This window comes from Sesamum indicum, linkage group LG1 (genome assembly GCF_026168435.1).
Source record: "Sesamum indicum cultivar Baizhima isolate 11 linkage group LG1, ASM2616843v1, whole genome shotgun sequence".
In the NCBI taxonomy this organism is placed as follows: Eukaryota; Viridiplantae; Streptophyta; class Magnoliopsida; order Lamiales; family Pedaliaceae; genus Sesamum; species Sesamum indicum.
This window is the reverse complement of record NC_142657.1, coordinates 2,530,902-2,602,990: the sequence shown is the minus strand read 5'-3', so window position 1 is coordinate 2,602,990 and position 72,089 is coordinate 2,530,902. Positions and strand designations below refer to the sequence as shown.

At 34.4% G+C, this 72,089-nt stretch overlaps 4 protein-coding genes across 4 annotated transcripts; 1 reads left to right on the top strand and 3 right to left on the bottom strand.

The window, feature by feature from the left end:
* Window positions 1–11,632: 11,632 nt before the first annotated feature.
* On the bottom strand, window positions 11,633–14,840 carry LOC105156278 (cytochrome P450 76C4). The gene is made up of 2 exons (XM_011072375.3): window positions 13,470–14,840; window positions 11,633–12,396 (listed from the first exon to the last, which is right to left on the bottom strand). Exons 1-2 carry the CDS (start codon window positions 14,364–14,366, stop codon window positions 11,770–11,772), a joined length of 1,524 nt encoding a protein of 507 aa, XP_011070677.1. The 5' UTR covers window positions 14,367–14,840; the 3' UTR covers window positions 11,633–11,769.
* Window positions 14,841–41,031: 26,191 nt separating this feature from the next.
* On the bottom strand, window positions 41,032–44,481 carry LOC105155529 (flavonoid 3'-monooxygenase CYP75B137). The gene is made up of 2 exons (XM_011071426.3): window positions 43,407–44,481; window positions 41,032–41,908 (listed from the first exon to the last, which is right to left on the bottom strand). Exons 1-2 carry the CDS (start codon window positions 44,259–44,261, stop codon window positions 41,282–41,284), a joined length of 1,482 nt encoding a protein of 493 aa, XP_011069728.1. The 5' UTR covers window positions 44,262–44,481; the 3' UTR covers window positions 41,032–41,281.
* An 8,960-nt stretch (window positions 44,482–53,441) lies between these two features.
* Window positions 53,442–56,554, bottom strand: LOC105155520 (flavonoid 3'-monooxygenase CYP75B137). Its single transcript, XM_011071414.3, has 2 exons — window positions 55,511–56,554; window positions 53,442–54,235 (listed from the first exon to the last, which is right to left on the bottom strand). The coding sequence occupies exons 1-2, from the start codon at window positions 56,402–56,404 to the stop codon at window positions 53,606–53,608; spliced, it is 1,524 nt and encodes a 507-aa protein (XP_011069716.1). The 5' UTR covers window positions 56,405–56,554; the 3' UTR covers window positions 53,442–53,605.
* Window positions 56,555–66,427: 9,873 nt separating this feature from the next.
* LOC105155512 (large ribosomal subunit protein eL33y-like) lies at window positions 66,428–67,064 on the top strand. Its single transcript, XM_011071401.1, has 4 exons — window positions 66,428–66,459; window positions 66,578–66,613; window positions 66,710–66,938; window positions 67,023–67,064. The coding sequence occupies exons 1-4, from the start codon at window positions 66,428–66,430 to the stop codon at window positions 67,062–67,064; spliced, it is 339 nt and encodes a 112-aa protein (XP_011069703.1).
* Window positions 67,065–72,089: the final 5,025 nt, after the last annotated feature.

Sequence of the window (72,089 nt, the reverse complement as noted above, 5' to 3'; positions counted from 1 at the left end):
CACCAAGTCTTCAACCGGAATAAGAGAACTAGCTAGACATGCTAATGTAAGAACGTATGAAAAGCAAAGTAAGAAAATATCATAAAAATATAGAGAAATAGAGAGACGAGAATTCAAGGTCTGAAATTCTCAAGAGTTCAAAAGTTAATCTTAAAGTAAATTACATCACATATATATACTAACTAGATACATAATTCTACTAGGATTAAAAGGTAGATTTCTAATTGAACTAAAAGACTAATAGAAATGAAATTATTATCCTAGTTAAACTCCTCATTCATCTAAAGGTAGTCCAAGCAGCTCCAAATTCTTGTCAGAAATCGAGTTTGAGTCTTGTCCAAATTTCTATTTTGGTTATTTTCTTCCTTTCCCATTCCATTTTTCCTTAGTAGACTAATGCTGCAAAATAATATTTAATAAGGAGCATTTTGGTCACAAAAGTGGTCAAAATATCACATGAAATAGGCACAAAATAAGGATGCATATTTCTGACAGCTTTCACATTTTGCACGAGCCTTATTGTATCTTTCACCATAGTTGACCAGAAAAAATCTTGCCTCATAATCTTCTGTGCCAGCAACCTTCCTTCAGAGTGATTTCCCAACTTACTCTATGAATTTCTCTCATCACATACTTGGCCCTTTCATCATCCAAATACTTTAAAAATTGGCTGCCTACTGTTCTTTCGTACAACTGATCTGCGACCAAAGTGAAGCGAGTAGCCTTAAACTTCATCCATTTAGTCTGCATGGGATCCTCTGGTAGTACCCCCTCTTTTAAGTACCTCACAATCTCATTCTTCCACTACTTCGACTCCTCTACTGTTTGTACCTGTAAAGTTTCCTTGATCACTAACTTTTCCCTAATCATTACTGTAACCCTTCTATCTTTTGTTCCTGATATTATAGCCCCAAACTTTGACGATGCATCCGCTCTATCGTTTTCACATCTTCGGATCTACTGAAATGCATATCTATCAAATTTTTTCATCACTTTTGTTGATAGAAAATCATGGACTTCTCTCTAGTTTCGTATGCTCCTGCGATTTGCATCGCCACCAACTGGGAATCAGTATACACTTCTAAATTCCTTGAGCCTGCGTCATAGGCAAATTCTAATCACAATAATGAAGCTTCGTACTCAGTTTCGTTGTTGGTGGTGCGGGAAGATAGTCTGGCAGCGCCTCGATCGCGATCCCTTTTGAGTTTTGTATTAATATTCCTGCTCCTCCGCTATTAGCATTTGATGAACCATCCGCATACAACATCCAACTCCTTGTTCTTTCGAAGTTTGTTCTCCTGCGAGCTTGATCATGAAATCTACAAGTACTTGGGCTTTTTCTACTGTTCTAGCTAGGTATTCGATATCGTGCTGCTCTAACTCCACAACGCACTTTACTAATCTTGCAAATGCCTCCGCTCAGGCCATAATATGTTTTAGCAAGTGGTTTGTTAGCACAACTATCTTGTACTATTGGAAGTAAGGTCGCAGCTTGCGAGCAATTACAACCAGCGTCAAAGCTAACTTTTCTATTTCTGCATATCTCTTCTCCGCCCCTTTCGACATACAGGACTTTGAACCCCTAAAGCCTCGCGTACCAAGACAGAGCTCACTGCATCTTTAGAAACAACTAAGTACAATAATAATGGTTCATTTTCTTTCTGTTCGCCAATAATGAAGGTGAACTCAAATACTTCTTGAAATCTTGCAAGGCTCGTTTGCATTCTTCGTTCCACTTAAAATTCTTGATTTTCTCAATATTTTAAAGAATGATAAATTTCGATCAGTAGATCGAGAAATAAAGCGATTGAGAGATGGGATCTTAGCCGTGAGTTTCTGTACCTCTTTGATCGTTGTAGGCGACTTCAATTTCATTATTGCCTTTATCTTCTCAAGATTCACCTCTATTCCTCTTTCGCAAACCATGTAGCCTAATAATTTTCGACCACCAACTCCAAAAGTGCATATTGTCGGGTTTAACTTCATGCTACAGATCCTCATTATACCAAATGCTTGCTTCAAGTATAGCATGTGATCCTCCGACCTCTTGCTCACCAACCTTTGGTAAGTAGCACCTGCATTTTTCAAACAGAAAGGTATCACATCATAACAATAAAAATATAATATCATTAATATTACCGAATAAATTATGTGGTGAGTTGCTGCTTGTTAATTCACATAAATCTACTGGCATTACTAAGCACGTGCAATGCCGGTTCTCTTAGTAACAACGTATTTGTTTTTTATTTTTTCTTTTTTATTATTTAAAAAAATATGTACGCAACGTTATCTAAGCGATTAATAGACGACAATGGATGATTTGTAAGTACTGTATATAGGGATAATTACACTTTTCATTCCATAAACTTTAAAAAATTATTTAGTATTTTTTAGGTTTGCTTTGGTATAACAAATAAATTTCTTTGTTAGTTAAAAATTTCAAATGAGTCCATTCAAAAAGAATTAGAAATTCATCAATATTCAACAAAATGTAATTCAAAATTAGAATGGAAGGATTTAGTTTTTTTATTTAAATTTAATTATATAAAATAATAATTTTATTTTTATATTCTATAATTTTATATATAATATAATTCAAAATTTATTTAATGTCCTTTAACATTTTTTTCATATTAGCGTTAATGTTGCAGAAAAAAAAAAATCAATCAACAAAATTTTAAATTTAACATTTTCTATACGTATTAATTTTTAATCGTAATAATTAACTATAATTAAATATTATATTTGTTATAGTGAGTAAATACCATAACTTGTCCTAATTTTGCATTTAGAATAATTGTAGTCCTTCTGACCTCACCAATCTTAAAAAGATTTAGAAGCCAAAAGATATTTATTAAAAACAACAAAGTAAGAAGCATAATTACATATAATTAATATTACAAAAATAAGAAAAGTCACTATAAGATAAAAATAAATAATAAAATGATAATCATTAAAACTAAGAGTGTAAAATAATTTTATATTAACATATTAATTATAGACTAAACCAGAAATATTATTTTTGGTATGAATAAGTTAACAAATTTGGGGTGATCATAATAAATAGTAAATGAGTTAACTGTGTTGAATGCTGATAAATAAATAAATCAGAAATAATTTTTTTGGTAGGAATAAATTTACCCTTTTCATTATGATAATCTTTCTTGTGGTAACATTTTTCCAAATATATTTTTTTATTAAATTAATTAGACTTTTTCTTTAGATTAATATTTGAATAACTAATAATTTATTTTCAGCTTAATTACATTAATTACAGCTTAAATCAAGGGTGACGAAATAAATGTAGAATATAGTTATTTTACTAATTCATAATATCTTTGAAATTCTTATACTTCTTAATTTATTTTATTTGACTTTTACAATACATCAGTATGAAAAGATGTACACATTACACTCACAATTGTAGACGATATCACATGAAGGCACATTGCAATTGACTCGACTAACATATTATTATGTATGAGATATTACACATTATTTACAAGCAAAGTTCTCAATCATTATCATAATACAACACGACCAGAAAATAAAATATGTCCATTGGCCACATGATATCATTAAAATCTGGAAACAAAATAGATATTGAAAATTAAAAATAGTAGTAATTGCCTTGCACGACGTGACAAAAGCAATAGACTATAATGGACATATTTAAATATTTGGATGACCTAATAATTACCAAATCATTAATTAAGATATTAATTAATGTTGCCACTAAAAAAAATTATTTAGTAATAAAAAATTTTATTTTATCATAATTATGAATTTTATAGTTTTGATAATAATTATAATTTTTATAAAAATTATTATTGGTGAAAACTAGTGGTTTAAAGTTATCGTTAATGACAATTACAAAATCATATATAGTGACAATTTAGTGAAAATAAATAATTATTGTCATTACATTGTGTTGTTACTTTAAATATATCCCTAAATATATATTATAATATTTTTATGTACAATTCTTGTAATTAAAAAATTAATAATATCAAAATTATTATCATTGAATGTTTATTTCATTTATTCTTGTCCCTAAAGTGTTATTATGTACAAGAGTATTTACTCATTATTTACAAGTAAAATTCTCCATCATTTTTTATAATATAATACGACCAAAAACCCTTGAGTTGTAAGTTATTTTGTCTAGGGGATCCCTCTTTTTGGTGGAAAAAATTGTCATTGCTTTTGTAACGTCTTTTCGGAATACCTATCACTATCAATAAATTACACAGTCGTTATAAATATTGTGTAAAAGATAATTATTAATTTCAAAAATAACAGTTGAAAAAAAAACAGTTACATAAAGCAATGTAAAAAGTAATAACAAATACAATGCCAAAAATAAAAACAAGATACGCATAAGAAGTTACAAAGGCCGTTACAAAAACAATACAAAAAAGAAATACAAAGATCGATACAACAACCATTACACCATAATTATGGCTATTACAAACAGTATCCAAATGCCGTTACTATAAAATATTTTTTTATATAGTTGATTGCTAGTTGGCTTTCCTGCTTTGCTGACTGTTGGTCTTTGTTATTTTCTTTCGACGGTCTTATTCTTGATTTTTTACATTCCTTAATTTTTACTTTGTGTTTTAAAAATTCTTTCTTTTTCCTTGTATTTGTTTGGTTCGGGTTTATTTTGTGTGACCCTAATTTTTGTTCTGAATAGGGATTTTTCTTGTTTATCACAATAAGGGCATATATGATTATGCCATTGCCCAACATCACATGTTGCAAATCTTCATCCTCGTAGCTTCAGTCGTTGCTAGCTTATTTTCCTAAGTTAACGTCCTCTTCTTTTCAGATAAGCTTTTCTGCGAACTCATTGCTCTTTCCCGTCATAGAATTTAATAGGAACGATCCACTCACTTTGTTTGAGAAAATTTTGAATGGATACTTTACTTTATCCATCTCAGTGAAACAGACCCATAATCCTTATGCTCTTATGGTAGAGATATTGTCTTCATTAATAGTTGATAGTAAGGTAGATTTGATTTTATTGAAAGCCGCCATGTCTTGCCTCTGCAAATTCTAAAAATGAAATACTAGATTAGACCCTTTTCCTGCAGTTTTTGGAGCAACTGATACGAATTTATCTCCAAAATATCGCCTCTGTTTAGGTGGAGTTATTTTTCTATGAATCAAAGCCCGCGTCACTAATCCACTCTGGAAGTTTTGAAATTTTTTAAAAACTTCATGTTGAACTGAAGCAAGAGGTCCAAAGTCATACCATTCTCTAACATCCTCTGGTTCGGGCCCCTCTAATATTCAGACTCTGTTATATTTTTTGGAAGTTTCGATGATGGTCTTGCCTGATTTACTCCTTTGCGGGAAAATTAATTTTTCTACATGCGCTGATAGACCTGCCAAGCAGAAGAAGATATCAATTTATTAGTATTATCCGTAAAAGTGTCTGTCATCGGCCTAAGGCTAATCTCTCCATCTTTAACTGCAGAGGTCCTGGGTTCACTTGAATCTTCAGGAGTTTGCACTACCTGTGACTCAATTGTTGCCGTTTTCACTAGAGTTTGGTGATGCCCTTGTGCAATCGGAACTTGAGTCCGACACTACAGGTCTAGAGCCCCACACTCTAAAGGGATGCTAAGAGTCATGCTCCCTCAACTCGTGAGTCATCCCGAAGGTGATGCCTTCATAATTGTTTCTTGTAAATTGTTCCTTAGAAAGGTGGATGCTAATAAGGAACTCCTTATGGCGACCTAGTCTATGTCTAGATGCTAAATTTGTCCGACAACTTGGGCATTCACCGCTAGCTGGCCGAACTTCTTGTTAAGGTCCTCGAGATTTTCTTGAAAGTGCCTGAGTCTTAGCATGATGGAGTTTGCTTTAGATGCCTCCATCTCTTATCAGAAAATATGCAAGAACATTTTTATGAAATTTTATAAACAATAATATTCGCATTCAGCTTGCCATATGATAATAATGATGGAGTTTGCTTTTGATGCCTCCATCTCTCATCAGGAAATATGCAAGAACATTTTCATGAAATTTTATAAATAATAATATTCACATTCAGCTTGCCATATGATAATATCAGCTTTCTCTATCTTTGATTCTAATTTATTTTTTAAGAAAGCTTCAACATTAGTATTATCAACCTTTAAAGTAAATTCAATAGCAAGTAAAAATAAAGTCTATTTCTTAAAAGCCTTCCAAACCACAAAGAATTTCTTCTCATTAATGTGCCAAACTTTAGCTTGTTATTCTGAGAACAACCCTCCTTTATATCTACAAGATTCTTGCTCTGTAGTTATCTTTTTCATGAGCGCTGCTAACCATCTAAAGTCGTTGGAATCTGCGTAAACTATCAATTCATCCTTGTCCTGTGGTATAACAAGCTTTGGCAGGTTACTGCAAATTTGTTTCAGCTCACGTTTTTGTGTGGATTTCTTCTCATTTCAACTTTAAACTTTTTGTTTCCTTCAAAAGTTATCGAAAATCCTTCACGTACCTTGCAAGATCTTTAATAATGATTCCTGCAAAATTAAAAATTCGCAGGAAGCTCTATAATTGCTTCATATCCTTGAGTACATCTAGAAAATCACGGATTTACACCACAATATGCTCTTGCTACTCTATACCTGTTTCATCAATTAGAATTCCTAAAAATTCAATTTTATTGACAACTATAATAGCTTTCTTCTCAAAAAGTACTAGACCTTCTCTATGGCATGCATCAAAAAATATTTCAAGATGTTTAATATGGTTTCTCATATTTCTGGATGCAATCAAGATGTCGTCAATGTAGACAAAGATAAACTCAAAATAATCTTAAAACAGAATATCCATTTTTCTTTGAAATATCTGGGGTGCATTAGCTAAACCCATTGGAAGTACATTTAAGATATATTGTCCTTGTGGTGTGAAAAACGCTGTATCTTTTTTTTATTCACTCTCCATTTTAATATGATAAAATTCAAATTTGCTATCGAATTTAGAAAAACCTTTTGCACCTTTAAATCAGTCAATTAAGTGCTCTCTACTAGGAATGTGATAACCATCAAATTCTATTATTTTATTAATTCCTTAATAGTTAATAACCAACCTGGGTTTACCTCTTTTTATCTCATCATAGTATTTTACCAGAGAACCAGGGCTACTGTAAGTAGAGACTCCACGCTTAATGAGTCCCAAACTTATATACTCTTTGATAATCATCTGCATATCTTTTTTATCCTCCATGTTAATCTGGATGGGTTTGTATCGAGCGTAATCGTACTTCCATTCTTCTTTGACTTTCAGATTAGTTTTGATCTTGTTCTTATCCCACCAGACCAGAGGGTTTCCATTGAAATTCCTCTGTATAAATCTCTTGATATTTTCGAGAGAGAACTTGTTCTCTTTGAAAATGTCAAACGACTTTATCTCCTCGAATGCTTCCTTGAGGTTCCTAATCTCTTCCTCAGTTTCCTTATATAAGCTATCGCTATCGATGAGTTCCTGTTGCTTGAAAGACAAAATAACTTTACAAAATTCTTATCCTATATTTTTTGGATGAGTTAATCTAACATTGAATTCACCATGCTTGTTGGGAAAATTTATAGGCATTATCCAGTTAAAGGTCTTTTCTCTTTGCAAAACCTGTATCTCATTACCATAGTTAGTAGTAAATATTAATAGATTTCTTTGATTGTCCTGTATATATCTTGCAAATGTTTGAATAAAATTATTACCTAGCAAGATATCGCCACTTGTATCATGAAAGTAAATGGGAGATATTTTTACTCTAAACCAGGGTGATTCAAATTCTCCTCCAATCATGATTTTGGCTTATCGTCTTCCTTTGTTGAGTATTAGGATTTTTTGAAAAAAATCCCTTCCTGCAATAATGGGTAATGTTTCCCTTGCTTCTTTAGGAAAAACTCCAAGTTTTGTTGTGCAATCCCTGATCCTGAATCAATATAAGCTGCAAAATACTCGATCTTATATTGATCATAGAACATACTAACAGATATGTATATGAAGAAGGGACTCGTCATTCAATCCTTTATGGTAACACCATAAAGACTGAATTTCATTGCATTACATTTTCTTCCCTATGGTTTATGATATCCGATGAAACTTAACCCTAAAGTCATACTCCTATTTTCTCATCCAGCAACTATGTCTTCATATCTACCAACAACAGGTTGTTGCAAATGATATAAGTGATCACAAGGGAAAAAATTTCTTTCTTAGTGATGCCAAGTATAACTTTTATTTCTTTTCATCCTTCAGGGCATTTAAGTTTTACGTTATCCATAATCTCTTGAGGAGTTAAAGCTTTTAATAACTCTTTCTCCTTTCCTTTGTAATTTATAATCCTATTTTCCCAAAAGGACATCCTGCTACTAAACTCAGTTTTAGAGCTAAGTGTTCTATCCAAAATTGGGAGATCTTTTGTGATGATATCGAGACCACCTATTCTTGGTATCTTTATCGAGACCACCTATTCTTTGTCATTACCTTGGCAAATTTCTTGAAAATTCTAGAAATCTCTATATACTCTTTTCTAAGAAACAAATTTGAATGATGCATATTGGAAAGGGTATATGCCATTCTATAAGTTATATAATATGGTCTATTTCCTTCTTTCATTAGATTTTCTTTTTAAAATCTTGATGAAGGATTATGATTCTACTAATCTCTTGGTCTACTAGGTTGTTTGCAATCCTAGGATGAATGTCAAACATCTTTTCCTGCTTACAAATTACCTATCATTGTTCCAAGACAGCTATATCTTAGGTTATTGATTCTTCTATCCATTTTAGATAAATGTATTTATGAATCAATTTCTTTCTTAAAAGTTGCTTTTATTACTACCTCAATAGTTTCCTATGTGGATCTATTTTATAGTAAGACCTGCTTCTTGTCTAAGCTTACTCATTTCTTCATGAATTACTTCTTTAGGAATCATTTGCATTTCCATCACATTACTAGTAAGTTCCATAGGTATAGCAAACTCACCTGAACTTACTTTGTAAATTATGTGATACTTCTTTTGGTTCAGTCCTATTTGGTTCAGGACTTTCCCAATTCTTCAATCCTAAATCCATGGTATGGGCTGAGGTTGGAGTCTTATCGGATGATATTTTTCATAGTTTTGTTTGACACCGTCACTTAGAAAAGAATCCTAACAGGCTTCCAAAGGTTTGAAACCTAGCTTCCTCATTGTAATTATTCTGACTCGGTTAAAAATCCATCTGAATCAGTTTCTATTTCCTCCTCGTAGATGCTTTCGTCTGACGGAAAGATGTTCGAATTAAATAGGTATCAAATCGCCATAATATACTGCATCCAAGATGTCATCCGTGGCTTCAAATTTTCATGATTCACCATGTCTTTGTGGGCAGTTTGGAGAGATATGACCTCTTGCATCGCAGGTCCAGCAATTGCAATCTTTATAACTTTCATTACCTCGGGTATGGGCCCATCTAAAAGTTTTTCTAGTAGGGTTTTTCCCTGTGGATCTTACATCTGTTTGTTCAAATCCTTGTGATGAAGCCCTTGTTGGCCCTGTTTTCTATTCAGAATTGTATGATCTGGCTTTTGATTTGGACCATCATGATCTTCGTGGGGAAAAAGTTCTTCAGGAACTCCTAGGGTAAGAGACACTATTTTTCTTCCTCCTTTTCATTGGCTCGCTCGATCATCCTATAATAGTTGAAAAATTATTGTTATCATAACAGAGAGGGGTTCATTTGATCTTTTCTTCTCAGCCTCTTCGTATTTTTTTGGATAGATGCTTGATAACACCAATCCTTCAGTTTGTCTTTAAGGAAAGACATCCTCCTCCTTGCAACTGAATCTAGCTGTCCTTCAGGTACCTTGTGTGACTGGATCAATATTTTCTTCCATGGACTCTATATCTTTGCGAAGAACATTGGAGCTGCTATTTCCTTCGCTACTTCACTTGGGAAAAATTACTTGTGAAACCAATAGATATATTCATCTACTGTACAAATACTTCTTAATTCAAGGCTAAAGAGGGCTTGTGCATATTCTCTAGCCTTTTGTGCTCTACTTCCTTCGAAGTAACCATCTCTGATGAAGTATATCTTGATAAGCCTTTGTAACCGATATGCTATTGCTCCTTTTGAATCTCGAATAAGAATTTTGGCTTTGGTATCTTTTAGGGTATTATCCCATCTAATCTTTACAGAACCTCCAAACTTAACTCCACTTGTTTTATGAAATTTTCTTTTTCGAGTTCTAAGGTAGTTGCTTCTACTTTTATGACTGCAACCTATTCCTTTATCAATTTCTCGGTATTCCAAAAATCGATTATACCAGGTTAAGTATACCGCCGTATGACTGCAAGGGCTGGAGCATGGTTTTCGCTCAAGGTGTTTTTTAGGAACTCTTTTGGACTTCTTCATGGACTTTCTTTTAGCCTGGTCCCTACGAACGTTGGGATGGCATTAGTGTGAAAATCCGCACTTTTTCTCTTTGGATAATTCTGTGGAGAATCATTGGAACATGTAATTCCCTCCAGTGGTGGTAGTGCTGGACTAATTTTATTGGTTTGGATGTTGACTAAATCCACAATCATGAGTTAGGAAAAGGACCCCGCCAATTCTTGTAGATCTGATAGATTTGCTCTCGTCACCTCCATTACTTTATATATCTGATGGATGCGATGATCACATATTCTCTAGACTTCAGCTTTGGAATCTCTTTGGCGTTCCCCTTCTGATGTAAAAGAGGTACTGTTCCAAGGGCGTTCCGATTCGCTCTTGTCTAAATTTAGATATCTCAGGGCTCTCCCTTTGATTTCTCTTCATATCTGTAATTTCTACCTTCAGATCTATAAGGTCCTTGTGTAGATCGGGAAGGACCTTAAAGATCTCATCCACCTTCTGGCTCAAAGTTCCTATTTTCATAGGTATATGAATTAACTAATGTCCATAGTCCTAAACTGTCTTTTGTATTTCTGTCATATCTTAGGAGATCTTTGAGGTATCCGGATCGAGTTCTTTGCAATTAGTTCCTTTAATCATAATTTTTAGAACTATAGCTATGCAGGAATTTACCCATTCCACTTCTCTTGGTTGAGATTTTATCATGGACTTCAATGGAGTATAAACGCCTCACTGCCTTACCTAGTAGTATCTGTCGAACTTGAAAATTTCTCAACCATTCTTGTTCTTCTTCTGGCGTAAGGAGTTTTGGATCAGTACTCTTTGGACTGTTGAAACATTTTGTCAAGAATTTTTATGAGAAATATATTTTTAAAATCTAAAAATATTCCCTATTTTCATTGTAACTCGAACTTTCGTTCGGTTCTATTTTCTTTTAAAGAGTTTCCTCCATTAATGGATAAATAATGTCTAAATATAATATAAACAAATATTTTTTCAATAAAACCTAGTCTCTAATACATTTTTATTGATAATATTAAAATCATCACTTAATATTTCATCACGAATATTACATTTTCTTGCAGTGCCTTTGCGGAAGAAAAATGCAATTTCACCTCATGTTAAATCATTTAGCATTAATCCTTCTGCATTATATATATACTGCACTAGAGAAGTTTATCATATTCCTAGGTCAATGGGTGTTAAACAAAGATTCTTGTGTTCAACCGAAAACACAATTCAAATAACTAAGAGTTTCCTGGAATTTAAACCACAACACATACATATGTGTACGTACAGGAAGTCCTATGATCTTCTAGCAACGGCAACTTCCTACTTTATTCAACAAGGCCAGAAATTCTACTTACACGATATGAAATAATTATGCATACAAGTTTGGTTCGGGTAACCTGGGGGTGGGTATAGCAAGCAGTGGTGTACTTTTCTTCGTGACAATTCCAAACCTGTCCGACATATCGACTGTTTCACCATCTGGTAGCTTCCATTCAAACGAATGTAAAAGTGAAGCTAGTAAATACATCAGCATTCGCTCCGCAAGGGGCAGGCCAGCACAAATCCTTCTTCCCGATCCAAAAGGGAGATAATGGAAATTGTTACCACTAAAATCACAATTTTTATTTTCGTATAGAAACCTATCTGGCTTAAATTCGGATGGACTATCCCAAATAGAAGGATCCCTTTGGATCCACCCGATGTTTATGAAGACCTTGGTTCTTTTTGGGATGGTGTATCCCCCAACTATCGAAGTTTGGGTTGGAGACCTTGGGACCGAGAGGGGTATAGTTGGATGTAAACGCATTGTTTCTTTGAGAACTGCTTCTAAGTACTTCAGTTTTGGTATATGGAACTCTTCAACTTCAGTGTTCATTCCCACCATCTCAGATAATTCGTTCTGTACATTTTCCATGGCCTTTGGATTATTCAGAAGTTCGGCCATTGCCCACTCAATCGTTGCTGCTGTAGTGTCTGTCCCGCCTGCTACAATATCCTGTCATCCAAAATAGTTGATGAACAAATTCTAAACCTTAATATCAAATAGTTCTCTAGCACAATCAACTAAAACTAATATAATGCAAAAATGGTCTTGTTTGGTTTTAGTTTTACTCTCAAGATTCAATATTTTCAAGTGAATTTTGTTTTTGTATCGGGTTTCATGTGACAAACAAAAGTATATTAATATCATTATAAGAAAATCACTTAATAATTATAAAATATTTGATATTAAAATTAATATTTAATTAGTTAGTAAGTAAAATTTTCGTTATTAACCTACACTATTTCATATATATTTTAAAAAATTCGTTGCTATATTCGTTATCAACTAATTTTTTGCTGCTAAATTTATCAGCAAGTAAATTTCTTGTATTGACTAATTTCATAAATTATCAACAATAATTTTATTTGTTAATTAACTCAACATAGATTTTTTTCTCATGGTCTTAAGTCATTTTCTTACAGTGGATTAGTACACTTTCTGATAGATTTTGTAACAAAAGGACATAAAGTCATCATAATGTGTTTGGATTACGATAGTTTCCAATATTTTTTTTTATACAAAAAGACGAGACAAAATAAAAATTTATTTAAATTTAGTGAGAGTTCTATTTGCTATGAAAAGCGTGATATTTCATACTAATTTTTCATATAAAGAGATGTGATAAAATTAAATTTTTTAAATTTATGATGAAATCCCAAGAGAATGATCCAACCAAACATAACGTAGTCTGAAATAGTGTTGGATTAAAAAGGGACCTTTGAAACTAAAATTAAAAAGATTTTATAATTTTACAATGGCTAATGAACTGATCATAGTTTTAACTATGATGAAAACATCTCCAATCATTTTTAGCTATAACTAACATTTTGATCTACCTTAAAGATATAACAATTAATATATAGCCATTTACATATGATAATTAATAAAAAATATATATGTATATATATTTCTTCTTCTTGTATGTGTGAGTTTATGTAGTCTTGAAAGAAAAATTTTGATGATTAAATGGAGAAAAAAATAATTATTTTATCACTTAGCCAACATAATAATAAGATTAAGCTTACCACAAATAAGGCCTTGATTTGTGTCAAACTCATTGACATCTCAGAATCTTCTCTCTCATTTAGCTCTAACAAGACTTGAAGGAAGTCCTTCTTTCCTTCTTTCTTTATTTCTCCCGATAACTTCTTTCTATATCTAGCAATAATGTCCTCAAAAATCCTGTCCAGAGACTGCACATAACCCTCCATCTCTTTCTTTACACCTTGAATATCAAACCGAGCAAGGACTGGATAAAAGTCCGCAATATTTGGCTTTTCGATCAAATTTATAAGCTTGATGACCACTTCTCGGAATTCGTCTCCCACTCTTTGGCCTTCTTCCCCTTCAACTATGCCTCCCCACAACATGTTCATTATGACATTAAGTTCAGTTCGGAATGAGAGTTCACCAACCTGGACCCGTTTTCCTGTATTATTGTACACATCTCTGATGGCCTTTTTGACCTCGTCCTTTCGAAGACTGTACGATGCCTGGAGACTGCTGCTACTGAGCACCTCGCGGACAAATATTTTTCGCATCGCCCGCCATCGGGAATTGTGCGGCGAAAACGCAATGTCATTTCCACCGTAGGTTGCTGTTAGCGCTGCAATATTAGCATCACGATCAGCGAAGATCGAGTCTTGGTCGCGAACCACTTCTTTTAGGAGGGATGGTGAGTTGATCACGACGCAAAGTTTGTTCCCAAGATAGAGTTTGTAGATTGGGCCATATTGGCGTGCCAAATCGCCGAACTGATGGAGTAAATTCTTGCCCAAGAACGGCAAGTATCCGAGGATGGGCAAGCCTCGAGGCCCGGGTGGCAAGGGAGGAGTTCTTTTGGCAAAATTGAAAAATACCTTTATGAACCATACAATGGACAGTACCAGGACTGAAAGGAGAGCAATAACAAACTGATCCATCTCACAAGGATTTTCACATACGACAGCTCTAAGAGAACCCCTCTTTATAGAACCTTGATTTTGCCTATTCCATTGACAATTTTTCTTATTTTAATAAACAATTCTTATTATTATTATTTTGTGGGTTGCAAGTTCCATCCAATGGGTTTAGTAAGTCAACCACTTGAAGGGCTCTAAAAGTTAGGAGGTGTCCTGGCCAAAGAGTCTTGGAAATACTGGAAAGAGTGGAGAATCAAAAGTGAAGATTGGCGTGGGATGATGCAGCTTACTATTTTGCTGTTTTCTTTCTTGTACAGAGCAAGTCACAGAGAAGAAGACGCGCACTTCTGATGTTACGTTTTCTTCAGTTTTGGTTTTACGTTTTTATTAGTTGTTTAGTGATTTGGACGCTACCTGGTGCTGACATGTACATAAGGATAGTTAGCTTGTTACAAGTTTGTTATTTTTTCTGTTCAGCTTTCTTCTCCATGCGTGTATTTAAAGAACAGTGTACTGCAAATTCTGTGATGTATCTTAGATCACAAATTCACTCTGAAATGGCCTTCACTCTCGACTTCATCTTCTCTATTTGTTTTCAGTTCTTTTACATGGTATCAGAGCCTTCCTTGTGAAGGTCTCTTGATATCCTTTTCTACTATATTGATCACTATATTGTGTTCTGCCATGGCGACGGCAGAATTTAGCAATGAAGCCACTTCTCGTGGCATTTCTGATCCGGAGTTTATGCAGCTCCAATCGTCGGATCACCCTGGGATGGTGATGGTATCTGCCTTGCTCACTGGGAGCAATTATTTTGCTTGGAGCCGTGCTGTTAAAAGGGCTCTTACAGCAAAGATGAAAGTGGATTTTATTGATGGAACGGCTGCTCATCCTGCTACCAACACATATGAGTTTAAGTGATGGAATCGCATAGATTCCATGGTTACTACCAGGATCTTGAATTCCATGACAAAAGAACTAGTAGAGTCATTCATGTACGTAGGTTCAACACGCGAACTTTGGATTGAAGTGGAGGCTCGCTTTGGGGAAAGCAATAGCCCCATGATCTATCAGTTGCAGAGGGAGATTGGGCAAGTTACGCAAGGTAATATGTCAGTAACTGAGTATTATACCAAATTAAAACGGCTATGGGATGAGCTTATGTGCTTAGCACCAGCACCAAAATGTGTATGCACAGGATGTACATGTGGGGTTAATAAGGCCATGGCAGACATGAGTGCTTCAAATCACTTGATACAATTTCTAGTTGGTCTGAAAAATGTATATGAACAAGCTAGAAGCCAAATACTACTCTTAGAACCTCTACCTACGATTACCAAAGCCTATTCTATGTTGATTAGAATAGAAAAACAGATGCAAACGAACTTCAGTAACATAGAATCTAACAGTGGTGCTGCCATTCATATTAAAGGATATAATCACAGAAAGAAAAAACTGTTGTTGACAAGAGACAATTAATGTGTAAATATTGTCAAAAGCCAGGGCATACAAAGAATTCATGTTTTAAGTTACATGGGATACCAGAATGGTATAAAGATATGGCAGAACAAAAGAAGAAGACTGGAGGTAGAGGGAGAGGATACAGTGCATTGATGACTGATGAATCTGGGATGAAAGTTGCTGAGAACAATTACCCAAACTTGACTGAACTTGTACGGTTGGAGATGAGAAAGCTAATGAATGATGAGACACCATCAGACCCTCTCAGAATCAACTTCGCACAGCTCGACAATTTTGCAGGTAGCAGTGCCACTTCTACCTTTGTAATTTCTAGTACTTGGATCATAGACAGTAGTGCGACTAATCACAGTTGTGCAGATATCCCATTTTTTTAATTCTCATACTAAACTTGTTGATCCTCTCATTATCCATTTGCCTAATGGTCACACACAAAAGGTCTTCCATATAGGTTCCATACAGCTTACACCTGAAATCAAGCTTGATCATGTCCTTCACATACCTGAGTTCTCTGTAAACATTCTTTCAGTTAGACAATTATGTGCTGCCTCATCCATTCAATTCATTTTTCTAACATCTTCTTGCACTTTGCAGGACCTGAAGACTGAAAAGGTCCTTGCCACAGCTTACTTGTTAAAGAATCTTTATATTCTCGAGTCCAAGCTTGTATCAGAAACTCGTAGTCCTTTAAAATCTATATGTAGTTCGCATTCTTATACTTTTGACATGGATCATTTAATTCTCTGGCATCAAAGGCTCGGACACTTGTCCAGTAGTTCAATGAAACACATTACAAACTTGCCTTCAATGGCTGTACTTTGAGTTCTTGTGATATCTGTCCCCTGGCCAAAATGCATAAGTTACCTTTTGAGTCTAGCACAATACGTTCCAGTTCCGCTTTTTCTCTTGTGCATTTGGACATTTGGGGACCATATAAAGAGGCCACCATTAATGGTTGTCATTATTTTTAACGGTGGTAGATGATTACATTAGAACAACCTGGACCTTTTTCATGAAATTCAAAAGCCAAACTCTAGAAATCTTTCAAACCTTTTGCAAACTTATTCATACACAATTCAACAAAATGGTACAAGCCATACGCACTGATAATGGAAGTGAATTCCTTAGCTTCTCCTTCCAACACTTTCTTCAAATCTCTGGGATTGTTCACCAAACAAGTTGTGCTTATACTCCACAGCAGAATGGAGTTGCGGAGCGTAAGCACAGGTTTCTGCTAAACATTGCACGTTCTATTATGTTTCAGGCATCTTTCCCTTATCAATTTTGGGGTGATGCAATCTTGGGTGCCAACCATCTCATCAACAGATTTCCTACTGTAGTCTTAGATTGGAAATCACCTTATGAAAAGTTATATGATAAACCACCTTCTTACTCCCATTTGCGTGTCATTGGGTGTTTATGTTTTGCTATAAGACCAGAACCTCAGCTATCTAAATTTGACAAACGTGCATCCAAGTGTGTGTTCGTGGGATATCCTCCTGGGCAGAAGGGGTATAAGGTTTATGACCTTGATTCGAAGTCTTTCTTTACTTTTAGAAACGTGATATTTCATGAAGATCAGTTTCCCTTTTGCTCTGACACACTTCCTTCTTCTACAGTTCCTTTGGCTGTTATTCCCTTAACTGAAGATATAAATGATACATCCCTTGATTCCTCACCTCCTACTACTCAATCATCCCCTAACACTGTCCCTGTCATTCGTAGGTCCATAAGAGAACATCACAAACCATCCTGGTTAAACGACTTTGTCACTTATCATCTTCCTCCTATTGTTCTATCATCTCTGCCTCTAATTCTGCATATCTGGGATTCGTAGCTTCACTGTCTGTCTTGCAGGAACCAAGAAGTTACAAGCAGGCAGCTGACATTCCACACTGGGTTGAAGCTATGAAACTGGAGTTAGCAGCATTGGAACGAAATCAAACGTGGAAGGTTGTTCCATTGTCAGCAGGTAAAACTCCTATCGGTTGCAAGTGGGTCTTTAAGTCCAAATTGCGTGAGGATGTATCAGTGGAACGCCACAAAGCGAGGATTGTGGCTAAGGGTTATACACAGGTTGAGGGTGTCGATTACAATGAACGGTTCTCCCCTGTTGCTAAGTGTGTTACAGTGCGTTTATTTCTAACACTTGCTTCAGCATTTCAATGGCCTTTACATGAAATTGATATCAACAATGCCTTCTTACACGGGCATCTTGATGAAGAAATTTACATGGCGGCTCCTGAAGGGTACAAAGTTGACCATGGCCATGCTTGTCTCCTTCAGCGTTCACCATACGGTCTAAAACAAGCTTCACGGTAGTAGAATGCCGAATTCACGCACAGCTTAAAAAATTTTGGTTTCCAGCAGTCAAGCAATGATCATTGCTTGTTTTTTAAAGCTTTACCTTCTGGTTTCATTGGGCTCCTTGTATACGTTGATGATGTTCTCCTAATGGCTCCTTCACTTGATGCTATTTCGCAGGTTAAGTCTTATCTTGATGGCTTATTTACAATTAAGGATCTAGGTTATGCCAGATTTTTTATTGGGGTTCAAATTGCCCGCTCTGAGGCTGGGATCTCACTTACACAATCCAAGTATATTCTTGACATAATCACTGACTATGGTCTTCAGAATGCGAAGTCAGCTATCACTCCCTTACCTCCTAAGATTAAATTGCAGAGGGATTCAGGTGATCATTTTGCTGATCCTGAACGTTATCGACATTTGATAGGAAGATTATTATATCTCTGTTTTATGAGACCGGATATATCTCATAGTGTGCAACAGCTTAGTCAGTTTATGCAGGCCCCTTCTCAGTCTCACTGGACTGTAGCATTGCATTTGGTTCGCTATTCGAAAGGTTGTTCGGGTCTTGGCCTTTTTTCCCCATCATCTAATTCCCTTCAGCTTCAGGCATTTTGTGATGCTGATTGGGGTGCTTGTCTTGACACACGTTGCTCACTTACTGGTTTTGCCGTTTTTCTTGGCCCTGCACTCATATCTTGGAAGACAAAGAAGCAATGCACGGTTTCACGATCCTCAGCTGAGGCTGAGTACCGCAGTATGGCTGCAACTACTTGCGAGTTGCAGTGGATTTCTTATTTGCTCAAGGACTTTGGTGTATTTGTTTCTCTCCCCATTCCATTTCACTGCGATAATCAGGCGGCTATTCATATAATGGCGAATCCTGTGGTTCATGAGCGCACGAAACACCTTGATATTGACTGTCATATTGTGCGAAATTGCTACAAGGATGGTTTCCTTCTGCCAGTGTTTGTTCGTAGCCGTGATCAAATTGCAGACTTGTTGACAAAGCCTTTGTGTAGTGCCTTGTTCCATGGTTTGCTGGGCAAGTTGGGGTTGTTTGCTATTGATCCAAGTCCAACTTGTGGGGGGGGGGGGTGTTGAAAATATTGGAAAGAGTGGAGAAACAAAAGTGAAGATTGGCGTGGGATGATGCAATTTACCGTTGTTGTTTTCTTTCTTGTGCAGAGCAAGTCACAGAGAAGAAGACGCGCACTTCTGATGTTACGTTTTCTTCAGTTTTGGTTTTACGTTTTTATTAGTTGTTTCGTGATTTGGACGCCACCTGGCGCTGGCATATACATAAGAGTAGTTAGCTTGTTACAAGTTTGTTATTTTTTCTGTTCAGCTTTCTTCTCCATGCGTGTATTTAAAGAACAGTGTACTGCAAATTATGTGATGTATCTTAGATCACAAGTTCACTCTGAAATGGCCTTCACTCTTGACTGCATGTTCTATTTGTTTTCAGTTCTTTTACGAAGAGGGTCATGGAGTCCAAGGATCATACCACACTTCATGTTAAACCATCGTTAATACTCCACCGCAAGCCCTAATTGTTTTGTGGGCGTCCCGTATCTACTGCTTTGATAAAAATCATGTTGGCCCTCACTACGGGAGGCAGTCGCCCTTTAATTTATCTTGGTAAATTCCATACTGGAATGTAAATAGGGCCTTAAATGAATTTTCTTCTTTCTTTTTCGATACTTAAAAGGGATGATTACATTTACACCAATTGACCTATGATTTACTTACATAAATCATTTTTATTTTTTGCATAGTTATAGAATAATTTATGTAATGATACTAACATTTTTAGGGGGGCGTGTGTAATTTTTCAAAAAAAAAAGGAGTTGTTTGTGTAAGTAATAGTGATATTTTGGTGGATATCTGTGTAATTATCTAAAAAATAGAAACAATTTATATAAATAGACCATAAATCAAGAGGTATAAATATAATTATCCCATACTTAAATTATGAACTCCAAGTCCCCCGCGGACTTGAATTATCGGGTTCCCGTAAGGATCCAACCAAAAACCCTTTATATTGTTTCTAGGTTTTTTTTTTTTTTTCTTCCCGCACCTAAATATTTTAACTCATCAAAATATTTGTATAAAGTTTTGAGTTTAAAAAGCTGGGTTGTTCCTTAACTAGCCGATCCTAACTCCCAAATGATGAAGGATCGTTGATCTAGTCAGTCTAGACCTTGAATCCTAGCTACAATCTCGAAGAATAATTACATTTATATTTGAAATTTGTTAACAATTTTAGGGAAGAGAGAGAGAGAGAGAGAAATTTGATTAATAGTTCGAAGAGAATAATAATGACATGAAACGTCCACCATGAATTAATTGGCTGCACTTTCGTAATTATTAGATCCATGAAAGGAACAGGATAATAAACAAAACTTTATTTGATTTTCACATTTACGTGTGCAGCCGACTTTCACAAATAAAATATGCGAAACTTATTATATAATTGAAATCTCAAATTTCTAAGTTGACTTTCACATCTACTGTGCTAATTTAATTTCAATGAATTTGTGACTTCTATGACGTTGACTTTATTATTAATTATTGAATTACTTGTTAATACTAGATATAAATAAATAGTTCATGTGACATGATTTGTGTCTATACTTTTTATACAATTGAAATCTCAAATTCCTTTAGATACTCCCCAGATGAGCACTTCTGATTTTTTAGAAAACATATGACTTTTTATTTCCATTAGTTACATGATAAAAAGTAAAAAATAATGATACATACAAATTAATTATAGTTGTGAAACGGCTATTAACCGTTATTTTTTGCAAGCAACATCAAAATATATGCGACTACTAAAAACCATGGCTAATATTTTTCTGTAAGTAAAATCATAACGAATGTTAATTATTCATAATCAAAATTGAAGTTTTTGCATTAATTTTGTTTGTTTGCAGTACATCATATTGATTTATTACGATTTTTATGTTGTAATGATTTATAGTTTAGGAAATAATCAACTTTTCATTTCTAGCGAGTATCTTTGCGTGGCATGTGACGTTCATAGAATTTTATATATAATTGAGAGACTAATTAGTAACTATTAAGAAAATATAAATTTAATTACAAATAAATTATAGATTGAAATTGGATATATTAAAACTTGAAATTCTTTATTTTGAGGGTTTAGGGAGTAGAAATGAGGACTATTTACGCAAATATGAGAGGAGCCTGTTGTTTTTGTTAGAGAAGAAAGGTATGTTGTTTTTCAACCACCAGAGGATGTCCTCCATCAATGGATGAGTCATTTGGAACAGCTTTAGAGGGATCTTTAGGATGTTTAGCATCAAGTCCTCAGAGTTCCAATGGACAATAAGAAGGTTTCTCTTTTACTACGGAGATACTTTTGAAGAAGAAAATCATTGAGAAAGTTCTACGATGCTCACCAGTAAATTCAAGTATTTCGTTGCTGCAACCAAAGAATCTAAAGATTTATCGGTATTGACTTTCAATAAGCTCATGTTCCCTTGAAGCCCATGAAAAGAGGATGAGCATATTTTTAGCTCAAAACTTGGAGCAAGCTTTTCAAAGAACAATTAATATTTCGCAAAAACTGGAAAAATAAGACAACGACTTGCAAGATGAAAAAAACTATGTCAGCACAATCACGAGGAAGAGGTCGTGGGAGACACCAAAATTCTCATTGTCGTTATCGTGGTCGTGGTCGAGGAGGGAGAGGCACTTCTAACTCAAGAGGATCTACTCAAAACTCAAATTCTTATTGTCATATTTGTCGAAAAAATGCCCACATCAGAAACAGGTGTTGGAGTAAATACAAAAGGTGTAGAAATGCAAAGCACTCTCAACGAGATTGTTGGTATCAAGAAGACCGTGAGAAGAAAGATGCCAACTTCACAAAAAAGAAAAAAGGTGACCAGGTATTCTATTCATGCTTAAACTCTCAAAAATTTGAGAATATTTGGTATGAGGACAGTGGATGCAGCAGTCACATGTCCGAAAATAAAGAAATATTTGTAAATCTCGATGAAACTTATTCATCAGAAGTGAAATTTGAAGATAGAAAATCTCTCAAATCAATGGAAAAGGAATTATTACTATCCAGACAAAAGGAGGGAAGACCAATATCATCAAAGATATTTTTTATGTACTAGAACTAACTCAAAATTTGTTTAGTGTGGGGCAACATCGAAGAAAAATTATAAGGTGGAGTTCTATACTGATCTTTGCATCATTATCGATAAACAAAGGAAACATATTGTTGCAAAAGTAAAGATGATTCAGAACAAAGTCCTCCCTCTCAATCTACCACGATCTCAGAAAATTGCTCTGCAGAATACTATGGATGGAGATTATAATCTTTGGCATTTTAGATACAGACACTTGAGCAACAAAGGCTTGAGTTTGTTGAAGAGAAAAAGCATGGTATTTTAGCTTCCAATTTTTTTAGATCATGATAAGCTGTGTGAAGGATGCATTTTTGGCAAAATGCATCACCTACCGTTTTCGAAGATATCCTATAGAGCCAAAGTCCATCCTGAGATGGTGCATGCAGACAGTTACGGACCAACACAAACTCCCTCTCTCAATGGTCACAGGTATTTTCTTCTGTTTGTTGATGATTACACTAGGATGGGTGTACATTTTGAATCAGAAGTGAGAAGCATTTTCTAAATTTTTGGAGTTCAAAACGCTTGTGGAAAATCAATTAGAAAGAAAATAAAAGTTCTCTGTACTAATCACGGAGGAGAATTTATTCAGAAGGCATTCATGGATTATTGTAAACAGAAAGGAATCCAGAGGCAATTGACGGCTTGATACAGCCCACAACAAACTGGTGTTATCGAACGCTAAGATCGCACTATGGTGGAAATTACTCGTAGCATGATGGCAGGCAAGGGACTCTCTAAATGTTTTTGAGTAGAAACAGTAAATACATCGATATATATTTTGAATCGGTCACGAACATAGGCAGTTCCAAATAAGACTCCATATGGGGCATGACATCAAAAAAAGCCTCAGGTAACTCATTTTAAAGTTTTTGGTTGTATTGCTTATTCACATATTCCATCTCAACAAAGGAAAAAGTTTGATTAAAAAGAGTGAAACTTATCCTTGCTGGATATAGTGATGAGTCCAAAGAATATCGATTATTTAACCTGAGGACCAAAAAACTCACAATGTCCCGAGATGTTATTTTTGATGAAATGAAATTATGGAGTTGCGATGTTGTTCAGAATGTTCAGTCTCAACCAATATCACCAATACTTTCATCAAAACAGATTGATCAACCAAGTACGTGAGTGATGGAGCAAGGCCATCAAGTAGTGAAAATGTTGCACTAGAATTCGAGACCGATAAAAAAGGTTTGGAGCTTCAGAGAAATATATGATTCATGTGATGTCGCATTTTTTGTCAGTGAGCCACAAATTTTTTATGAGGTTGCAAAAGAAGAAGTCTAGCAAAAAGCAATGGATAAAGTGATTGCTAGCATTAAGAAAATTCATGCATAGGATCTTGTAGACCTTTTAGATAAAAAAAAATGTAATCGGCATAAAATGGATCTACAGGATAAAATATAAGAAAAATGGTTCAATTTACAAATACAAAGCTCGCTTAGTTGCGAAAGGATATTCTCAACAACTCGGAGTTGACTTCAAAGAGACATTTGCATCAGTGGCAAGAATGGAGATAATCCGTATTGTTCTCGCTACATCTGCTCAACTGGATTTACCAATTTATCAGTTGGGTTAAACCAGCCTTTCACAATGGCGAATTAGAAGAAGAAGTGTATGTGGAGTAGCCAACTGGCTATATTATTCAAGGAAAAGAAGAAAAAGTTTATCGCCTCAAAAAAACATTATACAGGCTCAAACAAGCACCTTGAGCTTGGAATAGTCAAGATTGATGGATATTTTCAATCTAATGTATTTGAAAGAAGTCAAAATGAGTCGTAGTTGTACGTGAAGAAAGGTACGAAAGATTTTCTTATTATTTTTCTTTACGACTTGATTTATACTAAGACAAATCCAATCATGGTGCAAGATTTCAAAAAGGCAATGATGGCGGAACTTGAGATGACTGACTTAGAATTGATGAATTATTTTGTATGAATTCAAGTCCATCAGTCAAAAGGAGAAATTTTTATTTCTCAAATGAAATATCTTGAAGATGTGTTGTAAAAAATTTCAAATGCATACCTGCAAGCCAATCTCGATTCCACTTGCAGTCAATGAAAAGTTGCAGTTAAATGACGGCGTGTCTAAAGTTGATCCAAAAATTTTTTGAAGTCTTGTAGGTTCTTTGATCTACTTGACTAACGCAAGGTCCGATATTGTGTTTCCAGTTAGTCTAATATCAAGGATCATGCACGATCCAAGCAAATTGCATTTTACTGCCGCTAAGAGAGTTTTGCGGTACCTTCAAGGTACAAGAAAAGTTGGTATTAGATATGTCGAAGAGAAAGACAATAAGCTTAATGGATTTAGATATAGCGATTGGGCTGGATCCATGAATGATCGAAAAAGTACGTCGGGCTATGAATTTTGCTTAGGTACAATGATAATTTCATGGGCACCAAAAGAGCAAAAATTGATTACACTCTCATCAGCAGAAGCTGAATACATTATCTCGACTGACGAAGCTTGTGAAGCAATTTGGTTCAGAAGGATTTTACATTATGTGGAGCAACAACAGGAAGCTCCCACAAAAAATCTTTTTTTTTTTTTGGTAAAGGTAAATTTCATTAAGTAAAAAAAGTATAATAGTACAATACATCTTGCTTAATCTAAGCGGTTTCCTCAAAAGGCAAAGGAATCCGCCATAAGCGGTAAAGCGCACAAGTGCTAATAGTAGTAGGTAATTCTACACTAAGAATCCTCTGCTGCACATCTCGAACCATCAGCGCACCCACAGTGCGTGTATCTCTATATACACCATCAAATCGCCTAATGTTGCGCTCACGCCAAATATGATATACACACGAGGCCAAAAGAGCGCGGTAGGCCGTAGAAACATAGTGTTTGCCCCTCCATATACGAGCAGCCCATAAGATGTTAGTAGCCCAAGCTCGGTTGGGCTAATCAAATTGAAGTGTGCGTCGAATCACCATCAAGCAGCCACGCGAATAAGTGCAGCGAAAAAAAAGATGATCGTGAGTCTCATCAGCACCATCAGAACAAAGTACGCAGGAACAATTAATATGAGCCAACCAAGGCTTATGCATAGTAGAGAGTTTACCAAGGATTGCCAGCTATAATACAAAAGTATGTCTAGGAGTTTTGAAGTGGCCCATCAATAGTGAAAACTAGCCTACCTTGGGCCATTCACCCCGTAGTGAACGAATCATCATAGCAACTATTAGTTGTGTATCTCTTGACCGCCAAAGGATACAATCGGCCCTCCATGGATGGGTGGAAGAGAATGCAAGAGCTGTAGGAAATGAGTATCAATGATAGAGAGCCAACACCATTGCTCATCTAAAAGAAAAACCGGAACCTTGTCCGTCTCCATAGTATTTGTAACTCGAGGGCCCTGCGAAAACTGCTGGATGAGTGGACCAAGATCATGCCAAGGATCGTGCCATAGCGAAAAAGTAGTTCCATCCCCTATGAAATAATTAATAAAAAGCCAGAGAAGTGGCCGTACACGAAGGACTTTCCTCCAAACCCAAGAACCCTCTCGCTCAGGGGCCATCCAGATAGTAACCTTTCTCAGGCGTGTATGATATATCCAATCAACCCAAATAGAAGCTTGGTTGCCGCGGATAATCTGCCATAATTTGAGTACCATAAGTGCACGATTAAGAGTAGTAATATCTTGAATCCCTTGACCACCTTCATCAATAGGACGACATACGCAATCCTATGCCACCGTTGCATACCCTCTAGCAGATGATCCCTTCCATAAGAAGGTCCTCAACCGTTTTTCTATCTCTCGAATGATGCCTTTGGGTAGAATAAAAGCAGACACCCAATAGATACTAAGGGCAGTAAGAACAGATTTAATAATCTGTACTCGTCCCGCATAAGATAAAGTTGTGCCATCCCATCCTTTAATGCGCTGACCCAGTTTTAACAGAAAGGATCGGCAATTCAATGTAGTGAGCCGTGATGAGATAAGAGGAAGTCTCAAATACTTCATTGGCAAAAGTCCCTCTTGGAAGTGGAGTTGGTCAATAAGCAAATCCGGAATCCCCATAGTTAACCATGAGATAATAAAGTTATTCTTTTGGGCGCTGACCCGAAGGCCGGACAAATCCCCAAATAAGTCAAGTCTCTGCTTGAGCACTCGTACGGACTTTAGCTCAGCCCGACAGAACAGTAATAGGTCATCAGCAAATCCAAGCTGAACCAATCTCAACGGCTCGCGTTTTCAGTGAAAACTAAACCTCCTGTCTTGATCAATTAGTTGTTACAAAATAAGATTCAAAACTTACATAATCAAGATAAATAAATATGGGGACATGGGGTCTCCTTGGCGAAGACCCCGAGCACCAGCAAAGAAACCATATGGTTTCCCATTAATCCCGACAGAGAACGAAGTAGTAGTAATACATTCTTCCACCCAATGAATAAGCCTGTTAGAAAATCCAAAGAGCTGCAAGGTAGCAATGAGGAAATCCCATTCAACTATATCATATGTTTTACGTATATCTACCATAAGGGCACAGCGAGGTGGCAAGCACTGTTGATTATACCCTGTAAAAAGCTCCTGCGCCAGTAGTATATTATCGCTAATAGAGCGACCTGGAACAAAGGCTGTCTGCATTAGACTAATAAGTTTATCCATCACCAAACTCATTCTTTGCATACTGATTTTAGTAAGAACTTTATACAAAACATTACAACAAGCAATCGGTCTAAAGTTAGATACACGTGTAGGATTGTGTACCTTGGGGATGAGTGCCAGAATCGTAGCATTCATCTGTCTCAAGAGTTGGCTAGTGGTGAAGAAATCCCGAACAGCCTGCGTCACTTCAGCACCCATAATAGGCCATGCGGCTTGATAAAATCCCGAGGTATACCAATCCGGCCCAGGGGCTTTATCAGCTGCAATATCAAATATAGCCAATTTAACCTAATCATCTGACACCGGGCGCATCATCACTCGTGCCTTTTCATTAGCACAATATGGCGTACCCACGGACGTAGGTATCGAAGGTCTAGAAACCTTCTGCTCCATTTGCCCCCTAGCAAGTTGCCATAGAACCCGATAAACTCCTGGATCACCTCCTGGTAATCGGTACGGGTATGGCCAAGCTCATCATCAATTTGGAAAATTCGCCGTTTTGTACGAAGCTGAGCAATTTTTCGAAAAATTACTCGCGAGCATTGATCCCCTCCTTTCATCCATTGCATCTTGGCACGCTACTGAAGCATAACAAGCTCAAGTTGCACCGCTTGTGCATATATCAATCTACAACAATGCTCAAGCGACAAGAGCAGAGAATTATGTCGATCCATGCTGAGTATCCGCTGAGTCGTATCAAGAAAATCCTTGGCCAGCTGCACATTACGTGACAAATCACCCTTATTCCTTCACTGTTGTCGAAACACGGGCTTTAGTGCTTTGAGTTTACGCATAACCGAGTACATTGGAATTCCCACAATATGGTGCCGCCAAATATTCTGCACACTAGGAATAAACTGAGAGGATAAACCAAGGTAGTTATCAAAACAAAGCATACCTCCCAACTGTTGTTGGGCGTCTCCTCTAAGAACAAGGGGGAATGATCCGAAGTACGTGGTGTGAAACTTATGTGGGAAGCCCTCGGCCATCTCATCACTCACATGTCATTCACTAGCATTCGGTCCAATTGCTTGCATAAACTACGGGAATTAGTACTGCAGTTGTGCCACGTAACTCATTCCCCTTGCATAGGCAAAGAGAGCAAGCTAGTATGCACGATACAATCATTAAACTCATCACTAGCTAGTCGGTTGTCAACCGCCTGGCCGCGATTCTTCAAAATCACCTCCTACCAGCCACATCTCCTCAGAACACTGCCCTGCAAGCATAATAAGTGACTGCCTAAGCTCTTGGCAGGCACTAATATCGTTCGCTCCATAGACAATTGTAATAGTATAGACATTATGCACATTCCTCATACGGACACGACAATGGATATATTATGCACCAATATCCATAACAGTGACATCAAGTAATTCATCATCCCATGCAAGCCATATTCGATTTCCAGAACTCACATAATTAGTAAACCACTTCCAACGAGGAAGTGTAGCAAGTTGAATACGTACCGTATTTGTTGCTTGGACCCGTGTTTCCAAGAGGCCAAGAAAGTGTAAATGATAATCCTCAACCAGGGTAGAGACTGCAAGTTGGTGGTCTCGCCTGTTGAGTCCCCGTACATTCCATATAGCTAAATTCAGCATGGATTACTAGATGAGGGGTTGCATCTATTAGGTCCCCGAGTGACTTCATCTGTATCAATATCAAGATAGGTTAGTGCATCAAAAGTATTATGCATCGCAATTTTCTTGCCTTTATCACATCTATTTCCCGTGTTAGGGACTCCCATGCTATCATCCATAGCCACCTCAACCTCCGAAGCAGGCGAAGGCGGTATAGGTGCAACAGAAGCTGCCACAGCTATCTGAGGCCGAGCACGCTGAACATACACCTAAACCAAGGGCTTCGAAACTTTATTAGTCGCACAATCCTTCTTTGCATGTCCCAGGCTCATACAAGTGGTGCATTTTGGAGGAAGCCACTCATATTCTACATCGACTTTACATGCGACTCCCCCCCCCTCAATCGGAGACATGACAACAAGATGCTTTGGTAATTTCATAGAAACATCAAGCATAACACAAACATGAGCAAAATCTAGTCTTGTGCATGCTCTAGTGATCGCATCCTGATAGAGCGGCCATCCTATTCCACTTGCCACCATACTCAATCCCTCATCAGTCCACAATTCCATTGATAGGTGTTGAATTCTAACCCACACCGAGACTTGTGTGTGTTTCAACTTTCTCATCACCATGACTGGTTCCCACTTCTGTAAGACTATAGGTTGCCCTTGGAATAACCGTGGACCCCCCTCAATGATCTCCTCCATTGCCACAATCATTTTAAATCAGAAGAAGAAAAATTCATTTGAAGTTGCTGTAACATCAATCAACAATAGCCATATAGATTTAACGTAATCTTTAAGGTGATGAAATAAGGACGTTTACCCAAAAAATATCCAACCGCCGTGGAATTCCAACGACGTGACCCATTTCGAATAGTTTCCAACGTAGAACGAATAACAATCTCTCCATTTTTTTTTAGATGGAGGAACATATTCTAAAGTTTTACGGGTCGAATTATGGAATGCATCTACAATTTTGTCACTAGCATTAGGAATATTCACGCAAGAATGCAGGGAAAAGTTACAAACGAAAAGTCCGGTCTACGTCAAGGACGGCACATGTACAACACCCGTCATGGGAGGCAAACCCACCACTGATGGCTTAAAATGTTGCGGCGCAATGGCAGCAGCAGAAGTCATCACCAATGGTGCAACAGAAACAGTTGCAGTCGTCAATAGCGTACGGACTGGCGATGAAGCAGCATCCATCCTCGAACAGGCCACCACTAGCATCGAAATAGAAACCGGCAGGGACTCAACCATAGAAACAGAGTCCATTTCCGCTGTTTGTGCAGCAGAAACCGGTTGAATCAAAGCAGATGGGAGCCCGCGAGCCATGCGCAGCCCTCGCGCTAAACACTCTGCTAAAACACGGCTCGGGCGAATTGGACCATATCGCGATTCCCACTTCTTTTTAGGGTTTCCAGCGCCGTTAGGGAAGCGACATCTCTATAATCAATAATCCTATTTGCTAGCATCAAGAATTCTTCAATGTTGAAAGAAGAACGAACGTCATCCGAAACAATCGGTAGCAATAAACCAATTTCATCCTCTCCCTGATGGAACTCGCCTCCTAGAGCGGCCTTTCCGACGTCCTCCACTGCAGCTTCACCATCGTTAGTGTCGTGCGTGAGGGTAGAAGAGTCCATCTAGTTTGAAAGTGCTGCGCAGCTGCAATTTTTCGTTCAGTTCACGCGACAGAGATAGCTAGAGAGTTGAGTCCTCAAATTTCTAAACTCTTTCCAATCTTCTGTCTGCAACTTTTACCTATGAAATTTCTTCTAAAATTTGGTAGTGGACTATGATTTGCAAAACTTTGAATTCACATGGAAGAAAATAGAGGGAGGACTGGTTCTCGGCTGAAATCGAAATTTTTTGTGGTTTTGAACATTGCTGCACTCTTTTACATCATCTTTTACAACTTATTCTCATCATTAAAAACTCCCACAAAAATCTTGTATGACAATATGTCTACTATTGCGATGACGAAGAATCCTGTTTTCCATGCAAGGTCGAATCACATTGAACTTCGTCACCATTTCATAATGAATTGTGTAAGTAATCTGGAAATTTACATGGAGTTCATCAACACAAATGAGCAGTTAGCTGATGGTTTCACTAAACCCGTATGTTCAAAAAAGATTGAGCAATTTCGGAATCAAGTCGGAATTACAAATTGAGAGGGGGTGTTGGAAAGTGTAATTTGCAATTCTCCAAGTATTGTGCATCATTTGACTCCTCAAAGTTATCAAGTCAAAAATTTTACCCATAGAAAATTGTTAGTTAAATATTTATTCATTGAAATATATAATTGATTTAATGGTTGCTCTTCTATATAAAGGCTTGTAATCTTAAAGTTGTGGTAATGAAAAAATGAATGAAAAATATGTGTAGTGCAAAAATCCCTCCAATATATCTATAACTTTTCCCTTCTCAAAATCTTCCTTGAATTTCCCAACACTTCTCCAGGTCCAAATTCGATAGAATGTCCGTTGAAATTGACGAATTAAATTGTTGATACAAAGGACAATACTTGCAACGGTGCAATGTAGACCGTCCCAAAAGATCCGACGGTCTCATGCCACCCCAAGTCGGAATTATCAAGGGTTCTGTCGCAAATTCCCGTCACAAAAAAGCTTTTATTTTAGTGTATGGAGAATTTGTAAATTTTCTAGAAAATGTAATTATTCTAATCAGACAAATCTAAATGCCCTTTTAAACACCAAAATTTTGAGAAGCTGGTAATTCTAAGGGATCACGTATAAATTACTTTTGCATTATGATGATTGAAAACTAAGATTAAATTAATAATTAATTAACAAGATAACTTAATTGGTTGAATTATTGAATTTGAAGTTAATGTGACTAACCAATTATTTTATTTAATAAATAAACTAGTCTAAACTATATCAATACAAGAAAAAAAAATATCATTTAGTTAATTTAACGAAAAATTTAAATAATTAATCAATTAATATTTATTGAACTAGTAAAATAGTCTTACTGAATTTATATAAGCCTAATTAGTTTCGGACATAAGTTATTACTTTTATCCTTAATTTAATGCACTAATTAATTAATGCACACGTTAGCTTCACCTTTAAGTTTATAAAGAAAAAGCACAGAAGGACAAAATAGTTTAGTGGAATGTCTTTTTCACGTTCATATAATAAATAATTTTTTAATTTTAAAATATATTATAAATAATAATAAAATAAATAAATTAATAAATTTATTTTAAAAAAAAAGAAGGAAAGAAAAACAAGTAATTTTTTAAAATTTAAAAAATTGAATAATTAGTTATCTTTTCTGTTAAATGATATTTTTGATTTTACAAAAAATTAGTATAGCGATGTAATTAACCACCATTTGTAAGTGTTGAGGGTCTTTCGCTTTCATAGAATCATATTAGTATAGATTTAGCGTAAATATAGTAAAATCATTTCATTAATCTTCAACATCATATATATATATACATATATATATATATATCCAAGCTTCGTTCCCGTGCTACGTTATATATGTATATATCTTTTTAAAAAAATATTAAATAAAGTTTCTTATAATATATGGTGCTATAAATCAATCTTTTACGCAAAATAATAATTTATTATTAATGGGCAAAACATAATAGTTTTGAATAGATAGATAGGCTTTTACATATATCTTGTCCTATATAAAAATAAAAATAAAGAATTAGTTAAATGTATTGTTTTGTTTATATAATTCATCTTCCTCAAAAATTATATCAAGTACATAATCTAAAGTGATCTTACTTCCAAAGAAATAAAATATAAAGCAAAAATAGAATTTTATGTTAATGAGTTGTAAGAAAGACAACAATAAATATTTTTCATGTAGTTCTCTAAAAGCTTGAATGCATTAATAAAAAAGGATTAGCAATAAAAAAAATCATAATAATATGCTATAAGTTTATAACAACTCACAAAGCATATTGTTCGCAATTTAATTTTTTTTGAGTAATATGACATAGTAATATGCTATAAGTTTATAACAACTCATAGCGACTTTTGGACGACAAAATATTAAACTTTATCTCCATAAAAACTTAAGTTAATTAATTAATGGCTTATATTTTGAAGTGCATTAAAAGGTTTAAGGGTAATAACTTAGTAATATATAGATAATATTCTTTTTTTAAAAAAAATAAATCACAAAATAAAATGTTCTCCTTTATCAAAATTAAATTATAAATTAAAAGAATATAAAAGATGAAACTATAATATATAAATATACATAAAATGGTGTAAGATACAAAGGGATAAGCATTTAAGGTGAAATATAAAAGACATATTAAGTAGAATCATACAAATAAATTAATATTAAACGGGATATGTACTTATTAATATTAAATAAATATGGTAAAAGAACTATATAGTTATGTTCCTTTTTCTAGGAAACTAAAAAATAACAAAGTATGAGAAAGACCAATAAATTAAACTATAAGAAATATTGATAGATGAAGCTATAATGTATATATAGAAAAAATTAGTGTATAAAGATACAGTAGCATAAATATTTAAACATAAATAAACACTAAATAAAATATTAAGTAGAGTAAACAAAATAAACGTTAAAAATAAATATATCTATATATATATATTAACATCAAATAAATCTATTTTTTCTTGTACAAAAATTAAATCAAGCAAATTATAATAGAAATTAGAAAAAAAAAAAAAGAACTAACACCGTAAAAGAAATAAATATTAGAGTTTATATAAAGAATATAAGAAAGCAGGAGATTTTTACCTCAATAACTTCTATGAAAAAATGCAGTATTTGTAACGGCTTTTTTAGAACGACTTTCATAGCAATTTTGGAATGGAAAATATTTGCTGACATCATGTTTTTTTCGAGAAAAATTTTGTATGTTTGAAACGAAAAAATAGATAAAAAGGTTGTTCCTACACAGTCATATTCGTAAATCCGTTATACAAACTTGACCGTTACAATCTAGAACGGCTTTAAAATTGCTGTAAAAATTTCTAACGGCTTCTCATTTTTGTGAAACCTCACCATTCAAAAATCTGGCCAAAAAGTCAATCCAAATATATAATTCGTCGTCGCTGTTACAAATACCGGTACAAATTTTTTACCGGTACAAATTTTTTACCGCTATAAATTTACTATAGTTTTTGGAACAGCCATGTTGGCATTGTAACGGCCACTGAAAAAAATAGAACTTTCGTTCAAGAATCGAATATGAAATAGTTACAAAACGTAATACACTTGAATAGTCCACAAGCCGATGCAATAGCCATTCCAATTATCTAATTTTGCGTAAAATATTTAAGTTTATAACTTTATGAGTAAGTTTTTATTTTTTGAAAAAATAAAAATTAATATTTAGAACCGCCAAAAATTTAAAAAATGTGTTACAAGAGCCATTACAAAATTTACAATATTTGGCATATCTATTTTGGCACCGAGTAAAAATGTGGAGGAAAAAGGCCATTATATAAAGCCGTTTAAAAAACAGTCTAATATATTTGTTTGGCGGAAAATTCTAAAAGAATTGGGGGAATCCAATTTTCAAATGATCATTCCAAGATTAGTACCAAAAGCTATTCCAATATGTAAATATCTAAAGCTATGTAAAAGACCATCACAATGTGCGTTTAAATTTCAAAACTTATATTTTGAAATACGATATCTTAAAATCCATGCAACAAATTAATGTCAAACTTAAATGCATATAAGACAGTGTTCATTCGATCATATCTACTTATTTGATTTAAAATTACATGACCTGATTCAGTGATGCACCGGATTGAAAGACTACTCTTATGTTTCGAATATAATATCTCGACACTGTATATCCAAATACTCCAAAACTTCATCGTATGTATTCTTTGGTAGGTTTGATCGTATATAATAACTAAACCATGCAGTGCAACAATGTAAGATAATAATTACATCAGTGTAATACTAATAATTATAAATATACAAATTTATTTCATATAGTGAATATATATGAATCTCAGTTTCAAGACAATTCCAAGATTCTAATATAAAAGGTGTACTTAGCAAAAATTTTTCCATTTTTAATTCATCTTCTCCATTGCCCCCCACCGAAACACCTCTCTCTCACCACCCACCACTCGTTGTCACCACCAAATCCCCCGTCTCTCTCTCTCTCTCCCTCCCCCAAATCTCACTTTCCCTCAAGCTCCATCTCCTCGCCACCACCACCTTCTCCACTGTCACCACCACTCCCTGCCACCACCACAGTCGCCGCCCTCCACCAGCACCAGGTATGTTTTTACATTGTTGAGGAGGAGGATGATAATAAAGATGATATAATTTGTTGGAGAAATTGGTTGGCTTAATTGTTAATTGTTGTTAATTGTTAATATGAATGTCGTTTAGTGTTAATTATTTTTATAATATTTTGACGATAAAAATTGTTTTTCATCATTTTTTTGAAAATAATAATTTCTTAAAATATCTATTTTCTGAAAGTTTTTCATTTTTCTGAAAATAATTCTAAAAGTTTATATTTTATGACAATTTGTTGAAAATAATTTCTAAAAAATTTTAAATTAATTTTTCTAAATTTTTTGAAATATTTCTGAAATCTTTTTTGTAATTTCTGAAACTTTTTAATTTCTAAATTTCTGAAAATATTTCTAAAAATTTTGAAATTTTGTTTTAGTTTTTCTGTAATCTTATGAATATTAGAAAAAAAAATTGGGATTTAATTTTATGTAATTTCTGAAAATATGTATAATTTGTATTATTTTTACGTAATTTATTTAATTTTTGCTAATTTTGAATAAGTGTGATTTGTGTTATTTTATGTAATTTGTACTAACTTAAGAAAGTATGTGTAATTTGTAAAAATATTTCTGAAAAATTTTTAAATTGATTTTTCTGAAAATATTACTGTAATGTTTCAGTAATTTCTGAAAATATACATTTATGTATTTTTTGTATTTTTTTTATATTTATTTTAATTTTTCTGTAATCTTATGTGTAGTTTGTGTTAATTTATGTATATGTGTAATTTTATGTAATTTGTGTTAACTTAAGAAAATATGTCTGATTTCTAAAAAAGTTCTGTTAATTTGTGTATTTTTATTTAATTTGTGTTAATTTATAATAATACTCTTTAATATATTAGCAAAAGTATAATTTTATACATAATATAATACATTTAATAATTATTATTTTTTCAAATCCCGACCACCTAGCCCAGCCCTCCGTCGCCCAACAGTCCCAGCCTCCATGATCCATTGGCGCCCGATGACGAGGTTGAAGATGATGCCGACGGGGAGCATAATCTAGATTAGGGTGGTTAATTTATCTTTTTTATTTAATTTTAAATTTAAATTTGTATGTATATTATAATTAAATACAACTTTTAAATACTACTCTAATTTTGTTAATTATATTGTTATTATTTTCTTGCTAGATAAATTATATAGTATTCCACATTTAACAAATTCTTCATAAAATTTATTACAAAAAAACTTCAACAAAATATTGTAAAAATAAATATTATAATAATTTAAATATAAATAAATTATATAAAACCGTAATACATTTGTAACGGCTTCTATAATTATTTTGGGAACAAACTTCATTATCACAAAATTTGAATCAATTTCTAAAGCCGTTCCAATAACTTCAACGAACCATTTCAAAAATCATACCAAAATGAGATACAAACACTAATATGTCTCCATTTAAAAAAAAATTACTAAAACTGGAACAAACATCGCTGCAGAGGTCTTTCCAACAATTGGTCTAATAAATTCAAAGTGGCCGCTCCGAAACCAATGTTTGCATTGGGTCAATTGTTGTAACGGTTATGTTGGTCGTTACAACATCCGGTACAATAAGGAATGACATCGTCTAAAGCCGTTATAATTTTTTTTGTAACGTCTAATATAGCAACAGATAGACTTTCGTTCCAAAAGAAGTTTCAAATTAATAAAATCTGTTATAAATTTAAAAATAACAGTTACAAAAATCATTTCAATAAATATATTTTTTTGTAGTGGACTTTCTAGTATCATGAAAAAGAATATATAAAAAAAATAAAAAAACATCATGATAAGTAGCAAAATAATAGTCTAGTCATATCGCAGATGAGCGTAAAATATAAATAAACATTAAAATTTAATAAGAATAGAGATTATTAATTAAATAATTTCAATAACGATAAAAGAAAATATCATGAAAAAGTGTAAGATGCCCAGTGCAGTATAAAAAAATAACGAAAGTAAGTATATTAAGTGTTAAGTTTTGAAATTATTTAATGAAGAATAAAAAATAATCATACAAATAAATGTTAAACCAGGACATATACCTATTGATATAAAATAAATATATTTAAAAGGCTAAATAAATATACTCCTTTTTGTAGACAAACAAAAAATAATAAAACATAAAAAGACCAATAAATTAAACTATAAAAAAAATATTGATGGATGCAACTACAATATATACAAAAAAATTAAAATATTTAAATAGAAAAATACTAAATGAAATATTAAGTAGAATTAAATAAATGTTAAAACAAAATATGAACCTATTAACACCAAATAAATCGATTGTACAAAAATTAAATCAATCAATCATCATAGAAATATTAAAAAAACTAAATAAATATTAAAATTTAATAAACAACTAAATATAAGAAAAGTGTAGAGATTATTACCTTAATAACTTTCAAGTATCATGAAAAAATAATATATAAAAAAAATTAAAAATATCATGATAAATAGAAAAATAATAGTCTAGCCATACTGGAGATGAGTATAAAATATAAATAAATATTAAAATTTAATAAGAATAGAGATTATTAACTAAATAACTTCATAACATTTAAAAAAATATCATGAAAAAGTGCATAAGAGTGTTAAGTTTTGAATCTGTTTAATGCAGAATCAAAAATTGAAAGAATTGAGTGTATCTAAAAAATGAAGAGATTCATAATAGATTTTGTTCTATTTAAATATTTAATATATAAAAAGTAAATATTTAATATATTTAAAATAAATGATGTTTCTAACCTTAATAATCAAAAAAATTCAATTATAATCTTAAAAATAAGATTTTCAACAAATACAAAATAAAAATAGATCGTATTTCTAGAGACCATAATCATTAGGTAGGATAAATATAAATTAAATTAGTTATTACATTTGTATAAGAATTTGGATATAATAAGTAAATATTTAATATATTCAAGATATTATTAAGTAATTATTTAAGGTAAATACAAATAAAATTAGTTATGATGTTTGATATAAGATTTTGGATAAACAAAAACAAATGTTCAATAAATTTAGAATAGATGATGTTTCTAACCAATTAGATTTTTTCTCAATAATTAAATAATTCAATTATAGTATTAGAGATAAGATGGATAAATAAAAAATAAATATTGAATATTTTCATAATTGATGATATTTCTAACTAATAAGATTTTTTCATATTAATTAAAATATTGTGTAGATGATTTTGTAGATAAATATGAATTAAATTATTAAATAGATAGATAGATCAACTTTTACATATATCTAACCCTATAAAAAAATAAGAATAAAGAATTAGTTAATTGTATTATTTGTTTATATAATTCATTTTCCTCATAAACTATATTAAAGTACATAATCTAAAAATGAAATCATAAAGCAAGAATAGAAACTACCGTTAATGAATTATAAGAAAGACAACTGAAAGGGTGGATGCGGAGTAAATTAAAATAAGTACAAATTAAATTCAGTTAAATCATAAATATAACAACATTTTCACCAGCCATGAAAGAATAAAGAATTAATATCACATAAAGAAATCTTAAAAGATCAAACTTTAATGTACAACCAAACAAATGAACTGGGAAAACATAAATCAGCTAATAAAATAACAAATATTTATCATGTATTTCTCTAAAAGCGTCTGTGCATTAGTAAAAACATAAGAAAGTAACATCTATAATAATAAAAAAAGACAAAATATGCAAAAGTATGATATCCAGAATATACTGAAATGTATACCTAGCCATAACTGTTAGGTTTTGATTATATATATATATATATATATATATATATATATATATGAGTGGAAAAAGTATCATTTTAGACAGCTAAGTATGCCTAATTTTACTTTTAGTCTGATAACTATGTCCATTTTTTTTTAGGTCCAGTAACTTACGATATTGCTTACTTTTAGTCCTCTGGCAGATTTTCGAATAATTTTACCCCTATACAACTTTTGAAAGACAGTTTTAGTCCATATGCACTCATAGGGGTAAAATTGTCCGAAAATCTGTCAGAGGTCTAAAAGTAAACAATTTCGTAAGTTACTGGACCTAAACAAAAATTGACATAGTTATCGAACTAAAATTAAAATTAGGCATACTTAACGGACTAATAATATTTTTTCCTATATATATATATATAATATAGAAGGTCGTTCTGATATGCTATAAATTTATAGCAACTTGCAAAGTATACATAGAGATATAACTCAGTGACTTTTAAAATTTTATCTCTACAAAAACTCAAGTTAATTAATTAATGACTGTTGTTTTGAAGTAAACTAAAAGGTTTTATTGAACTGACTGATATGTAGATTACATATATCTTTTTTAATAAAAAGTGAATCACAAAATAAAAGTGTTCTTGTTTATTAAAGGTATAAGCCTAGATTCAAATTAAAATTCAGATATTATTATATATTTAGAAAACTTTTTAAATTATACTTAAATTAAAAAAAGTCATTCATCAAACTTTTACTTTCAACTATTAATTCTTGCCCTATTTTAAGACAAAAAAACCTTGGTCTTTTTCATTAAAAATTATCTTATTTATTAATTTTTAAAATAGCAAAACCTTATTTATTGATATTTTTCATTAAAAATTATTTTATTTATACAAGATATATACCAATTAATATTAAATAAATATAAGCAGTTTTAGTCCATATACACTTATAGGGGTGAAATTATTCGAAAATCTGTCAGAGAACTAAAAGTAAGCAATTTCGTAAGTTAGTGGACCTAAACAAAAATGGACATAGTTATCGGACTAAAATTAAAATTAGGAATACTTAGCGGACTAAAATAATACTTTTCCCTAATAAATATAATGAAGACTAATAAATTAAACTATAAAAAAATATTTATGGATGAAACTATAATATATAAAAAAATGAATTATTGTATTAAGATACAAAGAGTACATATTTATTAAGCAAAAGTAGATATTAAATGAAATATTAAGTAGAATTAAACAAATAAATATTAAAAAAATATAAATCTATTAACACCAAATAAATCTATTTCATCTTGTTCACAAATTAAATTAAGCAATCCTATATATATCATAAAAATCTAAAAAAACTAATACCATAACAGATATAAATATCACAATTTAGTAAAGAAAGCATAAGAAAATGGTAGAGATTAATATCTCAATAACTTTCAAATATCACACAAATTATATATAAAAAAATAAAATAACATCATTGTAAACAATAAAATAATAGTCTAGCCACATAAGAGACGAGTGCAAAACATGAATGAATATTAAAATATGGTAATTATTAATTAAATAACTTCAGTAACCATGAAAAAAATAATATCATGTAAATATATAAGATGTCCACTGCAGTGTAAAAAAGTAATAAAATAAGCATATAAGGTGGTAAGTTTTGAAACTGTGTAATGAAGAACGGAAATTTGACAGAATTGAGCGTATAATGTGAAAGAGATGAATAATAAATTTCGTTCTATTTAAATACAAATATGATGGAGACCATGATCATTAGATAATTATTTAAAATAAATTCAAATTAAATTAGTTCATAATTTTGGAGATAAGATTTGGGATAAATGAGGAATAAGTATTTAATATAGTTAAAATAGATAATGTTCCTAACCAATAAATTTTTTTAATAATTAAACAATTCAATTATAATCTTAAAAATAATTTTTTTGGTAAATACAATATAAATGCATAATATATTTAAAGTAGATCATGTTTCTAAAGGCCATGATCATTAGGTAGAATACATAAAATTAAATTAGTTATTATGTGGATATAAGATTTTGGATATATACAAAGTAAATATTTTATATATTTAAAAGGTTATTACGACATTATTTAAATAAATACAAATGAAATTAGTTATATTCAGAGATAAGATTTTAGATAAATATAAAATAAGTAGTTAATATATTTAAAATAAATGATGTTCTTGGCCAATAAGATTTTTTCTTGATAATTAAAATATTGTGTAGATAACTTCATAGACAAATACGAAGTAAATTACTAACTCAAAATAAAAAAGATTTTCTAACCAATGAAACTTTCTCTTAATAATTAAAAATTCAAAAAATACCAAAAAATAGTATTTAGTCAAAATTGAACCAAATTGGTCAAACTTCGTACTGTTATATATAGATATAGATATATTGCAGTGATGAAGCATCATATTCCAGGAGAGCTGGAACTAAAACAAAGGTGTTTGCGTTCACTTAATATGTAATTTACTTGAATTAATCTAAATTCAAATAAGAGTTTCTCGGAACTCAATCCACAACACTTACAAATCAAATTCAACTAAGAGTTTCTTAGAACTCAGTCCACAACACTTACAAATCAAATTCAACTAAGAGTTTCTTGGAACTCAGTCCACAACACTAACAGACGTGTACGAGACAGGAAGCCCTATGATCTTGTAGCAACGACAACTTCCTGGTTTATTTAACAAGGCAATAAATGCTACTTACATATTACCCATACAAGTTTGGTTCAGATAACCTGGGCGTGGCTATAGCAAGGAGTGGTGTACTTTTCCTCAAAACAGCCCCAAACGTGTAGGACATATCGATTGTTTCACCATCTGGTAGCTTCCATTCAAAAGAATGCAAAAGTGAAGCTAGTAAGTACATCAACATTCTCTCTGCAAGGGGCATGCCAGCACATATCCTTCTCCCTGATCCAAAAGGGATATAATTGAAATTGTTACCACTGAACTGACATTTTTTGTTGTCGTGTAAAAACCTTTCAGGCTTAAATTCCAGTGGACTGTCCCAACTAGAAGGATCCCTTTGGATCCAAGGCAAGTTTATTAAGACCATGCTCTTTTTTGGGATTGTGTATCCCCCGATTGTGGACGTTTGGGTTGGAGATCTTGGGATCAAGAGGGGTATAGCCGGATGTAAACGCATTGTTTCTTTGATAACTGCTTCCAAATACTTCAATTTAGGCATGTGGAACTCTTCAACTTCATTGTTCAATCCCACCACTTTAGATAATTCATTTTGTATGTTTTCCATAGCCTTTCGATTTTGCAGAAGTTCGGCCATTGCCCACTCAATTGTTGTTGCGGTAGTGTCTGTCCCGGCTATTACAATATCCTGTCACTCAAAATAATTGATGAACAAGATTATAAACTTTAATATTAATTAGTTCTCCAAGTTTTCCGATTGTAATATATCATATCAAGTGTTAAGTTTACATTAATAAAGCTTCATAAAAATTAATATACCAAAACCTCAGCTTCTAAAACCAAAAAATTTGTAATTGCTTTTTCTCTATAATCAGATACACATTTCTTTTAAAACAAAGCATTATTATAACACCACCAACCCCTGTTCAAACAAAATTGATTCCTCCATCCCCATTCCCCCCCCCCCCCGGCCCCCAAAAAAAAATTTTCTGATATTATAAATGATTACGGTACCATGCCTACTTTTTGTTTTTCTACAGTCTAACAAAATTATGGAAAAATTTTAAGTGATGTACGAATTAATTTTGGTAATTTAGTATTGTAATTTTATAATTTTGATAATTTTAATCACTTTCGGCCAATTTGGCCATCAATTGTAATTTACTTGCAAAATTTAGTCTTGCAAATAAATTCATGTAGGACAAAAAATATCAATTCACTTAAGTTATAGGACTAAAATTGTCAATGACCCCTAAGTTGTAGGACTAACATTTCAATTTAATTAGGTCATGTGCAAGTTAACAGCAATTTTTTGACCAAATTGACCGGAAAAGGATGAAATGACAAATTTTTAAAGTTACATGACTAATTGCGAAAATCAATTCGTGCAGGATAAAAAATGTCAGTCCTTATAAGTTATAGAACTAAAATTGTATTTTTTTCCAAAATTAATATAAAAACTTAAATTTTGACCGTACATAATCAACATTTGTCAATGTTTTAATCATCACCATAAGAAAACAGCACAGTGGTTACGGAAAAAAAAACTTAGAGTAATTAGCAAATAAAATTTTCATTGCTAATCTATATTTTTTAAATAAGAAAAATGTACTTTCTAATGAATTTAGCAACCAAAAATATTTGCTAATAAGTTTAGCAACAAATTGCTTAAAATATATATTAAATAATTAAGATTAGCAACGAATTTTTATTTGCTAATTAGTCTGACGCTAAATTTTACCATAAAAAAATTGTCATAGCTATTGAGTCATTTTGTTGTAGTGTCCTTCCACTACATTTGAAATGATTTTTAGTAATCCTAATGTTTTGGTCTTACTAATTATAGAATTTTTATTTTTAGTCTCGAGGCATATTTTTATTAGATATTTAACTAAAAATGTCAAGTGACCGTCAAGTGTATGAGACCAAAAGTATACGTTTAAAGTTATTATATCAAAAGTGATAATTCGATAACAAATGAATCCAAAGGTATAAAAGCCTTAGAGGACGTATGCCAAATACGTGGCATTTTTCGTTAAAACATCTAATAAAAATAGGCCAAAAGCCCAAAAGTGTTGTTTTTTAAAAGTTACTGAATTAGAATAAGAATTTCATGATCAATGACATAAAAAAATGGAAACACAATACGTCATGGAATGTTACTTTAATAATAAAACTAAGCTTACCAGCAATAGGGCCTTGATTTGCCTCGGGCTGATTGACATCTCGGAATCTTCTTTCTCTTGTAGCTCTAACATGACTTGAAGGAAGTTCTTCTTTCCTTCTTTCTTGATTCCTCCCAACATCTTTCTACATTTAGCAACAACGTACTCAAAAATCCGATCCATAGATTGCATATGACCCTCCACCTCTTTCTTTATTCCTTGAATATCAAGCCAGGCTAGGGCTGGAAGATAGTCAGCAACATTTGGCTTTCCCATCAAATCCACAATCTTAATGACCACTTCCCGGAACTCTTCTCCCAGTCTTTGGCCTTCTTCCTCTTCAACAACGCCACCCCACATCATGTTCATTATGACATTGAGTTCAGTTCGGAAAGATAGTTCACCAAAGTGGACCGGCTTTCCTATATTGGTATACACATCTCTGATGGCCTTTCTGACTTCATCCTTCCGGAGATCGTATGATGCTTGGAGACTGTTGTTACCGAGCACCTCACGGACGAATATTTGCCTCATGGCCCGCCACTGGGAATTGAGCGGTGAAAACCCTATGTCGTTTCCATCATAGGTTGCCGCTAGTGTTGCAATGTTAGAATCACGGTTAGCGAAAATCGAGTCTTGATCCCGAACCACTTCTTTTACTAGGGATGGTGAGTTGATCACGACACATAGTTGGCTGCCAAGATAGAACTTGTAGATTGGACCGTATTGGCCTGCCAAATCTCCGAACTTGTGGAGCAAATTGTTGCCCAAGAACGGCAAGTATCCAAGGATTGGCAAGCCCCGGGGCCCTGGTGGCAAGGGAGGAGTTCTTTTCAAAGGATTGAGCTCCATCTTTGTGCACAACATAGTGGACATTACCAGAACTGAAAGGATAGGAATATAGCAATTCTCCCACTGGTTCTTCGATTATTCACTCTGAATTCTGACCATGGAATCGTGCAATGTGGTGATATTTCACAAGGATTCTCTCATATGATAGCTTTAAGAGAACCCCTCTATTATAGTACTTCGATTTTGCCTATTCTCACAGAACTACTACATTTATATTTGAAACTTGATTGGTTAACACTTTCAGTTTCATACACAAATATTTGACTTGAATATATTAGCGATTGGCTGCACATTTATAGTTATTAGATCCACCAGATTAGGAAATGGTTAATAAACAAAAACTTATTTAATTTTGAGATGTAGTGTTGCAGTGGACTTCCATAATTTAAATACTCAAGCGGAAAAGTTTCTAATTTGTGAGCTGATGATTATTCAATATATAACTTGCTAATATACAAGCCACAATAAGTAAACAATTCGTTGGAGAGAAGTCTAATTGATTACTAGACGTCGTGGTACATTCTGTACATGGATTTTCAAAACTATTTAAATAAAAATAGTTTTGACCAGGATTAATTAATGCTTAATTTTATTTATAGTCAAATACTTTTGTCTCACTTGCAGACATAAATGCTAATAGTCGTTGCGGGCGCAATAATGGTAATTAGTATCTGCCACAATTTTTTACTTTTAACAATGATTACTAATCATAGTTAAAAATCATATTTTTCTAGTGAGATATTTATGAAAGATCATGATAAATGGAGAGGCTTAAAAAGTTAATTAATTTAAAATTTTAAAAATAAGTAATAAACCATACTTAAGTACGATACTAAAAGGGTAATCTTCCTTAATAGTAAAGAATAGATGAAATTACACATTAACTCATATTTCTGCAAAATTCTATTTAGTGAGCAAGTATCTATACTATTAGAAAAAAAATTGTTAAATACCCAAATTTACCATTTATTTCATTTCTCCCCTTCGAAATTTTTTTGGTTAAATTAGTAATTTTTAATACTTTTTAATAATCTCATAATTATATTTTTTTCCTCTTAACTATCCATATTTTTACCCCATATCTCTCTCACCTTACTTCTCTGTATTTTTACAATTTATAACTATAATTTTTTTATTTTTTTATAATTTTTTTCTCATTATTTCACATTATAATTCTTTTTATATGTTCACGAGAACAGCATATAACGAGAACTAATTAGAAAAAAAGAGGGAAAAAAAGTGTTTGAGAAGGTCAAACATAAGAACACGACAAAATAAGAACACGACAAAATATAAACAAAGACTCACACATGTTAACCTAGTAGCTTAGTATATACCAAGTCAACATAATTCATGGATCCATGGTGTATATAGATTAGGAAACCATCAAGTGGCCTAGATTCCAATGCATGAATCTATGCATATTCTGACATAAAATTCCCTTTTAAGTATGGGTGGTCCAATATATGCTAATCAGGTTTCTGAGGCATTTGGGGGACTTAATTAGTTCAGTTAGATAAGTTAGGATACCCAAATTTTTTATTTAAATAAAAGATGATGTACGTATAATTAGGGAAATTTTTCCGACCAATTTCCTAAGAAATCTGTCACAAATCAAACTGAGTTGATACCAATTCATGTTACTTCTTCGTTCGGCTAGTGTGAAATTGATATCTTAAAATCGTTTCTGATGATAACGGACAAACAAAAAATATACAATAATTGGACTCGAGTACTTCATCAAATGAGTCGAGGGAAAAGTAATTGCAAAACTTACAACTGAAGGCACAAGGAATTTTACAAAATGAGAAAGTGTATAGTTGTCAATTTAAAGAGTTAAATATGTATAGGTAAGTGAGAGGATCAAAATCCCATAAAAGACATCGTTTTTTATTGGATGTTGCTTGTTGCTTGTTGCATGCTACAATTGCCACCGTAGACGCTTCTTGCCACCACCATTATGAATCTCAAAATGCATGACATCAAGAAAGTCGTGGAACGGCTATTTCGCAACCTTGTCAAGCAGAACTCAACTTCGATCTTTGAATGTTCGGTCACTTCTGAGATTGGATTCCTTAAACCTCGGTAAGTTGGGGGATTTATGATGTGAGGGTTACCACATGAAGGTCGTATCACGCCCTTTCTCTTGTTTATGCAATCTAATTATCCCTCTATATTTTTTAAAATAATATAATTTGTATCCCTATATTTTAAAAAATGAAGCAGCTTATCTTCTTAATTGCTTCATTTTTAAAACAAAGTAAATTGATATTTATTTTTCATAGGAGGATAATCTGCTCACTTTTAATATCACATGAGGGTAAATTGCTGTACACCCCATAAATTCTAGATTCATCGTATTATTTTAGGGTCTCTATGATTCTATCCTGGTACAATTCAAAATCATAATATGTATGATCGTGACCATTTGATTATATTATCGTATCTGTGATTGATGTGAAATTTCAACTATAACCGTAGCCTTCATACTAGGGCCCTCGCGGTATTCAATTTTCTGAGCTACACAATTAAGAGATTCAAAACGTAACATGCTTTTTCCGGTTACCATTCACCTAAATTTTCACTTTAAAGTGTTAGGAAATGGATCGGGTTAAGATGGATAACAGGTGGAATATGAAGGCGATAAAAGACACACGAATTTGTTAATCCAGTTTGGATATAAATCCTACGTCTGGGGGCAATACCAAGCCAGGAGAAAACACTCAAAGAGGAGGAAAAATTGAGGAGTACAACACACACACACACTTGTATGCAAGTTTTCACCACACGTGAAAGACAACACTCACCCTCGTCTCAACTCTTTCTTTTCTCTCTACTCGATTCTATTCTACTCTACTAAACAATGCTAATAAGAGTAGTATATATATAGCCATGACTTATCCTTTTCCAACTCAACTTGGGATTTCTAAGTTGAATCGGGTTATCCTTTTCCAACTCATCTTTGAATCGGGTTATCCTTCTCCAACTCAACTTTGAATCGGGTTATCCTTCTCCAACTCAACTTGGGATTTCTAAATTGAATCAGGTTATCCTTTTCTTCTTCAAATCAATCTTCACAACTTAACAATCTCCCACTTGAAGATTGATTAGCTTTTCTCCACTTCTTTCTTGGTACCACCGGGTTTGTCCACTCTAGTCATCAAGGCCAGTCGAAGCCGTACACAGCTTCAACTTCTCCATCGCAACCGCCTTGGTCAGCATGTCCGCAGGATTCTTTTCTCCTTGAATCTTCTCCAGCTGCAGTGCCTTCTTCTCCAGAAGTTGTCGGATGAAATGATACTTGATCTCGATGTGCTTTGTCCGCGAATGGAACGCGGGATTCTTTGCCAGATGGATCGCACTCTGACTATCACTATGAAGAATCACATCTGCCTGACGTTTTCCTAATTCACCCAAGAAGTGTTGCAGCCAAATGAGCTCCTTAGCTGCCTCAGTAACTGCCACGTACTCAGCTTCCGTCATGGACAGTGTGACAACCTTCTGCAGCTTTGAGACCCAGGATATGGCTGTACCGCCATATGTGAACACGTACCCTGTAGTGCTCCTCCTTTTATCATAGTCACTCCCTGCAAAATCAGCGTCAACAAACCCAAACAAGGTAAGCTTGCCCTTACCAAACACCAATGCTCGGTCCTTAGTACCCCTTAGGTACCTAAGAATCCATTTTACAGCTTCCCAGTGCATCAATCCTGGATTGCTCATAAAACGGCTAACTACTCCCACTGCATGTGCTATATTCGGTCGAGCACAGATCATAGCATACATCAGGCTCCCAATTGCTGAGGCATACGGTGTGACTCTCATCTTTGCACGTTCGGAATCAGTTTGGGGCGAATCACTGTTGGATAGTTTGAACTGATTTTCCAATGGCATTCTAACCGATTTCGCATTTCCATCTTGAATCTGCATAATACCTTCTCAATATAATTAGATTGAGATAACCATAATTTACCAGTACCTTTGTCCCTTGTGATTTTCATGCCCAATATCTGCCTTGCTTCGCCAAGATCTTTCATGTCAAACTTCCTCGACAACTGATCCTTGAGCCTATTGATCTCCTTGACATTTGATCCTGCTATCAACATGTCATCAACATACATGAGTAGAATGATAAAAAACTCATCGAACCTCTTCACGTAGCAGCAATGATCAGCGTTGCATCTAGAGAAATCTATCTCTAGCATGAAGTTGTCAAACTTTCTGTACCACTGCCGCGGAGCCTGTTTCAATCCATACAGGCTTTTCTTCAAGCGACACACCTGCTGATCATCTCCATTATACCCCTCTGGCTGTACCATGTATATCTCCTCCTCAAGATCCCCGTGTAGGAAGGCTGTCTTCACATCCATCTGTTGTAACTCCAAGTTCTCTGCCGCTACCATGCTCAACACAAGACGAATAGTAGTTAACTTGACAACAGGTGTAAAAACATCAGTAAAGTCAATACCGTATCTTTGTTGGAATCCCTTTACTACGAGTCTTGCCTTGTACCGCTTCTTCCCGTCTGATTCTTTCTTAACTCGATAGACCCATCTGTTCTGTAGGGCCTTCTTTCCTTTTGGGAGCTGACACAATTCCCATGTGTTGTTTTTCTTCAACGACTTCATCTCGTCGTTCATCGCAAGCTCCCACTTGCTCTTGTGGGCATCATTGACTGCCTCTGCGTAACATTCGGGTTCTCCACAATCAGACAAAAGCAAGTAATAAAGAGAGGGGGAGTACCTATCTAGGGCCCTTATCAGCCACGGTTCTCGACCCAGTGCCAAGGGTGTGCTGCTTTCAGTAATCGGTTCCTCCGATACTGGTTCTGGCTCTATCTCCGTCTGTTCGGTTTCGTCCGTCTGAACTCCCATTGAATCCGTATCTGCTGGTCTCATGATCCCGGAATTTGAAATGTCGAGATCAACAAATTCCCTTTCCTTCTTGTCATCGTCCGGGCTTACCTTCCTGTCGTTGTACATTAAATCCTCATTGAATATAACATTCCTGCTACGAGTTATTTTCCGATTTTGATCATCCCAGAATCTATACCCAAATTCGTCAGTCCCATACCCAATGAATGTACATTTAATCGACTTAGCATCCAGCTTAGTCCGATCATCGTTCAAAATATAGGCTGAACAACCAAACGTACGTAAGAAAGAAAGATCCACTTTCTTACCACTCCATACCTCTTCTGGTATCCTGTTGTTCAACGGGACAGAAGGCCCTCGATTGATCAAGAAGCAGCCGTGTCGACTACATCTGCCCAAAACATCTTTGGTAGTCCGCTCTTCAATCGCATGCATCTCGCACGCTCATTCAGTGTTCTGTTCATCCTCTCAGCAACACCATTTTGCTGAGGTATCCCCGGGATTATTTTCTGCATTCGGATTCCATGGTCGGCGCAGTAATTCTTGATACCTTCACTGCTGTACTCGCCACCGTTATCCGATATGAGACATTTCACTTGTAGACCTGTCTCATTTTCTACTAGTGCCCTCCATCTCCTGAATGTATCAAAGGCATCAGATTTTCTTTTTAACAAATACACCCATACCTTTCTAGTGGAGTCATCGACGAATGTCATGTAGTACGTTGATCCACCAAGAGATGACACTGGTGCTGGCCCCCACAAATCGGTGTGAACAAGCTCCAACTTTTCTTTCCTCGGAGTTCTTCCTGTGGTCAAGAAGCTCACCCGCTTCTGCTTTCCGAACACGCAGTATTCACAATGACCCACCTCCACTGATTTTAACTCGGGCAACCGTCCTTTCGACTTCAGCACGTTCATTCCTTTCTCGCTCATGTGGCCCAAGCGATTGTGCCACAGGTTAGCCTGCGATACAATTCCTGCAAATAGGATGTTTGAACTGGATCCTCCCGCCATGTAGAGCGTTCCCGACTTTAGTCCTCGTGCCAAAGTCATTGCTCCCCGACTGATCCTCCACTTCGCGTCTCCAAACGTCGTGTGGAATCCATCACTATCCAGCTGTCCGACTGAGATCAAGTTCCTCTTCAGTCTTGGTATGTGTCTCACATCATGTAGGGTCCAGCATGACCCATTCGTTGATTTGATCCGCACATCTCCCTTTCCTACAATCTTGAGGGGTTTGTTATCTGCAAGATAAATTAAGCCAAAATCACCTGAGGTGTATGGCTCCATGATGTCTTTGTTGCTGCATGAGTGGAATGAGGCCCCTGAATCCACAACCCAATCATCGGAAGAACTGCTCACACTCAACAAGAGTGCATCCGTGATGTCTTTCGTTGCGGCATTCGCTGTCCGGCCCTCCTTTTCCTTCTTTGGCGCCCGACATTCGCTTTTCATGTGTCCGGGCTTCTCGCAGTTCCAGCACACCATCTCCTTCTTGCCCTTGTTCTTCCCCCTGGACCTTGACCTTCCACGGTATTTACCGCGTGTATCAGGTCTCCCTCTGAACTCTGTATGTAGTGCAGAGCCAGATGATCCACCCGTTTGCTTTCTACGGGTTTCCTCGTTCAACATCATGTCCCTGATGTTGTCGAACTTCATCTTTTCCTTCCCAGACGAAGTGCTTACCGAAGTAACAACCACATCCCAACTGTCAGGTAAAGATGAGAGCAAAATTAACGCTTTTACCTCATCGTCAAACACGATATTCACAGATGCCAGCTGTGTCGTAAGTTGGTTGAAGTCATTGAGGTGATCGGCCACCGACTTCCTCTCCTCCATCTGCAACCTGAATAGTTTCTTCATCAGTATGACCTTGTTCATTGCTGAGGGTTTCTCGTACATATCGGCAAGAGTTTGTAGGACTTCCTTCGTGCTCTTCGCTCCCTTCACATGATAGGCGACATTCCGAGAGAGCGACAGGATTATTGCGCTCATCGCCTTTCGATCGAGCACCTTCCATTCTTCATCACTCGTCTTCTCGGATTTCTCTGCAAGTGGTTCGTATAGGTCCTTCCCGTACAGGTAGGCCTCCATTTGCATACGCCAAAACCCAAAGTCGGAACCATTGAACCGTTCGACTGAAAACTTTCCCTCCATCTTAACTCCTTGAACCAGGCTCTGATACCAGTTGTTAGGAAATGGATCGGGTTAAGATGGATAACAGGTGGAATATGAAGGCGATAAAAGATACACGAATTTGTTAACCCAGTTTGGATATAAATCCTACGTCTGGGGGCGATACCAAGCCAGGAGAAAACACTCAAAGAGGAGGAAAAATTGAGGAGTACAACACACACACACTTGTATGCAAGTCTTCACCACACGTGAAAGACAACACTCACCCTCGTCTCAACTCTTTCTTTTCTCTCTACTCTATTCTATTCTACTCTACTAAACAATGCTAATAAGAGTAGTATATATATAGCCATGACTTATCCTTTTTCCAACTCAACTTGGGATTTCTAAGTTGAATCGAGTTATCCTTTTCCAACTCATCTTTGAATCGGGTTATCCTTCTCCAGCTCAACTTGGGATTTCTAAGTTGAATCAGGTTATCCTTTTCTTCTTCAAATCAATCTTCACAACTTAATAATCTCCCACTTGAAGATTGATTAGCTTTTCTCCACTTCTTTCTTGGTACCGCCGGGTTTGTCCACTCTAGTCATCAAGGCCAGTCGAAGCCGTACACAGCTTCAACTTCTCCATCGCAACCGCCTTGGTCAGCATGTCCGCAGGATTCTTTTCTCCTTGAATCTTCTCCAGCTGCAGTGTCTTCTTCTCCAGAAGTTGTCGGATGAAATGGTACTTGATCTCGATGTGCTTTGTCCGTGAATGGAACGCGGGATTCTTTGCCAGATGGATCGCACTCTGACTATCACTATGAAGAATCACATCTGCCTGAGACACCCAAAACATGACTATCTCTAATAATCACTAATAAAAATCACTACATGACTATCTCGATGTGCTTTGTCCGCGAATGGAACGCGGGATTCCTTTTGATAAGTGCGACTACATACTTTTCTTTATAGGAGATATTCTTATTTTGTTATTGAGACGACCTTTCCTTTTACCGATACAATCTGTTTCTCTTCCATAACTTGTATTTTTTCCTATTTATATATAATATAACACTTGTATGAAACCATTAGTTTAAGTACTTAAGAAGATATGAGAATTATGTTCTCCACTCAGGTTGCGTAAAACATTTGAATGATTCTCTTTTAGTAAATTTATTACAATTATATAATAAGTTTCACTCACTAATAATTAATAATGAATGTCAATTATTAATATCAAATATAAATAACTAATTCCAATAATTATAATTACAGTCGCGCAACAACTCTTATTAAAATTGATGAATACCCATATATCAGTAAGACTTGAACTTATAATTTTTTATCGTGAGACTTCTGTTCACCAATTAAACTAGGTCTCGTTGACTGATATGAATAATTTAAAGAGGTGGGAACAACAAATAAATAAAAGTACTAAATATCCCTTGAGACAATAAACAATTATAATAAACAAAAAACTCGTTTTAATAAACAACAGATGGTGCGCTGGTATAATTTTCTTAATTCTAGTCAATAAACAAAAAACTTCAATTCGATTTTTTAAAAGAAGATAAGTCATGTATATGTGTAGCTATCGTAAAGCAAACTGAAATGTTTTTTTTTTTTTTTCTAATTAGAAACAATATATTACATTAATATCGATAAAATTGACAAAGATATCGGTTCAATAAATAAAACTTACAATAAACCCATCAAGTTCCCACCTTAATTTTGGCAAAATTTCCATTAATTCAACTCTTTCAAGCTATTTTTTGTGTATCATTTGTACGACTACTAAACATGGCCTTTTATTATTGAAGTCCAGCCTTATTTTTCTCCAAATTGGTCCTCTTGATTAGATTTCAAGTTAAACTAATTGAGGGTACTAAAATTGATGAAATTAACAAACATTAGTGTGCCAAAATTGATTTAGGGACATAACTAAGGTACGAAAAATATAGTTATCCCTTTAAATAATATAAAAAACAAATTGGCCAAGAGTTAAATAATCAAGTAACATATTTAATTTGGATGAATAACAATTTACTCACATGTGATATTAAAAATGAACACATTACCCTCTTATGAAAAATATATATCAATTTACCTTCCTATACTTTTTAAAATAAAGCAATTTACCTCCTTATATATGGATATAAATTGTTTTATTTTAAAAATTATAAGGGGGTAAATTGTTGAATTTTAAAATACAAAGAGAAAAATCGCTATTTATTTTGTCATAAAGAGGTAATTTGCTTATTTGCAATATCACAATGGAGTTGCTATTTTTCCTTATTTAATTTATTCCATCAGTGTACACATATTCCCGACTGAATTAAGCAGAATACATCACATAAATCAACGGTACCGAACTAAACATACAGACCCTCCCCACACAGCCTGGGCGTGGGAATGGCAATCAACGGTTGGCTTTTCCTCAACACAAGTCCGAGTTTCTCCGCCATATCCACATCTTCGCCGTCCGGCAATCGCCACTCAAATGAATGCAGAAGTGAAGCTAATATATACATCAGCGTCCTCTCGGCCAGAGCCACACCAGCACATACCCTCCTGCCCGATCCAAACGGCGCATACTGAAAATTGTTACCATGAAAATCCCATTCTTGATCAGTCCCGTTTAGAAACCTCTCCGGGTTGAATTCCAGGGGATTGTCCCAGAGACTAGGGTCTCTCTGAATGGACCACACGTTGAGAAAAACAGTGGCGTGTTTGGGGATTGTGTACCCGCCGACGACGCAGGATTGACTGGGGCGTCGCGGGAGGAGAAGGGGCACCGCGGGATGTAAGCGCAGGGTTTCTTTTACTACGGCGTCCAAGTAGCGCAGTTTCGGTAGATGGGATTCTTCGACGACGGTGCTTAGGCCTATGAGATCCGACAGTTCTTTCTGCACTTTATGCAGTTTCTCCTTGTGGTTTAGAAGCTCTGCCATGACCCATTGGATTATGGTTGATGTTGTGTCGGTTCCACCTACCACTGTGTCCTGTTACAATATATAAACGGACTGTATAACTATTATATGATTAAATGTAATTTATTTCGTATAATATTATAAATGAATAAATTATTTTATATATAAAAAAATAATAATTTATTTTTTCTAAACGAAATAATTTATCTCTCTAAATTGTTTTATATTAATATTAATATATTAATAATATATATATAAATTGTTTTATATATTAATAATTCATTTCAAATTTAATATATGATATTTTTTATTTTATTTAATATATACACATTTAAAAATATATTTTATATACATGACTTGTATATATTATATAGAATAGAACATATTAGAAGTTTAAATAAAAGATATTCTTTTGCATTGGTTAAGACCAATAATGATGTGGATATGCGGAATAAAAAAGTATGAAAATACAAAAAAAATGATTCAACTCCAGAGATGAATATAATCTGGAATTAGTACATATAATTAGATTATCTTACTGGCTAAACATTATTAGCTGATGAATAATCATTTCCTTAAATTTACACAAATCATTTTAATTAGCATATCCTTAAAATGGTCGACCTTGACGATACCATCAAATAAAATAAACATATTTTAAATTATACAATAGATTTAATTGTATTTTTGTTCCTGTTAATTTTAATAATTTTAATCAATTTTGTCTTGAAATCACAAAATTAAAAGAGGTGAAGCATCAATATTTCAATTTTAACAAATTTAAAAATTAAAATATTAATTAAGAACTAAAATACATGATTAAAAATGAAATTGAGCCTCATACAATTATCAATAATAATCTAATTAATTACCATAACATAGTATATAACATTGAAAGCAATTGAATCCAATCCAAAACTAGATTTCTCCTAGACCAAATATTGTTAATTAACTCAAATTTTCTATCTATTCACCAAAAAAGTTCTTCTCCAAGTTAAATTTGTAGTGCAAGCAAATTACAAATAAATATAATATATTTGTTACGTGATTGATTATTTTTTTTAAATTATATATCAATCATACAATAAGTGAATTGCATTTGTTATATAATTAATTCAAATTTAATCAAAATCGACTAGCATTAATTTTTTTCTCCTATTCTGTAATATGACAACAAGAAGATCAGCATAGAAGACTTTTTTTCTCTTTTTTTTTGGGGGGGCGGGGGGGGGGGGGGGAGTGGAGGGGGGTTAAGTATGTTTCAGACAAAAGTGAAACTAGTCATAGAAACAGTTGAATTTTCCATTTCTTATTATTTCTATGGGAACCGAAAGTGATGAATCTTACCATTAAAAGGGCCCTTAACTCAGTCATGTTGATGGATGTCTCAGCATTTCTGCTCTCCTTGAGATCTATAAGAGTCTGCAGAAAATCCTTCTTCCCTTGATCAATTTTCCCATTTTCTGCCATCCCCATCCTCTCCTTCACCACCTCATCAACGATTCTATCCACACACTGCACATAACCCTTCATCTCTTTCGCAATCCCCTGTACATCAAACCTGGCAAGACCCGGAAAATAATCCGAAACATTCGGTTTCCCCAACAAATCAACGAGCTTCGACACCACCCCCCAATACTCCTCCCCGATCCTGTCCCGCTTCGCCCCCTCGATCGTGCTGCCCCAGATCATGCTCATTATCACATTCAATTCAATGAAAAACGTTACTTGACCGACGTCCACCGGCGTCCCAATCTTGGAATAAACATCTCTGAGGGCCCTCCTTACCTCTCCCCTCCGGAGATGGTACGACCCCTCAATGTTGCTGTTGCTGAGCATCTCCCTCGAAAATATCTTTCGCATCATGCGCCAGTGTGAGTCGTAGTCCGTCCACACAACGTCGTTCCCTCCATACGACGCGATCAATGCAGCAATTGGCGCATCCCGGTTGGCAAATACTGTATCGTGATCACGTACCACCTCTTTTACTAGGGACGGCGAGCTGATCACCATGCAGAGCTTGTTTCCGAGCTTGAACTTGTAGATAGGGCCGTATTTGTGGGCTAGTTCAGTGAATTGTATGTGTAGGTTTTCATGTAGAAACGGCAAGTACCCGAGTATTGGCAGGCCTCGTGGCCCTGGAGGCAAGGGAGGCGCTTCTTTACTTGTTTTTTTGATCATCCATACAATAGATAGCATGAAAACTGTGGCTAAAAGAGCTACGGTGGCAAAGGGATCCATCCTTATGCTATTATTGGACTATGAGATGTCCTCTCTTTTTGAAAAGGGATAATTACACTCCACCGTATTCAGGTTGAGTGTAATTATATATAATCTTCTCAAGATTGAATCTAACATTCTTAAGTTTTGCTTTCATTTAACAAATAAGTCAATTGTTAGTTAAAATTTACTGAATTTGCTGATATTAATGAAAAAACTGAATGAAAATTGAGACTTACCCTTGATTGACTTAAAAAACTAACTTATTGTAGGTCAAATAATTTTTTTTGAAGTAAACTACCCTTATAACAGTGAAGGTAAACCTCCTCATATGTTTTAATGTGTGAAGACGTATGAGGGTAATTTGATCATAAAAGTATTTTATTTGATTTATTATAAGTTAATAATAAGTCAGTCAGGGAGAAATATAGATTTTTTTTGATATTTTTTGTTAATATCAGCAAATTCCGTGAACTTTGACAAATGAAGAAACTTATTTGTTAGATGTAAATAAATTTTAGGGATGCTAGACGTAATTTTCAAATCACAAGAAATTTACGTGTAATTATATCAAAACTCAGGAGAAGGGAGTGTAATTATCCCTTTTAAAAATAATATGATGTTTTATTTAACATTCACACAAATTTCAACTCACTCATGAAATAATCAGTATCTTTGGTTTCTTTTACGAAATAAATTGGTTTCATTACTATATAATTTGAGTTGCTATCTGTTAGATTTTTTTATGTTAATATTTTTCTTGTCTTGTAATCAAACCCGGATTTGCATGGTCCCACCCCACGCAAATCAATCTTCTTGTTTCTTTTTTTTTGGCTTTTGATTACAAAATGGGAGATGAAAATAGGAAACCCACTGATTATCTTTAATAATTGTGCCTGTGTCGTGTACACGGATTAGGATTCTTATAGCTGATCACCTACGTTGCTAAAAGTTAAGTCTAATTAAGACATATATTTATTTTCATCAAAGATCTTCACAATAATTCAAACTCATGTGGTGGGTTATCTTAATTATCAATATAATCATATATTGAAGGTGCAAACCAATAATTTCAATATCGAATTGAATCAGCTGCCGGTTCGACCGGAAACTTGTCATGTGTCCGATCGAGGTTGGATATATAAAAACCAATACAGACAGGTCAAAACCCCGCCCGACCAGTTCGCGAATTTATAAAAAAATGAATTAAAAAGATGATCTCAAGTAATCAGTACACGGATGGCAAGTGGCACTACAGCTAGTTAAATCATTGTGTTTGTTTGGGGGTGGATTGGTGTGGTTGTCTCGGAGGACAATTGGTTATGTATTCTCGATTGTAAGTAGTTTGTATATCAAGCTACTGAAGTCACGTTTTCCAACTATCCATAAAAGTATCAAAATGCAGAAATTCGTTGTCTTTCTTTTGGTCTATGTATAGGCGTTACAAAATCCACACCGTAATCATCCTTGATAGCCCTGTTAAATTTGTTGTTGCTGGGATTCTGTTAGTGTTGGAACTTGGAGGTATCACCCCATGCATGAGCAGCATATTTACTTTCCTCCTGCTTTTTGAATTTTTGTTTCTTGTATTTAAGTGGGTGAATTGAGTATCAGATAAAAGGTTTGTTCAGTCTGTCCTTTAAGCTGAGTTTGTTTTCGAAAAAAATTCAAATAATCTCTTCTAGCAATTATCATCATCGTCATCTCTTGGAAGGCCTGCTGTAATGCCGTTCCAACACTATCCAGCCTGGTACGGCGTAATGTGGAGGTGGCCGACTTCTGCCCGGTGTGCAAGCATCCACATGAAAGCACTAAACACAATTTGTTGGATGTGTCCCTTGGCCAGACAGGTTTGGGCTTTGACTCATCTTCATCCTTGATCATTTCTTTTTGCATAGCGATGAAGAAGGTTGGTTCTGTAGAGACTGTCACTACCTTGATCCCATGGATGCTGGTCGTTTTCTTATGTACACCGGCAGCAATAAGGCGCTGATGGGAGAAGGTCTCGCAAGCCCTGGAGTTGCTTAATTCTGCCAATTTAGGGTTATAGGATTTTGTTACTTGTTCTTCTCGTCTTCGTCTTGATATGAAACCTCGAAATTTGTCTCTCCCCGAGATCAAAATGGGTTCATCAAAATCAACTTTGATGGAGCCGTCTTTGCTGATCATCAAGACATTAGTAATTACATGTGGGCCTCGTGGGACCTAAGGCTTGTCCAAGCTTTTAAATTAATTACACATTAACTTTGGATTACATATTAGTTTATCTAATCAATTAATTTCATATCCGTATCAATCCTTTACTTAATTCTTGGACTTAATCTTTAATTAATTTAATTCAATAATCCTAAATTTCAATACTTAATTAATTAATCTAATTAACCTTTTGGCTCTCAAATTAAATAGGGCCTCAATAAATAATATAAGTATTTAAGTGTAAACTCCTTTAAAACAATCCTCTCTCTCTCTCTTAAAATTAATTCAGTAATTAATTTTCATTTGAAATTAATTTTTCAATTAATTTTCAATACAGTTAGTAATATGTGTGTAACCTTTATACTTATATCCTCCTCCAAATTTCGGCTTGTACCACTAATAGAATTTGATTTGGTAACTTATTTGCTCTAATTCAATTAATAACTCTTAACTGACTAAAAAATCCAAGATTACTTGTTATTATGGTGGTCGTCTAATAATGATGCATGCCACTAAAGATATTTGAAAATAACGTGAACTTTAAACTGCATGTACCATACGAATATGCTCATTCCGTCAAGCTATTGATCAAAGTCAAGATCACAAATTCTATCGATTCTCATACTTGATTTTGATAACTATGTAAGGAAAAACTTTTTTTTGGTTCATAACTTTGTCCGCGATTGATTTTAGTACACTAACTGTCGTTGTTATCATATTTTGACCAATAATACAGAAATTGGTCAATAAACACAGCGGCGAACGAAAATTAAATTTTTTGCCTAAAAATAGCATGTGCACGGCACATGCTCTTTAATTTGGGAATTTTTAATCCTATGTGGCACTATAGTGTTACATGCCACTTGAGGTGGCAATTTTTGGAGGGAAAAATGTTAGTTTTCCCTCCCAAAGCCAATCACCAACTAATAAAAAGAGAAAAAATGCCATTTCTTCCCCATTTTGCTTCCATCCTCATCCCCTCTTCAAAACATGTCTACCATCTCAAGATCGATTTGTGTTACTGTGGAAAGAGAGCTATTGTTAGGACTTCATAGACTAATGAGAACCTAGGTAGAAGGTTCCATTCTTGTAAAGATTAGTAGGTTATTCTCTCATTTTTCTCCTTGAAATTTTTATTTTTTTCCTCGATTTTTTTTTGTATTTTTTAACTGGTTTACCTTGATTTTTTCTGCAAGTTTTTGCCCATTTTTGTCAGTTAAATGTTTCTAATTTTTCTGCAATTTTTTGCCCATTTTTTTCAGTTAAAGATTCTCATTTTTCTGCAAATTTTTGCCTAATTTTCTCAGTTAAGGTTAGGACTTCATGGACTAATGAGAACCCAGGTAGAAGGTTCCATTCTTGTATAGATTACAAGGTTATTCTCTCATTTTTCTCCTTGAAATTTTTATTTTTTTCCTCGATTTTTCTGCATTGTGAACTGGTTTTCCTCGATTTTTTCTACAAGTTTTTGCCCATTTTTGTCAGTTAAATATTTCTCATTTTTGTGCAATTTTTTGCCCATTTTTCTCATTTAAAGATTCTCATTTTTCTGCAAATTTTTGCCTATTTTTCTCAGTTAAATGTTCTCATTTTTCTGTAAATTTTTGCCATTTTCTTAGTTAAATGTTCTCATTTTTATGCAATTTTTTGCCCATTTTTCTCAGTTATTTTTCTGCAAATTTTTCCTCATTTCTTGTGTAGACCGAAGGATGTGGATTTTTTTATTGGGAAGATCCACCAATGTGTGCTCGGGCAAAGGTTGTAATCCCTGAATTGCTAGCAAAATGTTCTGGATACGAAGCTAAGATTGAAGAAATGAAGAAGATTGAGGAGGATTTTGCAAAGCTGAAAAGAAAATGCAAATTAATTTCTGTAATTGTCGTTCTTATTTTCTGCTTTAAGTTCTACTTTGTGTAGGATGTGTGTAATTTAACTTTATTTTAGTAGGGTGTATGTAATTTAAGTGTATTTAAGTAGGATTTAGTGTCAAATGCTTTTGGTGAATATATCTATGAATTCCTGCACACATACACAAGTTTCAGCAATTGGAACATCAAATTGACACATCAAATTTCTGTATACATACAATTGGGATATGAAATTTCTGCACACATACAATTGGAATATGAAATTTCTGCACAATTTTAATATCAAATTTCTGCACACATACAATTGGAACATGAAATTTCTACACAATTTCAATATCAAATTTCTGCACAATTGGAACATGAAATTTCTGCACATCAAATTTCTGCACAATTTCAATATGAAATTTCTGCACAATTTCAATATGAAATTTCTGCACATCACATCAAATTTCTGCACAATTGGAACATCAAATTTCTGCACATGAAATTTCTGCACATCTACATTTCCAGTTTCATAACAGTTTCCAAATTATACAGTTTCAGTACATTTCAGCCAATACATTTTTGCCAAAACATTTCTGCCAAAAGGAATACAAGTATCTACCAAAAGATTATTGGTTTTTTTCCAATGCATTACAAGTTTTAGGCCTTTTTCTTGCCTTTTTGCAGTTCACTTATGGCATTACTAAGATTTGACAAAATAACAAATATTTTCCTCCTTTTGACAATAGATGGGGTTGATCCTGAACTCCCTTGCTCATTCACTGAATTTCTACCCATTTCAGCATCAACAATAGAAGCTGGCTCCTTAGTTTTCACTCCTTTTTGGCACTATTGAAATTGCTCAAACATACTTGGTGCAGTTGCAGATGGCTTTGGAGCTTTTTTATTATGAAGTTTTGTAGCGACAGGAGCAGCAATTGGGATATGTCTCTATATAGAACCAACACACAATGATTAAAACAACAACACGAGCAATAATTTTGGAGATAATAAAGCAAATAGAATCTTACACTTCTTGTTCTCCTATGCAATATAGGTTCTGCTTCTTGCATGATTGCCTTTCCCTTTCTTCTAACCTATAAAATTTTACAGAAAATTAAAAAAAATTGAAAAAATGACAGAAAAATATGCCAAAATAAAACAATTACAGAAAAATGTACCTGCATTTTCTCTGATTGTACTGTTGGAGGGACTTGGTTAGAAGCATCAAGGTTACACTGATTTGATGCAGTTTTGGTAGCACAACCTCTAGCATTATGTCCTTGGCCGCCACATTTTCCACACTTAACAGTGGTTTGTTGCCTTTTGATCCTGGATGAACCTTCCTTAAGGATTGGAGCACCTCTTCTTTTCTTCACCTTTAGCACTGGCTCATCTGGTTCAAGTTGTCTACTTGATTTAGGGGGTCTACCCACCCTTTTGACAGCCTGTGGTGACACTGGAGGACTCAGGCCATTTCTTCCACTCATCCCTCCCATTGATTGGAAGTATTGGATGTCGACAGGCCTTCAAATAAGTTTCAACCCTGTAACATTGATGTGTGTATTTTTCTATGTCCTCTCCTTGACAAAATATTGCGCTCACAGCATGTTTACAAGGTATCCCACTCAAATCCCACTTTCTACATCCACATGTCATCTCTACAAGATTCACACTATATTGTGTCCCATCAAAACAAGAGATTTGGTAATGCTTGTCATCAGATTTAATTGGTATGCAATCACCAAGCTTCTCAATATTTTTGTCAATTATCTTTTGAATTTGAGGACACAACACCCATTTCCACCTTTTTAAAGCTCTATCTCTATTTTGTTGAAGTCTCTTCATCAAATGCTCCATAAGCCATTTGAACATTGACAATATTGGTTTTCCTCTTGCCTTTAGAATGTTGCTATTGAAGCATTCACAAGCATTGTTTGACAAAATATCGCACCTAAGATAAGTGGAAAAATGTGATCTGCTCCATTCTTTTGGGGGGGTTTGTCATTAAACCATGCATAAGCCCCTTCATTAAAACCCTTTAGTTCTTTCATCTTTGCATTAAATTAATTAACTGTTGTTGCCCTTGCAGCCTTCCATAGCCCATTTTCGAAAGCCAACCCTCTAAAACCATTGATCCTAAAATTGGAATGGAGATGCCTAACACGAAACCTATATTTTGCATTAGGAAACAGTTCCTGTAAGGAACCCACAAGCCCTTTCTATTTATCCGACATGAAGGTATAGTTATAATCATTTTCAATATGTAAATCATTTTCAACAGAGTTAAGAACCATTCCCATATCTCCCTGTTTTCTCTCATCACCACAACATAACAAATTGGGAAGAAGTTGTTATTTGGGTCAATACCGACAGCAGCTAATAACACACCTCATGTGGTCCCTTAAGGTGACACCCATCCACACATATTACTGGTCTACACCCAGCCAAAAAGTTCATTCTCAAAGCATGGAGACATACATAAAGTCTTTCAAACAAATTTTGATCAGTGCCCAATATAACTGTTGATCCAGGATTACTTCTTTTGAATTCATCAGCATAATCCCACAACAGTGCATATTGTGCACTAGGATTACCTTCAAGTATGATCATTGCAAGTGTTTTGCTCTTGCAACTTGATTTCTTGAGATGTTAATATGTACATCTTCCATTGCTTCAATTCTGAACCCCTTAACAGTTTTTTTAGGATCAGTTTTGAACTTATGAAAGTATTTTTTGGACAACTAGCTTGACTTCATGTTCGTCACATTAAATGAAATATTACATGTGTGCTCAGGAACATAGTCTCTAATCTGAAATGTGCATTCACTTTTCACTTGACATGCATGTATTCTCCATTTACAATTTTTATCAAAACACTTTGCATGTACATATTTTCTGTCATTTTCAGCAAACTTTATGCTTCTCTTTGTTTTAATTGCATGTGACTGAATTACAGTTCTAAATTCTTTTTTGGTGTTGAAAATCATTCCAAGAGCAAACTCAGGGTCCCATATGCATGAAGGATTGAATATTGGGAACGTTTCCCCTTTATCCTCTGTATCAGATCCCTTATTAGAGTTTAATTCGTCACCACTCCATATCAAATTCTCCTCACCTGATAGGTTACCTAAATCCTCATCTTCCATGATAATTCCTGCATCTATGTCCTCCATCCTTGCTTCACTCCTGATCATATTATCTACTAGTTCCTCCTTAACCTCATGAACTGGACAATCATCATTTTCAGCTGCCACATCTTCCTCTTCATCCTGATCTTCTTTCATTTCATATTCATACTCACTGTCACTATCATCAAACTCCTCACCCCCTGAAAAAGACTTATTGTCATCTAAGTCACCTACAACTTCATCCCCCTCAGACTCATCACCCTCCTAAGCAACTATCTGCTCATTTATATAGATATCTACCTCCCTTAAATGCTGAAATTTAACAAATATATCATTTAAGGCTGAAGTTGAAGTTATTTATTTAAGCACTTTCCCTTCTTTTATAGAATAAGTCTTGTCCCCCTAATTCCCACATAGTTGCCTAACTCATTCAATGTACCAAGGCCCACATATTTGTATTCAACATTGTCAAATTTATAGGTTTCCCCTCCCATATATCGTTTTTTGTCATACTCCCCCCATAATGAATACTCATTGTAATGAGTCCACTATTGTTGGCTGGAAAAAAGAAAAACAAAGAAAAAAAAAAAAGAACAACACAAATAACATTGTCAAGAAAAGAGAAACAACAAAAATAATACAAAAAATCATAGAAGAAAACACAAATGTGGAGGGACCAACATGCATACAACACACAACTTTTAATAATAGAAGGAACCACACAATAACTCAACTAGAGATTGCTACTGCATAACCATAGTTTTAATAGAATAACATCTTCAACCATCTTCCAATTCTAGCCCCGAGTGAGTTTATTTGAAGGGCAGTAGAAATTCAAACACGAAAGAATGAGTAGAATGAGTTGCAGCATTGCACTTATAAAGAACTAAAAGTCAAAGATACAAAATATCTAGCCTATCATGGAAAAAAAAAAAAGAAAGAGGGCTTAGAGTCCTAAAAAGTGCATGTGGCTGGAGGTGAGGTCCCAGTCATGAATAAATTCCAGAAAAAATAGGAGGAAATTTACAAGATGATTGACATCTACGCAAATAAAAAACAGAACAAAGCCAAAAAGCCAAAGAACCATCCATTACATACGAATTTAAAAAGAATTCCTACTCAAGAATGTGAATTCTTTCATATCCCCAATGACCATATCATTCAAACTGCTTCTATAGTTTGCAGGACATGCAAAGGATTATACTAATAAATGTATCTTCCCAACATGCACCAGCACACAACTTTTAATACATGAAGGGACCACAATCTGCCAACATGCTTTTAATAATAAAAGAAACCACAAACTGCTGACATGCTTCTCGAACAAAAAATAAATTAAAAAGTACAAAACAAATTTAAAAAACAGTGTTCACATGTGAAAAAGACAACACTTTAATACTAAAAACAAACATCATTCAACATAATTTTTAGTCATGGGTGGTTGACAAAGACAATACACGAAATCTATTTATAGTCGAGTAAAAAAATACAGTACTTAGGGATGAAAACTAACCGTAATCGGGGGGAGGATCTCCATTGAGGAATGGGTCTCTAATCACCACCATTTTAGTAGCAAAAATTTAGATTTCACACAATAATAAAGTGAAATCATAAAAGAGAAGAGAGAAATTAAGGCTGAAGAATTTGGGGAGTTCTGCTTCTGAAGACTTTGACTTATAATTTAATAAGTTGTACACGTCATTGTCTACGTGGAAATACATGTGGCTATACTGGCTGCTTTTTCACTATGGCCTTGCTAAGTCAGCAATTTCCGATGGAAATGTTTAAATTAGCGGAAAAATTGACAATAAAATCCTAATTTGTATTTAATTGACCCATTTCTGTAAATTATTAGTCAAAATGTGATAACAGCGAAAGATAGTGTACTAAAATTAATCTCGGACAAAGTCAATGGACCAAAAAATTTTTTTTGCCTAACTATGTATCCGCTCTTCATTGTTTCTTACTAAGAAAACTTCTGTTCTATTTGATTGTCAGTTATGGCTACAGACTTTCAGATATCAACACAGTTTAGAGAACATAGGAGATCGCCATCATATCGTGATGAGCGATGAATCCCTTCTTGGAAAACACCAATCTCCTTGTATGTTCTGATTGTATTGGTGCAGAACTTTATATTGCAGTCACATCAACCAGAACCAAGAAATAGCCGCCCCGTGCACAAGGTTATTGTGGTTCATCAAGTTAGAAGACTAAATGATCATTCATACGACTTTCATATGAAAACTCTTTCGAGTCAATTCAATGAACTTGACAACCTCCTTGTAAGGCATCCACTAAAGTGTATAGACCTCATGCATTTGTCATCGATGAAAGCCAATACTTAACATATAAAAGCATCACTTAGCGCAAGATTCTACAAAACACTTTAATGCCCTTTTTTAAGGGTTCTCGATTTGGAATTTTTTAGACCAATCATCAGAAGTTGATTACATAGTTGGATTAAATTAATTCATATTGAAAAAGTTCATTTGATGGATGACCCAGAAAGAAATTCGATTTCTCTCACCGAATCAACGCTGTTAGGGGTTTAACATGTCAACAAGAAAGCAACAGGTACCCGAATTAATCGCTACTTGCATATGTAAATGTGACTGGCTGGCCGCTAGGTGAAAGTTCTCTTTCAAACATGGAATAGCCCAAATCATATACAGTTAGACCCGTGCGCCAGTCAACCTAAATTCAGCCTTGTCAAAGTCTATCCAATCAACGGCTTACACAGCATCTCGCAGTAAACCCTCCAAGAGCTTACATCTTAGGGTTTCTCCTAGTCTTTCACTTCCTACCATATTCCTTTTTGACTCCCTATAATTGGATCGTCTGAAGCTTGCTTTTGGACTACAACAATGGTGAAGGGTTGTCAGGGGGAGCGCGTCAAGTTAGCGCTTTATTTCATCTCCCACACAACTGTGGTTAATTTCGCCAGACAAAGCTTTTTGTCATTTGATTTTGATATTTCTTCTTAATTGTTATTGTTTTGGATCGCTTGAGTGCAGACTCTACGAGCGTGGAACTGTACGTGGGTACAAAAGGTAAACGAAATGGAGGAGCTTGTGTTTGGTAAAAGTGCAAAAATGAAGAAAAACAAGTTAAGCAAGTGTGATATGATGCGAATAATCTTGTGATAGGTCGAAATCAAATCAGTATCCAAACATATCGTTTATACATATTGAGGGAGTGAATACTCAGGACGAAGTAGCTTGGTACCTTGGGAAGTGCATGGCTTACATTTACAATGCCAAGGTTAAGAAGAATGGCTCTCACTACGGTTGCATTTGGGGCAAGGTTGTGCGCCCTCATGGTAACAGTGGCGTCGTTCGGGCCAAGTTCAAGTCCAATCTTCCCCCAAAATCCATGGTAGTTATTGTTCTCTTTCACTAAAATTTTTCTTATTTTCTGATATTGATAAACTTGTTTTTATCAATAATATGTTAAATTTAGGGAGCTAGAGTGAGGGTGTTCCTGTATCCAAGCAATATTTGAGGTGTGAACTCAAACTTTTCATAAATTGCTATTGATCATTGCCTCATGTTATCAGATGTGTGAATAAAAAATCAGGTTCTTACGCCACATAGCCTTGTAAGGTGAAAAATGTCCTAAAGTTATGATTTTTGACCAACCTGTTATAAACCCATCCTGTGTGTCGTCATTTCACAGTGCGATTCTATTGAGTAAAAAAATGCTACCAATTACTGTGATCATATAAGAAAAATTACTGAAGTAGCTCTACACCCCCCCTCCCTTTTTGAGTTTTGTGCTCCTAGACAATATGCATCCAACAACTTTTGGAGCATCATGTGTCTTTCCCCCCAACTTTTCCACCACAAAAATTGAAAATTCTCCAGTCCCTTCCATTACCTATGTTGTTGGTTTAATAGTTAATAAATTATAAAATAAGAATTTCTAGTTTAGTTTGGTAGATGAACTGCTGTTAGATAAAGTTAGAGGGTTGAAATGGTACTAAACCAGTTCTAGCCTGCTTTGCTTTATCGTGCAATATGTTGGGGCTCCATGGGAGATTTGTTGTCTTAATTTTATCTTACTTGCTGAGTATATATTGGATTTGAGCCTACAGGCTCTTGTTTTTTCGTGCATTTCAAATCTCTAGGGAAATTCAAATAAGCTAACAACCTGATTGGTAAACCTAAAGGCATTGAGTTATAAATCAAGAAATTGCTTATTGGTAATTGATGTAGAGCAAAAAAATTGGGTGCAACAAGTTTCGTTTACGTTTACACCTTGTCAAATATTACCTTGTTTACGAGTTTTGTGTGGTTAAATATGTGTTTAGAAAGAAAATTATAGTTTATGTATACAATTAATTCTATTCTATTCATTCCCGTGGAATTATTGTACAGAACTACCCATTTTATTTTCACCCACGCATATAGAAAGCCTAAAATTTTGTTAAGGATTATGTGTAAAAACTATTTAAAATAGAAGAATAAACACAGAATGTTACTGAGATAATGTAATAAGATATTAAGGTCATTAAGCATGGTGTTGTAGCCAATGTTTACCAGACGTGTTCGATTTGGTTGACACTGATAGCAATGGGCTCATAAACTTTTGTGTCTGTTCCGGTGTTCCAATTGTGCAAACTATAAAATTGTGTTCTCATAGAGAATATTTAGAGTAGTGTAGGAATAATGTATTTTATTAGAAGCTACAAGAGGAAAGGCAAAAACTGCTAGATGAGCACTCTCAAGCTATGAATTGTGGGTCAAATTATCTAAAATGTTCTATCATAGCATGGGCAAGGCCTAACTGGATAAGAAACTGATACTTTTTAATCATTATCTATATATCTCAAGACTTCCATTGTTGTTTGAGATGTGGAAAGTTTTGTGCTTGAAATTGATATTACCTTTTTTCCCTTTTTTTTTTCCTTCAGAACGACTTACCAATTTATGAGCAAGCACCTTTTGTGTCATTTAAGAACTTGTGCTCCTGTTATTTTACTAAAATTTGGATGTAGATTGAAAGTTATTTTGAGTAGAAATGCAAATGATGTATGAATAACTTTGGTGGGTTGTGAAACAGGAGACTAGAGTGCGGGTGTTCATGTATCTATGCACTTGTGTGAAACTCTCAATTTTGCACTAAATCCCACAATAACATCTAGGGTTAATTACGATGCAGTTTGTGGGTTTTTCTTATTTTCTATCGAATTCTTATTGACTATTTTATAAAATAATATGTCAAATTATCATCTAGAGTGCCTTTTTACATGGTTTTGGGGTGGTTTTGTGATAATAAGTCATCAAGACTACTAATAGGAAGAATATATATTGCTAAAACCCTTTAACGACAAAAAGTAACAAATTATTAAAATAGTCAAAGAAAAATACATAAACTATGTTTGGATTCATGTTTTTGCATTTTTTGAGACAAGATAAAATACACACAATGTTTTTTTTTCGTGTTTTTATACCTTATCTATCTGTGTGTTTTTATATTTTTCAACTTTATATATATATAATATATATATATACACTTGTATATTTAATATAAAAAAGACATATCCCAAATCCCAGTATCAAACCTACACTACTTATTTTAAAATATTTTAAATTATCTCAAAACACAGATCCAAATATATAATCTATTTTCAACACACACTTATTTATCTCTATTTGTAAAATACAAAACAAAATACTCAAAATACAAATCCAAACATCACGGTAAATTCCTGAAAGACCTGAACTCGTGCTCTTGGCAAGGCGACTATGAATTCACATTTATCTTTCGCTGATGGCATGATGCTATTCTTGTGAATTTTTGACATGATAGGATCACTTTATTATGTTCTCATACGTGTTCTGCAAAATAGCTTTGGATTTCAATATTTTAAGCATACAAGAGTGAACTGATTAAAGTTGGAGGCTGTGAAGACTCTAAGTCCATTGTGGATGAAAATGATAATCTTATCCTTCACAGCAGTATAGGTCATTTTGGCAGAAGTAATCAGAAGGAGCTTGTTTTTTAAAGTTAGTGGAGAAGCTTTAGCGTTACATAGAAAATGGAGATATATGGTATATAACTTCTCCAAGATGAAAGTCGAAACTTGAATATTTCTGTGAACGGGGGGTGTTCAAGGATAAGAATTCCACAGCTTACATGTAAATCGAATACTAAATTAACAAAATTTACCATTAATGTTGTAGTAAAGGACAACACTCTTGAGTTACACTGGCATTAAAAATACTGTTCGAGTTTATTTTACTTGCACTGTCAGGTAACCTTTGATGTAAGTTTAACCATAATATGACTCTTGACTGGTTCAATGATTAGAAAACTCACTGTTGAATAGCTTAGTGGTAGCACAGACATACTGCTTGCCAAATTTCACATTAATAGATCAAGAACTACTTCATTAAACTAGAATCAAAAGATTACTCATATCTCTAAATGGTTTCCTATTTAGGTTGTATGCCATGATACTGAAAGAGTAACCAGCTCGCTCAGAAGGATGCTACTACCTCAAGTTGCAAGATCTGTTTCTCTGGAGGACATTTTATCTATGGTCATTTAGATCTTTTTAGTGGTTCTTGGGAGTTGGGGCAGTGGAATCTGGGAATGGAAGAGAACAGCAAGATTGTTCCTTCTTAGATATTCGACAGTTTGAAAACTGAAAACGTTACTTTGCAAAATCAAATGGACAAGCATATGAAGCTGTCAGTGGTGGAAAGTGATAAGACAGGGTATGCATATGGCTGTTCATTAAGATTAGGACCGCTTGAAGAAGCGAGTGAAGATGAAACAAAAAGTGACTCAAGCAATGGTGATCAGTTGGAAATGGTACTGTTTGCTATGAAAAGGTAATATTGGTTTTGCCTTTTTCCTGCAGTAACATGTAATCTTCAATAGAACTTGCGTGTTAAGGGATGAGTTAGTTAGTGAATGTTCCCGAGGATGTGGCGTTGGTATTAGTAAAGACCATACTGCCATTAAATTTGGTGTACTGTATCACCTGAAGTTACGAGAGTACTAACACCCAGATTGCTAGGTATAATGTCTACAGAAAAAGTTAAATGCAAACCATACCTCACATCGTGCATAGAACTAAATCTTTACAAGCTAATCCAGTGGACAAGATTGTAAGCATGTTATTGCTTATAAAATATAAGTTCTATATGGTTGAAAGCCATCAAATAGCTCGAGCAGGAATTAGATTGAACCTGATTTGTATAATGCTCATTTTGTGCTCTTTGATGAAGTCAATGTTCATGGAAAAGACATGCATGATATCCAACTTTCTTAGAAGAAATTCTGAAAATAGAGGTACGACCTTGAGAATTGCAAATTGATTAGACAAACTCTTATAATTGGAACTTATAATTGGAACCTTTGATGATACTACTGTTAGGTTCTCTGGTTGAAAATATGTTGTCTCTGTGGTGTGTCACCAAGCTGGATATGATTGAGGGTTGGTCATGATGCAAGGTGCTAACATTGTCATCTCTTGCCATGATGAATTGGTGATATTAGGCCTAAAATACTCTTATCTTTTCACCTTCCTCTCCTTTTAGCTTTAAGTTGGTCTATGTTTCTTCTGATAATTGTAATGCTTTTCTTCTCCGGGGTACCTGAGGTTTTCTTGCTTTTACAGGATATTTTTGTGGAAGGAAATTTCATAGAAACTGATTTTGGTGATTTGGATAGTGATTCAGAGTCCTCATCCTCTGACTCTGCTGCTTACGATGAACCACAAACTGTGAAGAGAGATTTACTATCATCCTTTGACAAGACATTTCATCGTGTATTCAGGGAACATATTGTTAGTCAACTGTGCATTTCTTTGTCTCAAACATGGATGTCCATTTAATTAATAATGTAATACAACTATATGTTCCTTTTCCAGACTGGTGTTCTTTAGTTATGAATTTATTATTTAATAGATCTGAAAAATACCTTTTCCTACAGAGATGTGCATGAGACTACTCTCATGTAGCAACCTTCGGTGTATGTAGTTAAGGGAGAGAATAAGAACATGTCGTGCAAGTAATTTAAGATCTAAACAGAGTACTCAAGCCTGGTTCCACAAGGTTAGTGAAGTAGTTGGTAACTATGGATGTCATAGATGTTAGGCAGACCAAAGTATTTCTGCTGTGGGACAGTCTAGTATGAAGTTCGGATTCCATGTTGGTTATATCTTGATCCCTACAAGTGATGTTGGGTGTAGAGAAGACTAAGGTGAAGTTTATCTGCATTAACACTTTCTCACCAAAATATGGAGCATCGCATATTTCTTTGGCATCAAGATTGCCATTGAACATATAGGACCTCTCTATCCAATGGGAAGTCTGCTCTTGATGTACTTGAAGAAACTTTCTTACTTTTCACTAAAAACCTTCGCATTCTTGTGGAACGACATCGGTGCTCACTTGGGGAACAAGGCAAGAGGATAGATATATCTTATTGTAACAAGGCGGGGAAAGTTTCTTTCCTGTAGGATAATGAAAATTTTATTTTATCAATCAGAAGCTCAAGAAATGGTATTTTAAG

Bases quoted from the DNA above. Each gene is read 5' to 3' on its own strand.
- LOC105155512 (XM_011071401.1), top strand. From the start codon at position 66,428: ATGGTGAAGGGTTGTCAGGGGGAGCGCGTCAA. The intron at 66,460-66,577 runs GTTAGCGCTTTA...GCTTGAGTGCAG, and splicing joins TGTCAGGGGGAGCGCGTCAA to ACTCTACGAGCGTGGAACTG. The intron at 66,614-66,709 runs GTAAACGAAATG...ATCTTGTGATAG, and splicing joins ACTGTACGTGGGTACAAAAG to GTCGAAATCAAATCAGTATC.
- LOC105155529 (XM_011071426.3), bottom strand. From the start codon at position 44,261: ATGTCCACTATGTTGTGCACAAAGATGGAGCTCAATCCTTTGAAAAGA. The intron at 41,909-43,406 runs GTAAGCTTAGTT...TTTGAGTGACAG, and splicing joins AAATCAAGGCCCTATTGCTG to GATATTGTAATAGCCGGGAC.
- LOC105156278 (XM_011072375.3), bottom strand. From the start codon at position 14,366: ATGGATCAGTTTGTTATTGCTCTCCTTTCAGTCCTGGTACTGTCCATT. The intron at 12,397-13,469 runs GTAAGCTTAATC...TTTGGATGACAG, and splicing joins AAATCAAGGCCTTATTTGTG to GATATTGTAGCAGGCGGGAC.
- LOC105155520 (XM_011071414.3), bottom strand. From the start codon at position 56,404: ATGGATCCCTTTGCCACCGTAGCTCTTTTAGCCACAGTTTTCATGCTA. The intron at 54,236-55,510 runs GTAAGATTCATC...ATATTGTAACAG, and splicing joins AGTTAAGGGCCCTTTTAATG to GACACAGTGGTAGGTGGAAC.